The sequence below is a fragment of the Hevea brasiliensis genome, chromosome 5 (genome assembly GCF_030052815.1).
Source record: "Hevea brasiliensis isolate MT/VB/25A 57/8 chromosome 5, ASM3005281v1, whole genome shotgun sequence".
In the NCBI taxonomy this organism is placed as follows: domain Eukaryota; kingdom Viridiplantae; phylum Streptophyta; class Magnoliopsida; order Malpighiales; family Euphorbiaceae; genus Hevea; species Hevea brasiliensis.
The window spans coordinates 112,509,209-112,581,297 of NC_079497.1; the positions used below are offsets into that span (position 1 = coordinate 112,509,209).

Consider the following 72,089-nt stretch of genomic DNA (forward strand, 5'->3'; position numbering starts at 1 on the left):
AGCAAGCTCATCAGGAAGCAATTCCTATGGGAAACTACCTAGCCAACCACAAAACCCTCATGAACAATGTAAGTTGGTGACCTTGAGAAGTGGTAAGAAAGTTGGTCAAGAGAGTGAAAACAAGAGAGAAGAAAAAGAGAGCACAAAAGAAGAAAATTCAGTTGGGAGCAAGAAAAATGAAAAAGAAGAAGAAAGCAAAAGTGAGCAAGATGAGGGAGAGAAACCATACATCCCACCTGAACCTTACAAGCCCACCCTTCCCTACCCTCAAAGATTCATTAAGCATAAGCTAGACAAACAATTTGGCAAATTCCTTAAAGTGCTAAAGAAGTTGTATATCAATGTGCCATTCACTGAGGCACTATCCCAAATGCCGAGTTATGCCAAGTTTTTGAAGGAAATTCTTTCCAACAAGAGAAGGCTAGAAGATTATGACACCATCAACTTGGGAGAGCAATGCAGTGCTATAATCCAGAAGAAGTTACCTCCCAAGCTCAAAGATCCGGGTGTGTTTTCCATTCCTTGTCATATTGGTGATAATTGTGTGGCAAATGCCTTATGTGACCTTGGAGCTAGTGTCAGCCTAATGCCACTTTCAATATATGAGAAGTTGAATATGGGAGAGTTGAAGCCCACAAACATGTATCTTTCATTGGCTGACCGTTCAATTAAGTATCCGGAAGGCATTCTTGAAAATGTGCCTATCAAGGTTGGGAAATTCTACATTCCGGTAGACTTTGTCATTTTGGATATGGAAGAAGACACAAAAGTTCCTATCTTATTGGGAAGACCCTTTTTGGCAACAGCTGGTGCATTAATTGATGTGAAGGGTGAGCAATTGACACTTAGAGTGGGAGATGATCAAATGATATTCAACATCAATCCAGCCATGAAAAGGAAACATGAAGAAGTTGAGTCTTGTTTGCGGGTAGACATTATTGATGAGATTGTTCAAGAGCATTTTAGAAAAAGCTATCCACAAGACCCACTTGAAAATTGCTTAGTCCATGGTGGGAGCATTGATGATGATAATCATAACATGGCTACTTTTGCACAACACTTGGAGAGTTCTCCACCACATCCTGAAGCCACAATTTTTCAACTTGAAGAAGTGCAAACCTTGGAGATCAAACCACCATCATTAAAGGTAGAGGATGCCCCAAAGGTAGATCTTAAACCTCTTCCTTCCAACCTCAGGTATGCTTTTCTTGGACCGAATGAAACATATCCTGTTATAATTAATGCATGTTTGACTGATATTGAGATTGACAAATTGTTGAGAGTTTTGAGGGAATATAGGAGAGTTTTGGGTTATGCAATTGATGATATAAAGGGAATTAGTCCAACAGTTTGTATGCATAGGATTTTCCTTGAGCCAAATAGTAAACCTTCCATTGAACACCAAAAAAGATTGAATCCTACAATGAAGGATGTTGTGAAAAAGGAAATCCTAAAATTACTAGCTGCTGGAATTATTTACCCTATTTCTGACAGTGAGTGGGTTAGTCCTGTGCATGTTGTACCAAAGAAAGGTGGGGTGACAGTTGTTAAAAATGAGAATAATGAATTGATACCCACTAGAACTCATGAGTTGGAGAATGTGCATAGACTATAGGAAGTTGAACAATGCTACAAGAAAAGACCATTTTCCCCTTCCTTTTATGGATCAAATGTTAGAGAGATTAGCCAAGCATTCATTCTTTTGTTACTTAGATGGATATTCTGGTTTCTTTCAAATTCCAATACATCCTGATGACCAAGAAAAAACTACCTTTACCTGTCCCTATGGCACCTTTGCCTATCGAAGGATGCCATTCGGATTGTGTAATGCACCTGGCACATTTCAAAGGTGCATGATGGCCATTTTTTCTGATTTTATTGAAGAAATTATGGAGGTCTTCATGGATGACTTTTCAGTATATGGTACTAATTTTGATTCATGCTTGACTAATTTGTCTAAAATCTTGCAGAGGTGTGCTGATAATGATTTGGTATTGAATTGGGAGAAATGCCACTTTATGGTCCAAGAGGGAATCGTTTTAGGGCATTTAATCTCAAAAAGGGGAATTGAAGTGGATAGAGCTAAAATAGAAATTATTGAAAAAATGCCCCCTCCAACCACTGTCAAAGGCGTGCGGAGTTTCCTTGGACATGCCGGGTTTTACCGGCGATTTATTCAAGATTTTTCTAAACTTGCTAAACCCTTAACAAATCTTTTGAATCATGATGTTAAATTTGATTTTAATCAAGATTGTATGGTTTCTTTTTGCAGGTTAAAGACGGCCTTAACAACAGCTCCTATCATGCAACCCCCGGATTGGACTTTGCCATTCGAAATCATGTGTGATGCAAGTGAGTTTTCTGTTGGAGCTGTCCTTGGCCAGCGAAAAGATAGAAAACCTTATGCCATTTACTATGCAAGCCGAACCCTTGATGAAGCCCAAGTCAATTACGCTACAACTGAAAAGGAGTTCCTTGCGATAGTATTTGCACTTAATAAATTCCGTTCTTATTTGGTCAACTCAAAGGTAATTGTTTTCACTGATCATGCAGCAATAAAGTATTTAATGAGCAAGAAAGAAGCTAAATCTAGGTTGATTAGATGGATATTGTTACTTCAAGAATTTGATTTGGAAATAAGAGATAAAAAGGGTGTTGAGAATGTGGTGGCTGATCACCTTTCTAGGATAAAAACTGAAAATAAAGATGATGAAATTGTGCCAATTGATGAATTTTTCATGAATGAGCAGTTGTATGTGTTGAATTCTGCACTTCCATGGTTTGCTGATATTGTGAATTTCTTGTCTTGTGGTGTCTTGCCACCTGATTTATCTTGGCAGCAAAAGAAAAGATTCTTTCATGATGTTAAATTTTATTCTTGGGAAGAACCTCTTTTGTTTAGAAGATGTAATGATGGAATAATTAGGAGATGTATACCAGAGGAAGAAATGCATGATGTTATTTACCATTGTCATTCCTCTGAATATGGTGGTCATTTTAGTGTCTCAAAAACTATTGAAAAGATCTTGACATCAGGTTTCTATTGGCCTAATATGTTTAAACATGTGAGAGACTTTGTAAGCAAGTGTGATAGGTGCCAAAGGGTAGGCAACATTTCCAAAAGAGATGAGATGCCCCAACAGTCCATATTAGAAGTCGAATTATTTGATGTGTGGGGAATTGATTTCATGGGGCCATTTCCATCTTCTTATGGGAATAAATATATCTTGGTAGGAGTGGATTATGTATCTAAATGGGTAGAAGCTATTGCTACACCTACCAATGATGCAAAAGTTGTGGTGAAATTTCTGAAAAAATTTGTTTTGACCAGGTTTGGTGCCCCACGTGCCATAATCAGTGATGGTGGTAGCCATTTTTGCAACCACCAATTTGAAAAATTGATGAGAAAATATGGGGTAAAGCATAGGATTGCCACACCCTATCACCCTCAAACAAATGGCCAAGTAGAAATCTCAAATAGAGAAATCAAGCAAATCTTGGAGAAAACTGTCAATAAGTCCAGAAAAGATTGGTCCCTTAAATTAGATGACACTCTTTGGGCATATAGAACAGCATTTAAAACCCCCATAGGAACCTTATAGGTTAGTTTTTGGGAAATCATGCCATTTGCCTGTAGAGTTAGAACACAAAGCTTATTGGGCCATTAGAGCAATCAATTTTGATTTACAAGCTGCTGGACACAAAAGACTTTTGCAACTTGATGAATTAGAAGAATTGATACTTGATGCTTATGAAAATGCTAGGATCTATAAAGAAAGAACTAAAAAATGGCATGATAAGCATATCAAGAAAAAGGACTTTAAAGAAGGAGATTTGGTTCTCTTATTCAATTCAAGGTTAAAATTTTTTCCAGGAAAATTAAAATCAAGGTGGTCCGGTCCATTCAAAATTGTGAAAGTTTTACCTCATGGTGCTGTGGAAATTTTTGGTGAAAAATCAGGTAATTTCAAGGTAAATGGGCAAAGATTGAGGCTCTATTCAGTTGGTGAGCCAATTGAGAAGATAGCAACTTGCTATCTTTCTCATTCTCCATAACATCTTGAGTAAGTATGGTCAAGCTAAAGACCTAAACTTAGCATTTTTGTGCATAACTCATAATTTTTCATTGATTCTTTATTTCTTTCATATATATATTTGTTTTAAGTTTTTCTATACTCCTTATTCAGAGTTTAACATTGTTCTAATTTCCTTGTGCAGATGGGATGCAATTCATTGCAAGCAAATGAGCATAAAAAAAAAAAAATTGTTTTTGTGTTAGCTCCCCATGCTAAAAAAAAAAAAAAAAAAAAAAAACATTTCATGTCTTTAATTTCGTTACTTAATTAATTAGTATTTTGAACTTATTTAGTTAATATTTTGCTTGTGTTGTTTTTCCTTTACTTGAACCATTTACTTATTCAGTTTTTTTTTGTTCCTTATAAAATACATTTTTCTTTTATATCTTTAGTACATTGCTCACTTGCTTTGATTTACTATTTCGGATTTACACTTGATGGCTATATTTTTGAGCTTAACTTCCCTATTCCAAATTTTTGAGATTAATCGATTTAATTAATGGATTCCATTGCACTGTTTCTTTTGCAATGAGTGCAGCAGCTGTCCAAATTTTATCTAATTAAATTGGCGGCACTTTAATGAGGTAACAATTCTCATCTCAGCTTGTGTCACTGTCAACACAAGTTGTGCTCTCGCTTATGCAACATGGTAATAATTCTTTATGCACATATCAGCTACCCATTTTCTGCACATTTTTAACATTGAGGACAATGTTCATTCTAAGTATGGGGGAGAGGGTAAATTTTTTGCAAAAATTACTTTTTCCTTTTTCATTTAGCGACACACTCATACTTGTACATATTCACATACATACACTTGCATATAGCCTCTTATACTTAGTTACGCATATTTAGTTGCATATAGGTTGACTTGACATTTACACTCATGCATTTCATTTAAAATTTTTGGATTTTTAAACCAGTCTTTGAATTCCATAAGCCACTTATTCAAGCAATCCAACTTGCCTTTAGATGGTTAGTGGAATGAAAGTTCCAGCTGGGTACAAAGTCTTAAGCATTATTCTTTCTCTTACTTAATAGCTGAAAATTAATACATTCATCTAGGTATACAGATTCTGATTAATTATTTTGAGTTTTGAGTGTCTGGATAAGCCTTTAAGAAAGAAAATGGTCATTGTCGTCTCACCATTCCTAGAACAAGCATCTTAGATCTTTCAAAGCGAAATTTTTAACTTGCATTTGATAAGAATATGATTTAGGCATTTCTTCATATTTTAAACCTCACATTTAGCCTTAACCTACCTTAATTTCATTTTAACCCTTGCAAACCCCCTTGAACCTTAATTCCCTAATTTCTTTGGAACCCAAATCATTTACCTAGCCATAAAACCTAAACACTACCACCTATCTATGAGAATAATATTTTAGCAATTAAGTGCATAAAAAATAATAATAATAATAATAATAAAAAAATCTCGGAGGATTGAAACATCTTGAAAAGTGCTAGAGTAATTGTGAAAAGTTGAAAAGGTCACCAAAATATCCCAAAGGTAATTTTGGGTGTGACATGAAATAGGGACACATACAAAATCAAAATAAAATAAAATAAATAAGCATAAAAAGTAGTCCCTTTGTATAATCATTGTGATAGCACTTGAGATTCATTGTGAATTTCTTTCCTCTTGATTTGATATAAAAAAAAAAAAATGGATGCACTATGAGTTTCATGATTAATATTATTCTTATATTTTGTTTACCTTATTCCCTTTCTTTGTTAACCGCAATTTTACCTTATTGGACCCCATTACAACCCTTAAAAAGACCTAATGATTCTTTGAAAAATGCTTGTTACATTAGTAGAGTTAGATCTTTTATGCTTGCATATGGGTTTGGCAACATAATCTTCCATACATTACTCACCATCTATTTGAGACACATTGGCTATCTATTTCATTTAGGTTTGTTTTGGCACAATTGACTCTTGTAGCTGGTTGGTATTTGTTGCTTGGGTTGATTGGTTAATTCTTAGCTATTCTGTAATTGTTGAGAGTGCTTGCTTCATTCTTTGTGCTTTTGCTGGTGGGAACTTGGAATGTTGGTGGATAGAGGTAAGTTGGTGGTTTGGATCAGTGATTTTTGTGTTTTCAAAGACTGATTCTATTCCCTTCCAAATGAGTTTCAATGAAATTTTGCTTGAGGACAAGCAAGAGTTTGAGTATGGGGGAATTTGATGCATGCATTTTATATCATCATTTAGGTATAATTTTTGCACATAATTTACCCTTATTCATAGCTATTATTTTAGATATTAGTATATATTTAGTCAATTTTATAATTTTCACATTTCTTAGTTTAATTTTTGGAATTTATTTGCTTTGTAGGTTAAATCTGGAGAAATTTGATGAATTTTGATCAGAGTAGCCATTTGGAGGAGATTAAAGTCGAATTGCAAAAATTTTGAAGTTGAGTAAAATGGCCGAGAGCGACACAACTGCGGCACAACCGATTAGCTTATGTCACGGGTTGTGTCGGCAATCGAATATTCACGCCGAGAGCGACACAACCCGCAACACAACCCACGACACAACTGACTCGACTTATGTCATTTTTACTGGAAATAATTGACGTGGCATTTCCGTTACTCCAGCTTTTTAGCTCACTTTCTCTGGAATCTTCCCCCTTTTACCCATTCTAGGGCAGACCCTTAGCCTATATAAAGACCCATTTTATCATTTTCTTTCCATAGAGAGCAAGGGAGGCATTTTTGGCAAGATTAGAAAGAGAGAAGGGAGCACTTTCTGCATTTCTTTTTCCAGCAGCTGCAGATCACGTTTCTGCACTTTTCTGCAGCAGAATCTGCTGCATATTTCTGGGTTTTTCTACCCCTTTAGCTTACATTTCCATTATTTCTTCATTTCTTCATTTGGGTTTGTCTTTAAACAATGATTTGTGAGTAGTTGATTGAGATTCTAGAGATGGGTTTGTAAATATTGATTTGTTTTGTGGTTTTGAACTGATTTGGCCATTTAAATGAAGATTGTTATATTTTGATTTATTGCTTGTGTGCTTATGGCCTTGCTTGATGAATGGGCCCTCATTAAGTTAAGTTTTAATCCTTAATAGATGGACTAAAAAGTGAATATTGGGGATGGATAATCTTGCAATAAACTTTATTTTCTTGGTGTTAGAAATAAGCTAAGAAGATTAAGGGGAACTTTCCAAAAATCAATTTTATGCATTAATTGGGTTTTTGTTAGATTTGAAATACCGTGAAAACAGGGTTTGATTTAATGAAAACCAATTTTGAGATGCTTGAAAAAGGTTTCAAAAATTTAAGAATTGATTTCCCTCAAAATTGCAATTCTCATGTGTTTGGCTAAATTAATGATAAACCACATGCAAACAATATTGAAAATCCAATCTCTAGAATCAATTTATTTTTTTTTTGAAATTGGATATAAATCCTCCAAACCTCATAAATAGCAATTTCAATTTAAATCCAATTTAAATTTAATTCCAATTTAAATCCAATATCTAGAATTACTTTATTTTTTTTTTTAGATTTAATTCTTCTTAATTTCATAAATAGAAATTTCAAATTAATTTTTGGTAATCTAGTTTAATTAATTTTAGTTAATTGTTTGATTTAGCATTAATTCCTTAAATACCAATTTTAATTCCAAATTTCATTTTACATCTTTAAATTTTGTCACTCTAATTAGCTTATACTTTTATTTCCAATTTAAGCACAATTCCCTGTGGGATCGATATCATTTTTTTAAAACTATACTACTGTGACCCGTGCACTTGCGGATACACAACACAGTTACCACTTCCTTGAGACCTTGGATGACACACACTCTCTTTCTCCTTCTTGTGTTTTTCCTCCATAAAAAGAAAGCTTATTTCTTTCTTGAATCAAAGACACTAGAAAAGGTTTCCAACTCAAATACATCAATAGAAATCACCTAAAGCAAATACCCTAATTGTTAGTGGTTGGCAAGCATCAAAGAGAGGACTTGGGCTGCCTAAGGTGATCTTGGTGGAAGCTTGTGGTGGACAAGCTAGAGGAGCTACAAGTGGAGCTCTTGGAGACTACCTAAGGGAGTAAGAAGTGTGATTCAGCGCCTTTGAGGTTAGTCTCCTACAATCCCTAATAAAGCTAGGGTTTGAGTTGATTAATAGTTAATCAACAATCCTTGATGGCAAATGAATCACAAATGCTTGTTAAAAGAGTGTTTTGACATGCTTTAAGGCATCAGAGAAAGGCTAGGATCGTAATACACTTGTATGTATGCATAAAACCCTAGATAAAATTTTTGAAACTATCCTCTAAGGCCCTAACCATGCTTCCCAACGCCATCATTGATACCACCTGACACAATGTATAGTACGGAAAAGGATCGACACACGATCAAACCCTTGAAAATAAACAAATTCTAATCTAAGATCTTAATAAACACAAGATTTAATCTGAAGTCTAGGATAAAATAAAGCAAACTAGCTTTATAAAAAAGAAAACTTCATTAAAATAAATCTAAAAAAGTTACACATAATGAAAATACAATAGGTATTTATAGAATTTTAATCCTAATCTATGTCATATAAATGAATTAAAGAATCCTAATCTAAATAAAAGCCATATTTAAAGACCTAAATTAAATAAAAGTAATATTTTAGAATTCTAAATAAATTAAGAAATATAAATAAATCTATCTAGTTAAATAAATAATCCAATTAAGACTATAAGTGCTTGTGAAATATGGAAAATATAAGCCTTTAGGTCTGGTCTAGATTTGCGCTTTTATCATTCACCCACATTTTCAAGAAAATTCGACCTCTAATTTTAATTTCTAGACCGAATAATAACGAAACGACTATCTCTCACACTAGGTTGAGACTTGAGTTCAAGACCTTATAGTTTTGTATATGTCTATAACACCATTGAATTAAAGCTTATTAATTAAAATACCCTTAAACTACACCATTCAAGCACATCCATTCTATCGAAGATACAACATCAAACAATAATTCAAATTTAAGTTTGAATTCATGATCATCTTTGTTTAGTTCAATTATTATATCTTGTATATTTAAAATTCAAGATCTTGTTGTAACTATTTGTAATGCAATTTAATAAAATATATCAAGGCTCTCACAAGTGAAGTGAGAACCTTTTCAATTCTGCATCAACACACCCCTTTGTTCTTGCTTTTGCCAATATTCAACACCTTATTCATAATCGCCCAAATAGAGACAACTATCTTCTTTAGAAAGCCCAATTCCTGCATTACTGTATCCTCGTGGGCAACGTCTTGTTGGTTATGCGCATCTTACATTGTATGAACAAGATCAAATGATCTTTAGTGCTCTTATCTCATTCCTTGATTAGAGGCTCTCCTGAAGTTTGGGGCCATTCTTGAAAAAAATGTTTGCTTCACAAATCACAACGTGCAAAGCTTATGCAAATTTGTTTGGAAAAATTATTATTTAATTTTTATATTTTAATAAAATTAACTATTTAATACCTTTATTTTAAAAAATATATTAATTAATTCTTCTATTTTTTTAGTTTATAAATTATTAGTTCATCCTATTATTTTAAAACTTTTTTTTTCTCAATCAACAATTCAATCATGTAATTTGAATAATAAATTATTTATTTTCATAATTTTAAATTTATCAACAAATAAATTTTTGTCTACAACTATTTTTTTTCCTTTGAATAACTTGAATAATAAAAAGAGAGTGATTAAATGCACGGATGACTGTTAGACCAAAGCTTCGATTTTAGGCAATTTTAATTTCATTTCTTGAGAATTGTGATTTGGGATAAAAGGAGAAGAGTTTCCTATTTCTGCTCTGCTAATTTTATTTTAGTTTTAAATTCTAAAATTTATCTATTTAATTTAATTAAATTGCACGCCGCTAAATAAATGCATGGTGGTAATTTGATTGTTCTTCTTAAAATTCAAACTCATATCAAATTTGATTAAAATTAATTTTTAATTACCTTAATCTATTTAATTTTATATATTTTAATTAATAATTTATATAAAAATTATTTTTTATTAGTAATTTATATTTTAAAAATTTAATAATTCTATAAAATATTTATATTTTATTTTATTTAAAATAAAACATGTCACACCTTACCCTTCTGTAAGGCATAACATGATCCCGTAGAATACCTAATGAACTACCGAACTTCACCTACCGATAACTCATTAGGTACCCTACAAGGGATTTTAAAACAATTTTCTTATTTTTGACAAGTGGTGAGCATTTTCTAGTAAGTACTTAAAACATTTAGTTAAAATTAAAACTAGTTAATATTTTTGGTCCATTTTAGTTTTCCGTAAATTCTATAAAAATTTTGACAGAGTTTCCTCTGTATTTTGAGAAAACAGTTCTTCAAATACCTGTAAAAAGCACTTCTAAAAGTTTTTCTCAACCACTACTTCGGTTTCACAATCAAACTCAATCAATTTCACAATCATTTCAATAAATTTCTCAAGTTCAAAATTCAATAGTCCTCAAGGTACAGTCAATCAATTTCATACATTCATATTTCTTTAAAGATAAACAATTTATGTATACATCATATAAAAATTTACATTAAGAAAATCCAAACTAAAGTTTATTACAAATTTTATGCAGATTTTGTACAAGCTGCTCAAAACCCATCTTCACATGTCCATACATTTCTGTGCATTACATACATCAAAATAAATATTTACGATCAGGGTATAAATTATACCCAATAGCTTTAAAGCAGAACGATCCTCAATCCTCAATCTGATCTGCTCCTCCGATCTCTCAGATCTGCGACAGCAATAAAAGCTATCGCTGAGTACTAGGACTCAGTGGTGCACAACATATTAAAATAATCTTTATGCAAAATTTAAATCTCATTTATTCAAAAATTTAACTAAACATAAGCATTAAACACAAAACATAAATTATGAAATTTTAATGCAAACCAAGTTCATTTCGAAGTATCAAAACACATTTCATAAAACCCACAGTTAGATCATGCCATTCGAAACAAATAGAATCTCAGTAGCCAGAGGCTAAAGAGAAATCACATCACAAGGCTAGCTAGCTCAAATATATGGATATCCATTCAAATCCTCTTCTACTGGCACACCTCAACACTTCTCCAGAGAAGGAATCAAAATTCGAAACTAATTACCCCCACTAGTCGTGCTAGTGAGGTGTTCAAATATATGGTCATGACACTGTGGTTTCAAAACTTATCTTAACAATTTGCTAAACATTGCGATTTCAAATATACACAATAACTTTCACAGTTTAAATCAAAAAATCATAAATAATGTCACACATAAACTTTCAACAATTCCAAATCACAAGTAAAATACATATTTCGTTCACTTTATCAATGAATTTTAAAGCATGGAGATGTTGTGCACAAACCTCAAGCGAGTCGTCCCTTAGCCTAGACTCGGTTCCTCGGGTTTCTTCCCCGATATTCTTTTCAACTGAAACACACAATTTTATAATGTTTCAGTACTAGAACTTAACACAAATCCAAAATAAATTTAGCTTCACATTTACCTAGTTCTAACGTGTTAAATTCGACATTCTCTAAATTTTTATGTTTCGGGTTACTATTCACTACACTATTCAAGTCAAATAGTTGACTTTCTAAGGCTTAATAGGTATGGGAACTCCAACTTCACTCACATACCACATTTTGGTCATTAAATTTGTTGGTTTTGGTCATTTTCTCAAAGCTTAGGTCTTTTAGGCAAAATTGTCAATTTTCGGTTTTGGAGTCCTAAGTTGCACTGTTTCATTGGTCCTTTTACTGTTGGAATTTGACAAACCTTCCTTCATAGAAAATGTTCCTTATTGTCTTAAGTATATTCTCATTATTGGATCACCCCAATCGGAGTTTTGTAGCTCAAGTTATGGCCAAAATAAAATTATTGTTCACGTGCACTGTTCATGCTGAGATTTTGGATTCTGGCAGATTTTGATCCAATTTTGGTCAGTAATTTGATTAAGTTAAGTTTATAATTTGGTCTAACTTTCTTCATACGAAATGTTCTACTATGTCTTAGGTTTCCATCGATTCAAGAATCACCTAAATCTGAGTTTTCTAGAGAGAGTTATAGCTATCCAAACATTACTGCCCAAATGAAAATCTGCAGAGTTGCAGGTTTGATAACTCAACTTTGCTCAATAATTTGAATGGGTTAATGGTATAATTTGGGGTGATGTTCTTCATGAAAGTTTTAAATCTATATCTCCTCTAACCCTTGGCCAAATTTCAGGTCAATTTGACTTGTCTAACTCGAGTTATGACCAAATGAACAATTAGTTACTGTTCATTTGGTCAGTTTAGTGCAGTGGCAGCCTGCTATCATTTCACTTTGGTCAATTGTTTCACCAAGTTTTGGTCAGTTTTTGCCCATGGTTCCTTAATGAAAATTGTGCTCTTTTATGTCTATTTTCATCTCCAATTGGTGGCATATCCATTAGGCTTGTAAAATTTGAGTTTTGGTCCTTCAAAGTAGGTTTGGTCATGCTGCTACGAATTTGGTTTAATTTCCTACCATTCCCACACAATTCATTTGGTCATAATTGACCACTATTTCACTTCACAATAGGTCAAACATGCCATTTATGCATTTCTCCAAATTTTGGTTCACAAACCCTAGCCTCCAAACCCTAATTCACTTAAATTGTGCAATTAACTAAATTCAAAACTTTAAACCATAATCAATCAACTAAGTAGGGTTCCTAAACTCATTCAAACCCATTAAATTCATGCAATCCATACTCCTCTCAAGCTGCCCGAATTTCAGTTTGGTCTCCAACAATTAATTTATTTTCATTTTAAGTTTATTTACAAGCTCTAGATGCCATACATACATTAATTAAGCTAAAAATTTGAAGTTTGCATTACTAACCTTTAGTGAAGTCTTTGATCTTCACTTCCTCTCAATTTTCTTCAATTCTTCTCCTTCTAATCTTCCTTCCAAGATTTGTTTATAATTTTTCTTCAAGAAAATCAAAGGATTTATGGTGGAATTAATATTTAGGAAGCTTATACATAAGCTTTCATGGAGGAAAGAGTTTGAGAGAGAGCTTAGAAGAGAGAGACGGCAACTAGGGAAGAAGATAATGAATTTTATATTTTTTTTTCTATTTATTTTTTTCTATTAGTTCTTTAATTTAATTCTCGATTCCGAAATTTTCTTTTCTCCGATTTTATTTGACAGTTAGGTCAGGAGTCAGCTCTCGGGGTCAATTGACCAAATCGCCCCTCGCCGGTTCATCCCGGTTTGCAAATAATCCAATATTTCTTCCGGCTCCCTGACCTAATTATTTGACTGACTTAACAGTTCTTTTTCGTGATTTTCTCTTTTCCACTGTGTCCATAAGGGTCCTAAGGACCGCAGCGTCACTTTTTACGGTTCGAAATTTGAGTTTAAAATGACTTCGATGCGTTCAGGAGGTCACTCATCGCTGTGACTCTCGGCTCGTTTAACCTCTTATGTTCTGTTTTTCTTATTTATAGTTAACTAATTAAACATTACTAATTATTTGTGTTTATGGCTTCTCAAATTGTCTTAAGTGTGGTTCTAATCCCCTTAATTGTCCGGACCGACACCAGTCACCGGAACAGTGAAATCTACCAGGCTATGCAAACGGGGTGTTACAAAACATATAAAAATTTATAAATATTATTATAAACAATATATAATTTTTATTTAATTATGTATTTGTATTAATAAGTTTGGACAATGGATACTCAACATATAAAATTTAAATTTGATTTAAACTATTATGGATATTATTTTTCAAACCTAAATAATTATATACTACCATAACTTATTTCATTAAGGTTCGATCGAATGGGTAACCTCAAAATTTTAACATGCTACCATCTCTAATTATAATTGTATATCCAAGGGTTGCTAAAAGAATTAGATTAATGCTATAAAGAATTTCATTACCAACCACAATATTTATATTTTGCAAATGTTGACTTTTGAGGGGAAAACATAATTTAAAAAACTGACGGATTAGCTATGAGAAAGCTATATATTTACTTGTGGGCTACATTATATATTTTATATTTTATATTTATAATAAATTAAATTTAAATAAAAAAATTTATATCCACCATTATTTTTAGGAGGTTGAGAAACAAGAAATAATTAAAACTCAAAGGATTATAAGAATAATTAGTCTATATTACTCCATCCTTTTGTGTGTATATATATACATTAAAAAAGAAAATTTAAGCTCACTAATATAAGTAGACAGAGTCTTTGACGCGGTAAAAAAAACAAAAATCTAAATTCACCAAATTATAATTTCCCCCCAAAAAAAAGCAAACTGAAAATTTCAGTTTTGATTTTTATTGAAATTAATGAAATTATTAAGAGAGATTTCGGATAAGATAGCTAAACAAATTATAAAGAAAATCTAATAAAAAAAAATACTTTCTTTTTTGTCATGGAGTAGACAAATTTCGACTCTTATGTAGCTAGTTCGTTGACAAAAATCCTTTATATATTATAATAAGCATAAAAAATATTCACCGACCATCTAGCATTATATTCATTTAATTAATTACGACCATTGAATTATTATTGTTGAATAATTGAATACAAAACCTACCTCGTTATAAATAATTAAAGTAATTACAGATCCTAGGATAGTAACAGTTTGGATATTTGTGGATACTCGATTCGATAAATTTTAATAAAATGAATTTATATAATATATAATTTGATTTGGAATGAGTTTTAATTTGAGAAATGATAGCCATGACGAGTTTAGATTTTGAGTATTGAATATCTATTATCTAAATTCATTAATATAAATAATTAATTAAATTTAAAATGTATATTTTTTATAATAATATTTATAAAAAATTTTATATATTATATTTTAAATAATAGAATTTACAATATTTTATAAAATTATTAAATTTTTAAAATATAAATTATTAATAAAAATATTTTTATGTAAATCATTAATTAAAAAATATACAATTAAACGGGTTTAGTTATTTTTGGGTAATAATAATTAAATTTGAGACAGTTACGGATAGTTAAAAATAAATTTTAATTATGTTTAGGATGAGTTTGAGTATTGAAAATATTAATTGTATTTGAGTTTGAATATAGTGATTTTCACAGATATCCTATCTATTACTATCTCTAGACCTAAGATGAAATATACATTAAGACTTACTTATTAAATATATCTTATATATTTGCATCTTAAATTTATAACTAAGCGAATTTCCAATTTCCCAGAGATCCAAATGCAAACACCTCTCTCAACAAGTTTCTAATGTGATATTATCTTCAAAAGTGCATTTTACCTTTTCTTTCTCTTCACTTTCACCTTTAATTCTCAAGATTAAGGCTTGTATCAAGCTCTGAAACATTTTATTAGAATTCGAAGCCATTTAATGGAAAATTAAAAGGAGAAGTAACATAAAAGATAAATAAAGAATTATAAAAAGAGGGAGAATATATACAAAAAAAAATACTCAACACAACAATATTAGATAACTCCATTCTACATAGCACAATATCTTAAATATACTGACCATACATATATCAACACTCTTACTTAAATGCCCTAAACATACTTCTAAGTAAGCACCACAAACTTATCTAAACATCACAAACTTATCTACACTCACTTGTATGTTTTATACTTCACCATTCATATATATATATATATATATATATATATATATACACACAAATACGAATTATTGTACTTTCCAACACAGGAATGATCATTCTGCTATGACCTTCTTTGGTATTGCTTTCAAGGGTATAAGCTTTCTAACTGTAAATCCCATCCTCTCTTTCATGTCAATGGTCTCTGCAGCAGAATTGCTGCCAAGCTCCCAGTCAAAACTGTGAAGCAAAGAGGCTAAAGTAAGGTGAAGCATGCGGTGAGCCAAAGGGAGGCCCACACAAATTCGTCTTCCAGATCCAAACGGTAGCAACTCGAAGTTTTGCCCTCTATAGTCAACATCTGAGCCTAGAAATCTCTCAGGCTTGAAAGACAAGGGGTCCTCCCAAGTATCTGGGTCTCTTCCTATAGCCCAAGCGTTGATGAAAACTTGCGTATCTTTAGGTATATCAAATCCCATGAAGTTTGTGTCTTGTAAGGTATTTCTTGGGACCAGAAATGGGAGGATAGTATGTAATCTCATTGATTCTTTGATTACTGCCTGTAAGTATGGCAATTCATCTATGTCACTCTCCCCAACCTTCCTTTTTGGTCCGACTATTCGATTAAGTTCTTCTTTAACTCTTCTCATTGATTCTGGGTGGCGAAATAGTTCAACCATAACCCATTCAATAGTGCGGCTTGTAGTTTCTGTCCCAGCAAAAAAAATTTCCTGCAGAGTATATAACAGATTCAATTGATTTACTGCGCCGAGTGCTGCAAATAAAAAACTAGTGATAGTACGTAATATATAAGCACAGAATCTAATCTTCTAAGATTTTAATCTTTCACAAGGTTTCTATGTGTATATATAAAAATTTAAATAGTTAATATACCCATAAGTAGTTAATTGGAGAGAGAGTGATGATTTACCACTATGATGATGAGTCTTCTGTGGGCTGAGATCTCATCAGGTCCACCTTTCCCATCACCTTCGTACTCCAATAATGCATCCAAGAAGTCCCTTCCCTCCCTTTTTTTCATTAATTTCCTCTCTTCAATCCTCTGCCGGACGAAACCCTCCAATACTTTCATGGTTCGTCCCAGGTCTCGCTCCATGTTCTTCTTGATCCTCTGGGGATCCAACCCCTTCAAAAATGGCAAGAAGTCAGCTAAGTTTGGCTTCCCACTCCACTCCATGACCTTGTCCATGGCTTCAAAGAACTCAGGCCCCTCTTTCGAATGAGAATTCAAAAGATCCTGCGAAATAACGAGGTTGCCTATCAGGTTAAATGCCATGACAAAGACATAGTGAGATACCACCAACTCCCCTGTTTCTCCTCGTGCAAGCGCCGCTTCTACATCCTCCTCAATATATTTTATCATATCGTCGATGCACTTTCGCCGAATGAAAGCAGTGTCGTTGATTCGCTTGTTGGTCATGAGCTCCACTGTTACTACGCGGCGAAGAAGTCGCCAGTTGGAGCCATACCTTCCTAGAGAAAGCGATCCCTCGTTAAAGTTATGAGCTGTCAAAGATTCAGGAACTTTCCGATCACTGAACGTAACGTCATGATTCTTGAACAGCTCTTCAGCAGCCTTGGCAGATTGTATCACCAGAGCGTTAGTGCATCCGAGTCTTAACCAAATTACAGGCCCGTACTTGAATCTAAGCTTGTATAAATTCCGGTGAGGAATGGTTCCAAGATCGAAGATGTTACCAAAGACTGGCCAAGCAGGAGGCCCTGGTGGTCGTTTCTTGGCACCAAGTGATCTTGATCGTCTCTGTTTCAACAGCAGAACCAGGGTTAAAATGAAGAGAAGAGTAAACCAAGCAAGCAAACTGCTAGAGCTCCATTCCATTTCTTCTCCTTTCCTACGCAAGTGTTTGAGCTTCTTGATAGCCGTATGTGCTTGAGCTTCTATATATTTGCAAACAAATTTGCATCTTTGTCCTCAAATGCTATTTATAAACTGTACTGTTCGAAAAAGTTCCATTTTTAACAACATTTTATTATGATTTTTAAAAAAAATTATTTTAATATAATAATTATGAACCATTAAAAAATAATATTAATTAAATATAATATATCTTAATTATCTACATTTAAAATAATTAAATATTATTAAAAAATTTTTTTACTAATACTCAGAATCTATATGTTTAGTATTATTATTAAAATTATTATTAAAAAAAGTTTTTTTTTTCAAAAAAATATATTAATTAAAAGTTTTAAAAATTTACTTAAAATAAAATTTAACATATTTTAAATATAAAAAATTAAAGTAATGAAAATTTTTAGATGCTTGGGTTTATGTTCGTAGTTCATGTGGTGATAGAATTTTCTATGACAAAGATCAGACACATATATTTTGGTTGAGGCTTATGCATTTCAAATTGGCTACGGGTCTGCATTTAATGGATTCGTTGAGGGATAGATAGGGTATTGTTTGGTTGTGATTCGTTGAGGGATAGATAGGGTATTGTTTGGTTGTGATAAAGTCCAAAAATGAATCATTGTTGGCTGAAAATTCTAATGAGACACTTGGGGTGGAATTCTCCTCTGACTACGGGAATTAGAGATAATATTTGTGGAAAAGATTATGCAGGGACTTAAACATAGGTCTACGGTGGACCGGTTTAAATAAAATTTTTCTACATAAAATTTTTTTATTTAAATTAAGTTTATCATAAATTTAAAATATAAAATATATAATAAAATTTATTTATTAAATTTATAAGTTTCACATATTTATATTTTTAAATTATAATATTTATAATAATTAATTACTCAGTGTTAATAGGGTTAGACGGAAAAGGATTGCTATGGATCCAAATTTTGGTAAAAAGAGCATTTTATCTTCTTTATGGAATAGTAGATGGAGACAAGACTTTACTCAACATTGAAATTAAAATTTTCCACGTATTTTTATAAATTAAAAAATACATATAACAATAAAATATTTATTATTTTCTTTTATTTAAAATTTAAATATGAAATATCTATTATATAATTTTTTAAGTTTATGAAATATAAGCTATAAATATAGATGAAAAATTGTTATATTATGATTATAAAGTTATTTTTTGTATTGTATTAGTATATTTTACGAATTTGATGAGTCTCATTATGTTTTTTTTTTATCATCTTTATTTGTTTAATTTATAATAATATAATATTTTTATATTTATTGTATTAATGATTTGTAGAAATAAATATAATTATTGTTAAAAAAAATTTAATTTTGGCACTTGTTGTATAATTATTTCTTCTAAGCTTTAATCTACAAAATACAGAGCAACCCAACTTTTGCAGAATTCATATCTTATGATCATCATTCTCTCATGATCTTCTTAGGTATTGCTTTTACTGATGTAAGCTTTCGGGCTGTTATTCCCATTTTTTCCTTCATGTCTATGGTCTCTGTAGTAGAATTTCTGCTAAGCTCTCAGTCAAAACAGTCAGACATGGGATCTTTCCAAGTATCTGGGTCTCTTCCTATCCCCCATACGTTATCTTTAGGTATGATCTATCCCATGAAGTTTGCGTCTTCTAAAGCATGTCGTGGAATTAATAATGGAAGTATAGGATGTAACCTCATTGTTCCTTTGATTACTACCTGAAAGTATGGCAATTCATTCATGTCCCTCTCCTCTACCTTCCGTTTTGTTCCCACAACTCGATTAAGTTCTTCTTTAACTCATCTCATTGAAGGTCGGCAGAGCAGCTCTGCCATGGCCCACTCAATAGTGCTGCTTGTTGTTTCTGTCCCAGAAAACAGACCAGGATGGAGGCTGTTGTCCCAAAATAGTGTAAGAGGGGGGTGAATTAGACTATAACAATTTTTCGGCCCTTGCTTGTAGCTTAATGAAAAATTGTGGCTTTGTTCAACTAGGTGCTTCTCTATATATATAATGAAAGTAAAATGTGCTTCAACAATGTGTCTCTAAGTCGCAATTCAAGCCTCAATCAATATTTATGGCAATATCTAACTAAGCATGCATCGTACAATATTCAATCAATTTCTCAACTCACTCAATATGTCCTCAAGTTTATCAATTTAGTCTATTTAATTAACATTCAATATCATGCATGAAAAGAAAAATTTAAATTGCACAAAAGTAAGGAGGTGAAGGTTAGAGAAATCAAACACAATGATTTTTATAGTGGTTCGGCTTAACTAGCCTACATCCACTCTCTCAAAGAACCATTTTTGAGTCTTCTCTCTACTATTTGCTCTTTTGAAGGCAAGAGACCAAAATCCCTTTACAACTTTTCAACACCAAGCTTTTACCAAGGTAGCTTGAAATCTTCACAAGTGCTATCTCAAGCACTTACTCTCTCAAGCTTCAATAGGTGCTTGTACAACCTCTCTTAAATGCAATTCAATGTTTTAACACTCACTCTTACTCAATACAAATCAAATTATAAAGAAGAGATGAGTTGATTTACCAATGGTAGCTCAAATACTTTAAAGCTCTTGAATGAAAGCAATAAATGAAAAATCAAAGTTGGAGTTCAAATGTAAGCTTTCATCAAATATAAATGAAGTAAAGAATGTGTATTTATAGTCCCAAATCATTTTAGACCGTTTGAAATCCTTTTGGAACGTTATACACATTTCCTAAGACAAAATGGCCGTTATTTTGTCCTTTTGTGTGAAGTTGAGCAGTTCTGATCAATTAGCAAACTAATGAAATATTGGTAGCAGTCAGTAAACTAGTTAGTAAACTAATTTTTTTAGCAAATACATTAGCAAACTAAAAATTTTAGCAAACCAGTTAGCAAACTAAGTCAACAGCTGCATGTCTCAACTTGCAATATAAAATGATTTAGACCTTAAAAAAAATGTTCCAATAGTAGTGTCCAAGGTCATAATGAGAAAAAGTAATCAGAAAATAAAATTTCATTTTTGAGCTCCATTTGACTAAATTCTCATCCATTCTTTTCACAAAAGACTTATGACTCAATCTCTAATACTATGCATTTCACACCTTTTCTTTGAGTCTTGGCTTCCATAGTCTTGTTCTTTTCTCATTTTGGATTTGTCTTGAAATGCCTTTGAGTATCCTTTCTCCTTAGATGCAACTTCAAAGATACTTTAGGAATAAGACAAAGAATCTACACATCACTTGAAAGTTAGTTTAGATAGATTCTTTTTGAGTTTTGTTATCATCAAAATCAATGCTCATTTTGAGCTACACGGGGTCAACAAAGGCCGTGGTGGTAGTTGCTCGGCATTGAATCTTGACTGTCTCTGTTTCAGCAGGAGATACAGAGTCACTAAAAAGAGCAGCACAAACCAGGCAAGCAAATTACTTTAGCATGAGGGCGATAATTGGAGTCATATCGACGTAGAGGGAGCGATATCTGGTCGTAGACTGTATCACCAGGGTGTTGATGCATCCCGGCCTCAACCAATGACGTTACCAAAGATTGGCTAAGCCAGTGGCCCTGGAGGTCGTTTGCTTGGCACCAAATCTTGAATGTCTCTGTTTCAGCAAGAGAAGCAGAGATACTAATTTGTATTTATTCATGTGTTTCCCACGGCCTACAGCCTCCCAATGTGGGCTACCATGGGAAGTAGAAATAGTGAAATGGCATTGCAATCATATTTCCTTCTGTTTTTCATATTTTAAAGGTATATGAGATATTTAATTTGTAAAAATCAAACGTAAAGAGTGGTGAATCGAATTGAATAATTTCAAGCGTTTATATATATATATTTAAAAATCAAAATCTAATAAGAATAAAAATGCACATTCATATTTACTCTATAATAATAATAATAATAATAATAATAATAATAATAATAATAATAATAATGTGTATAAAAAAAATTGTTAGGTAATAATCATTATTAATTTTTTTTACTAAAATGTATGTTTAAATTAACTAATATAAGTCTAGCTTGATTTGATTCGGTAATTATAATTAGAGTCATATAATTCACTTGATAAATTCAAGTTTAAGTTTTTACATTCATTCTCATCCTTTATTGATTTAATTATTAAAAAAATTATATTTTATAAATTATTTATTATTAATAAGTCATAATAAATACTAATGTAATTACTAAGAATTGTAATTTAAATATAAACTAATTAAAATTAATTATTTCACTTACTCTTTTTAGTAACAGAATTGATAATTATCTAAAAAAAAAGTAACTGAATTAATAATATTACTTTTTTTAGATCCACGAACAAGAGATCTTCATCTAACGGTACAATGGTGGTGGGTTTTGTTGGGTTTTCACTATTCTATAGCACCATATATAGCTTTCCTTGTTTCTTTAATTAGTATAATAAGTAAATGTAGTATAATGGATAAAAATTAACCAATAATATTATTTATTATTAATAATAAGTATTTGCGTATTAATCTAGTAGTAATTGAGATAAGATCATTTTAGAAATGAACACCAGATTTAAACCTTTACAATAAAATTCTAAAATTACCCATTTTAGATCACCCAAAAGAAATTTCCCCTCTTTAGTTATATTATTCTTTCCATCTCAATTCCCAATTCCATCATATATATATATATATATATATATATATATATATATATATATATATATATATATATATTTCTCATAAATAGTTTAATAAATTTATAAAATTTTAATTTCTCTGCCAACATATCTCACATAATATGTATGCACCAATATAGTATTTGACTAAAAAATAAACCCATTTCCTTTAAAACCTCGTTCTCATATAAATTATTTTCTCCACAAATAATTTATTTAACTTAATTCCTTCAAGATTTATTCCTAATTTTCCATTAAAGCTTCTTCCAAAATTTTTATAAATTCACTTTTCAATTTTTAATATATCAATAATTATTATTATTTTATTTTATTGTATTTTTCAAAAATTAGGGTGTTACATAAGTAGCTATGGATTAATTCCTAGCTATATATTTGCTATGAATTAGCTAAGGATTAATCTAAAAAATTCCCGTAAAAAAAATTTGGTGCCAATTTTCATTCCCATCAAATAGTTAGCTATGGATTTAGTTAGGGATCTTTTCTTGCTAAATTTTAACTACAGAATTTCCTAGCTAATATGTGGCTAATTTTTCAATCTGAAAAAATAGCTACAAAATAGAAATTTCCTAGCTAAATCTATAGCTAGAGTGTCATTTTAGCTAGGGATTTAATTTTCCTAGCCAAATTCTGTAGCTAATTGACAATTTTTTTTTAGTGATTTTTAAAAATCATCAAAGTTTCACATTTTCGAAAAACTCGAACCCGATTTCTAAAATTCAAAAAATTTCAAAAAATTTTCAAAATTTAAATAAAATAAAATATTAATATTTATCCATAAAATAATTAATTTAAAAACTATGAGTGTTACAAAATATTTTTACAATTAGATTAAATTTTTACATATAAATTCAAACATTTTATATATATTTTTTAATTAATTTTATATATATCTTAATGTAAATATTTAATTTATTAATAATTAAATTTATTGCCATATAAATTTAAACTTATATTAAGTACAAGCTATATCAAATCTACATATAACCAATAACTTTAAAATTTCACATTAATCACTTGTTCCCAACAGAAGGGACACCGCCATGTGGTGCGATAATGCCTTGTTGCCAAAAGAGCTTGTCCTTAACTGTTTTAAATTCCTCTTTATGTGTATACAAAATTATAATTGTTAAGTCATTATATAAAACATATTAAAATTATATTAATATAAATATTTTATAATTATTTTCTATTTTTTAATCTTTTACTTAATAAAAATATATAAATTTTTTTTATTTATTATACTATAAAATTTTAATATTTCAAATTTTATTTTTCATTAATATAATAAATTTATTATGATAAGAATTTTATTCTAAGTATTTTTATTGTAAAATATTACTATTTAATATATAAATTTTAAATAAAGATTTTAATTTCTTAAATTACATATTAAAATTTAACTAAGCTATATTTTAATATTATTTACATAATATATCAAATTAATGATTTTAACAATATACCTATATAATATGTAAAAGAAATATTAAATTTAACTAAATTATCCTTCATTATTTACCGTATTTACTATTATATATTTTAATCTAATTAATAAAAAAATTAATAATTAAAAAGAATACATATTAATTAAACATTGTTATTCCAAACAATTGGAGAGAAAAACAAGGGCCCAAAATATGTTCATTGGATGCACAACTTAGCTGGCTGTGCGTTAATTTCCTTTTAATTTATAATTATTATAACATCATTTTTATATAAAATATATGTAATAATTTTTAAATTAAGTATATTTTATGACGTTATTTTTATTAGATTAATTAAAATAAATATATATAATAAAATAATAAATATATTAACTCTCTCTGTATATAAATCCCATAATAAATTTTATTTAAATATTATTAATTTTTCTTATTTAAATCAGAAATATTATCATCCAAAATATATAACATAATCTACTAATTAATTAAATACTGCGTGCAGTTGATGGGTTGTAGCTAACTATCTAATTAGATTCCCACTAAATGATCCGGTGATTGCCGGCCTTTTGTCTGCATCAAATGAAACAAATTGTAAATCTTGCTTCCATAAGCTACATCCATTATAGGATCTTGCTCCAGTTTCTTCGTGCCCAAAAACTTTGAATAAACCTATGCAATAATTATTATGTGATGAGATATAAATAGAAGCCGAGAACCAACCCTGAAGTACCTACTCTAGTAATACTAATGGAGTTTACTCCAAATTTTCTTATTTCCCTCTTCCTCCTTTCATTATCAGCTCTATTCCTCGTCCACATCGGCCGTAGAAACTCCACCATAAACCGCATGTTCCCTCCAGGACCACCGAGATGGCCAATTCTTGGCAACCTGTTGGATCTTGGTTCTATGCCACACAGGACCTTAACCGACTTGAAACAAAAATATGGTGACATTATAGGTCTAAGGCTAGGTGCTGTAAACACAATGGTCATCCTCTCAGCTAAGGCTGCTTCTGAGTTCTTCAAGAAACACGATCTCTCATTCGCTGAACGCAACAAAACAGAGACCATGCGTGTCCATGGCTACGACCAAGGCTCCTTGGCTCTAGCCCCTTATGGTTCGTACTGGCGTGTCTTGAGGCGTCTAGTCACGGTAGATATGCTGGTAAACAAACGCATCAATGAAACAGCTTCCATACGAGGAAAATGCGTGAAAGATATGGTGCGATGGATTGAAGAGGAATCCCACAAAGTTGAGAAAAAGACTCGCGGGATTCATGTAGCGAGGTTTGTGTTCTTAATGACACTTAATTTGCTAGGAAATCTCATGTTTTCGCGTGATATGGTTGATCCAGGATCCAAGGAAGGGTCAGAATTTTTCAGAGCAATAATGAGAACAATGGAGAGTTCTGGGTTTGTAAATGTTGCAGATTATTTTCCATGGTTGAAATGGCTAGACCCTCAAGGACTGAAGAGAAAGGTGGAGAGGGATCTTGGGAAAGCTATGGATATTGCTTCTAAGTTCGTCAAGGAAAGAGTTGAAGAGAAGAAGAAGATGGTGGGAGACAAGAGGAAGGACTTTCTTGATGTGTTGCTTGAGTTTGAAGGCAATGGGAAGGACGAGCCTGATAAAATTTCCGAACGAAATGTCAACATTTTTATACTAGTAAGTCCCTATATACACTTCACCATATATGGTTTTTCAGTTTTCTAATCTGAATTATTTTGGATTTTATCAATTTAAATTGTCTTTTACCTTGAATTTTTATCTAATGTTATGTTTGATTCATGGAAGTTAAATATGCAATTTTGTTGTTTGATTTGGAAGATTGATTTAAAATAGAAAAATTGTAACAATAAGATTTGGCTCATGGACTGTCTAATAAAAAAAAATTTGGTTCAGGAAATGTTTATGGCAGGTACAGAAACCACCAGCAGCACCATTGAATATGCATTGACTGAGCTCATATGCAACCCTGAGTCAATGACCAAGGCCAAAGCTGAACTTGCTTCAGTAATAGGAGCAAACAGAAATGTTGAAGAGAGCGACATCGACAATCTTCCATTCTTGCAGGCTGTGATAAAGTAAACACTTCGGTTACACCCTCCAATTCCATTCCTAATCCCGCGAAGAGCGATACAAGACACCAAATTCATGGGATATCATATTCCCAAAAACACACAAGTTCTTGTGAATGCTTGGGCTATTGGAAGAGACCCAGATGTGTGGGATAACCCTTTGCGTTTTAACCCTGAAAGGTTCATTGGGTCCAAAGTTGATTATAAAGGACAAAATTATGAGTTCATCCCCTTTGGGGCTGGAAGAAGAATGTGTGCAGGAGTGTCACTAGGCCATCGTGTCCTTCACCTTGTTTTGGGGACTATACTTCACCAATTTGATTGGGAACTTGAAAGTAACATCAATCCAGCCGATTTGGATATGAGAGACAGGTTGGGCATTACAATGCGCAAGTTGGAGCCATTACGAGCGGTTCCTACAAAGTGTAATATGTTGGACCGAATAGAAAAGGATAAAGCAGCAATTTGTCCCTGATAAAATCTGACTAAAATTCTAAAAATATATATGTGTTCAATTAAGTCAGATTTAATATTTAATTATATTTAAAATAAAATTTATGGAATATTTATCTACAAAGTTAATTTTGGGGTGATATATTCAAAGATAACAAATTCAAGGTGCAAATTATTCTATTATCTGTAAATTTCATGCTTTCTTATTAGTTGGTTGTTTTAAATCTAAAGGTTGTATTGCCTTGGAGCTGTCAGTTGCCATGAATGATGTTTGTGCCTCTGCATCCTCCATTTTTATTGAGTCTGATTCCAAAAAAGCAGTGTTATGGGTTTTAAATCTTGGTAAGGCACCTTGGCGTCTTTCTTCAGTCATCGATGGTATTATGGAGAACATGAGCTTACTGCCTAAAGTCTCAATCAGTCATGTTTTGATTGAATCAATTGCAGCTGCAGATTGTTGGGCTAAGCAGGTTCTATTTCGTGATGAAGAGTTCGTCACCTTTCTTTAATTTCCATTTCTGGTTGCAACGATTATCTTTAGATTTCAAATAGACAAACACAAATAGCACAATGTATAAATCTCATCCACACAAAAATACTAATACTTTTATTTTTTTGAACTGCAAAAGAATTGCATTACACGGCCGAAAGGCGTCAAAATACCAAGCAGAACTGAGTTCTGCAGGATGAATTACAAGCCAATTACTATGGAGGCTACCCCTAAGCAACAACTTAGCAATGCAATCGGTAGCTTTGTTTGCTACTCTCTTTTTCAAAGAGAAGGAGTGTTAGAAGAAAGAATACAAGTGATGAAGGAAATTATTGTGTATTTGTCTGTGTCTGATTTACAGAGATATTATATCTATTTATACATAAAAATATGAGCTAATTTAGACAAGTACAATAATTGCTGTAATTATGCTAGACAAATCTCCTATAATCATGCTAATTGCTGTAATTATGCTATACAAATCTCCTATAATCATGCTAATTGCTGTAATTATGCTCTCCTTTTGGTCTTGGAGGGTGTGTGGGACAATATTCAAGAATATGACCGTAACCATGACAATATTTGCATTCTGTAGTAGGACAATATGTAAAAGCATGACCAATTTGATTACAATTCTTATAAAGTTGATTGCCAGATTTCTGATGTGAGGATCTAGTAGTTGCAAGAGCAGTTTCAAATTGAGGAGATTTATCCAAACTGAGATGAGTCTCTTCAAAAATAATCTCTTGAATAGCAGTATCCAATGATGGGAGTGGATTTCGATGTAGTAGGGACGCTCGAACGGCCTCATATTCTGATCGAAGAGCTATTAGAACTTGAATGAGATGAAGATGATCTTCACTAATTTTGGCCTGAGATATTTGATTCCAAATGTGTTGGACCTGGGCAAGAAAATCATTCACAAATTGACCTGCTTCTTGTTTCAGATTATGAAGAGTAGTCCACAACTGATAATAGTGGGCAAGTCCAGTGGTCTGATATCGATTAGCCAAAAAATCCCAGATTTCTTTTGCAGAGTCATAATTAGCAAATTGGATGTGGATGGACAAGACAGAGGTATTGCGAAACCAGGTGATGATCTGATGATTTTTACTATCCCAATCCTTAAGACGATTAGCAAATTTTACATCATTTTCATCGTTATCTCTTGTCGGCGTAGTGATATCTCCGGTAACAATACGCCAAAGCTTACGACCTATCAAAAAACTTTTCATTCCTTGAACCCAAAGATTATAGTTGGAACCAGTCAGAACTGTTGCAATAGGTTTTGAAATATCATATTTCTCTATTGATAACAAGATGAGGAGAAAAAAAAAATGGTATAATAACATGAATGAAAGAATGAACCAGAACAAGTTGTAGAGAGAGATGATAAACCCCAGAAACTAGAAATAAAAGTTTTACGGCTCTGATACTATGTTAGAAGAAAGAATACAAGTAATGAAGGAAATTATTGTGTATTTGTCTGTGTCTGATTTACAGAGATATTACATCTATTTATACATGAGAATATGAGCTAATTTAGACAAGAATAATAATTGTTGTAATTATGCTACACAAATCCTCTATAATCATGCTAATTGTTGTAATTATGCTAACAAGGAGATAGACTCAAAAGATCTTGATAATCCTCTGATTGCTTGAACAGTAGCTTTAATATCCCATCTCAAGTTACTTTGATCAGACTAGATAGCTGAAAAAATAATCACTGATTCAGTTTCTAAGATAGGAGAGGACTCCCATGGAACGCGCCAGTTTAAAAGCCTATAGGTCCAATCAACAGGGAAGAGGCAAAGACTTTCCAAGCAACACCATCAACCATATGGATAACCATATTACCAAGATGATTTCTGATATAACCTATTTCAAACTAAGTCAAAGAGTCAGTATTTGATAAAAAATTTGCGTGCTAGTCAACGCAATCAAAAAGTCATGAAAGCCAAAAGATGACTGGTCCGAGTATTAGACGGCTCGAATAGCCAGTTTGAGTATCATATGGCTCGGATAGCCAGTCCGAGCATATGGCTCGGACAGGTTCAAATCGGATATACGCATAGGTGAAGAAATCCCAGTAATGATGAGGTCGGATGCTCGCCCAACAGACTAGAAGAATAACTAATCAAGCATTGGTAGAACAAGGGAGGCATATTTATAGGTGAGAATCTCAAGATGACAATCGAGCATACTGAGACTCTTGAAATTAACTTCAACGGCTCTCTATCCTTTGGTCTATAAATATCAGAACAATACATAAATTAGGTACGTTTACTCTATTGAAATCATTACTAAATTCTCTCTTTTATTCTCAAACAATCTTCTAATCAAACTCTAACTTAAGTGTTGCAGTGGCTGGCCAATAGGCCACCGACTTCACCCACTTTCACTTTGTTACAGGCATAAAAACACAAAAACCAATTAAAAGAAACTCACGGCAGCATCAATTCCTAAAATTCATAGTTGCTGCCGCCTATTAAAAACCATCCTTCAGAAGCAATGTGACGATTAAATTTTAATGAATCACATGGAGGTGGAATCCATCTCACCAAGTGCTTTGATTGCTCCTCTCTATTTCTTTCTTGAAGAACTGATGTCAAGGTTCGCGTTGAAGTTCTCCGAAGTAAACATTAATATTTCGATAGACATATGTTGGAAAGTAGCTTTGTTCCTTTCTTTCTAGATATGCAAACAAACATCGATTATTGGAGACTAGACAGGGTAGCTTAGCTTAAGTTGTTTGGCAAGAATCTAACTCTTATTCCCAAAAATGTCAACTATTTTATTTTGTAAGGAAGATAGGGCAATTAGAGTAGAATTGTCTTCGCCATCACCTGGATCATTTTTGTCAAAAATCAAAGATAATTGGTGTTATGCCATAAAGACAAGGTGAAAACCAAACATTAAAAATACGTTTGAGATCAATTCTATTTACAATTTAAAAAAAAATTCTGCTAAACAGTTTTTTTTTTTTTTTTTCGTATTTTACTTTTTTTCTTGCAAGTGCAGTGCTTTATGCTCACGAGTCCACTCTAAGGGTGGCAATTCAAGTTGAGTTATATTTATGTTATGTCAACACACTACAAAAATACAATTAGTAAGGGGTGCATTATTCGGTTATACCGAATAACCGAATCAAACTGATGAAATTCTATTATTATGATAAGAGTGAATTCGGTTTGATTTATTTTTTGTTAACAATTTTAAAAATTTTTAATTTTTAGTTATCGATTTCGTTACCTTCACCGAAATAATCAAATTATTGTTTTTATAATTTTATTAATAATATTAAATTTAAAATTATTCTTTTATTAATAATAATCATATTTATTATTTTTATAAATAACAAGATTAAAAATATTTTTTATTAATAATTAATTAGTTAATAATATAAAATATATTATATTTCTTTGGTTAATTTGATTATAATCAATATTATTTCTATTTTATAAAATTTATTTTATTAAAATATAAAAAAATATATGAATATTTTTATTAATTCTATACTAACACAATAAAATTTTAAAAAAAATCTTAAAAAACAATTTTAAAGAAAAAAAAGTGTAAACAGTTTTTAAAAAATAAAAATAGAAAACTTATTCTAAATTTAAAGAGCCTTTTTTTTTTTATTAAAGTTGTCAATCAAGTGAATCCATTTTCTTTTAATTTTTCTCTGTACTCATGCCATGTGTCAATGCTTTATTGGTTCACCATTTCAACTATGATATTGTAATCAGAGTAACGCCTCCACTATATAAGTCAAACCTGAGAAGTGTTAAACAAACTCTTGCTAATTCCAAAAAGTATTTCTGCAAATGAAATTTTCATTAAATATTAATAAATTGTATAAAATTTTATATTTCATGTAAAATTAAAAATAATAATTATAAAATACATTTGAAAAGTCAAATTTGCATTAAAAAATAATGAATCTTTAATTTTCTTTTAAATTATTTTATTTAAACGCTGAATTTAACATATAATACATGATTGAATTTATCAATTTTTTATATAAATAATTTAATTTATTAAAATAAAAAATTCAGAAAAAAACTTAACAAAATTCATCAATTTTGTATATACTTTCTTTATTTAGAATATAAAATTTTACAAGAATTTAATTTAATAAATTTTTTTTATTAATCTTTATATTTAGAATTAAAAAATTCAATTTTTTTATTTAAAAAATTTCTTATTTTAAAAAAATAAAAATTAAGTATAATTTTGTGAAAATTTAAATAAATTTTTTTTCAAAATTTATTTAAAAAAAAAGCTAATATGTTTAGAGTCAATGATAAAAATTAATTAAAAAAAATTAATAAATATCCATTTTAGCTGTCTTTTTAAATTCTCTCTCTCATTTCTCTCCCCCTTTCGTGACTTTTTAGGTTGGCCACTGGTGGTTGCCCCTTCTACTTTTTCTTTTTGTATTTTTTATATTTATTTTATATTTTTTTTAATAATTTTTAGACTTGTATACTATTAATTATAATTTTAAATTAATAATATATATTTATATTATACATATATAAATATTTTTATATTTTAATAAAATTATTAAAATTAAAAAAATTATTTTTTATTTTAATATTTTTTTTTTAAAAATAACTTAATTTTCTTATTTACTAGAAATATATCTTCAATTAACTTATTCTAAACGCTATAAAATGTGCTCAAAATAAGTGGAGTTTTTGTATTCAGTTTCTATTTAATGAAAGCACAATTTATTATTTTTTATTTAAATTCAATAATTAATATTAGCCATTCCATCAGAATGGCATCAGTTCAATGCAAGAAATGGCAGTTTCCTTTGGCGGCCAAGTCCCGGCGCTTATTTATCTTTCATAGAAGTCCCTATCGGTTGTCTGCTTCCTTTGACTATACTGTACCGATCGTTGATTCATTGAACAAATAAATGATGTTGAACGTTGTGATATTAACCCGATCTGCACGTGCTTCCTCCGCTGGACTCTCAAGATCCACATCGATTAGCAATGATCTGAACATTGTGATAATTTTATTACAATATGTATCTTGTAATTGAATTGTGTATATATATTTATTTGTCTTTAAAAAAAATTTGATCTCGATCATTTAGTTAAATTATTATTTAATTTTTATATTTTAATAAAATAAATTACTTGATTAGTCTTTTATTTTTTTTTAAATATTATTTAATTTATATATTTTATTTTTATTAAATTATTTAATTTCTTTGTAAATTTTTAGTTAGTAAATAAATTTTAAAATTAATTAAAATATTATTTAGTCTCTCTATTTTAATAAAATAATTAATTAATCTATATATTTTAAAAGACACATTAATTAGCCTCTATAATTTAGTTCTTTGATTATTTGAATATATCTAAACTGTTTTGACATTCTCTCCCTTATTTCTTTCTTATCCTCCTTTATTTTTTTCTCACATATATTTTATCGCGTACACTCATACCCTTCTCCCTTCATTTTGTCTCTGTTTTTCATCTTTTAATAAATAATGATGTAAATTATTTATATAAAAAAATTAATCAGTTTTACTATATTTTTATATAATTAATATAATAACTTAGGAAAATTTGTTTCTCTAATAAGAAAACGCAAAAATAATACTCGAGAAATTAAATAAAAATACTTGAACAAGTTAAAAAAATATATAAATTTAGATTAAGTTTCCATGTAGCCAAATTTTTATTTTCATCTAAGAGGATATTTTTCACAATATTATATTTTTTAAAATATAAATATTTTTAAAATATAATAACCAATAAATTAGTTTCACTAAAATATAGAGGCTAAATAATAGTTCGACTAACGTTAAAATCTATTTACTAATAAAAAATTAATGAAAGTAAAATATATTGATTAAATAATAATTTTTTTTATTAAATTAAATAAATTCATATTTATAATTGGATAGGAAAAAATAATTTAATGTATTTTGATTTATCAAATCGACAAATTATAACTATTTGGTTGATCTGAAGAGTCTATAGAATTGTTTAAACTAATGAGTGAAACTTACTTATGAGATGCCAAATTTAAGTTTCAATTAAAAAAAATTAAAATAATTAAAGTCTAATTAATTAGATTGATTTATTTATAACTGTAACGAGTTCTCCACCCATAGAAGTTTTGAAAATTCGAGGTTATCAATCTGCAGTCGTTCTGGCTAGTCAACCTCTGTACCGGATTAACACTGGTTGAACCGCTGGAACAGGCTGGAAAACTTAATTAATTTGCAGTAGTATTATTGCTAGCCAAACGCTGTAGATTCCCTTGGAATCGAGTCTCTAAATTTAGAATTCAAGCCTTTTGGGATAAAATTGTTGAATTCATCATGATCAACGGTATCAAGAAATTCTTTTTATATTTTTTTTATTTATTTTATATTTTTATTAATAATTTCTAAATTTACATACTATTAATTATAATATTAAATTAATAATATATGTTTATATTATATATATATTTTTATATTTTAATAAAATAATCAAAATTAAAAAAATTACTTCTTAATTTAATATTTTCTGTTAAAATAAGTTTGTATTCAGTTTCTATTTAATGAAAGCATAATTTATTATTATTTTTTAAATTCAATAATTAATATTACCCATTCCATCAGAATTGCATCAGCTCAATGCAAGAAATGGCAGTTTCCTTTGGCGGCCAAGTGCCGGCTCCTATTTATTTTTCACAGAAGTCCATGTCGGTTGTTTGCTTCCTTTGACTATAGTGTACCGATCGTGGATTCATTGATTAAATAAATGATGTTGAACGTAGCGTTAACCCGATTTGCACGTGGTCCCCGCATAAAAGATTAGTCGAATACTACTTATTTGATAAAATTACCATTTAATTTTTATATTTTAATAAAATAAATTACTTAATTAATCTTATATTTTTAAAAATATATTATTTAATTTATATATTTTAATTTTATTAAACTGCTTAATTTCTTAATAAATTTTTAATTAGGCGACAAATTTTAAAGTTAATCAAAGTATTATTTACTCTCTATATTTTAATGAAATAATTAATTAATTTATATATTTTAGTTAGCCTCCATAATTTGATTCTATTAATTTTTTAATCCTCTGATTATTTTAATCTATCTAAACTAGTTTGACTCTCACCTCCTTATTTATTTCTTACCTTCTTTTATTTTTCTCTCTCATATTTTTTACCCCATACACTCACGGTTAATTATTAGGTACACCAGGAGCACTAAAAAATAGTGCTCCTTTTTTCACAGAAAGTTGGCCCTTCCTATTATATAGGGAATAGGTCCCACATGATTGTGAGAGAAGGTATATGTACACTGAGTGCACCTAATAATTCTTCTACACTCACACTCTTCTCTTTCAATTTTCTCTCTGTTTTTCATCTTTTAATAAATAATAATACAAATTATTTATACAAAAAAGTTAATCAGTTTTACTAAATTTCTATATAATCAATGTAATAATTCAGGAAAATTTGTTTCTCTAAAAAGAAAACACAAAAATAATACTCAAGGGATTAAATAAAAATACTTAAACAAGTTAAAAAATATATAAATTCAGATTTAGTTTTTATGTAGCCAAATTTTTATTTTCATGTAGGAAGATATTTTTCAAAATATTATATTTTTTAAAATATAAATATTTTTAAAATATAATAATCAATAAATTAGTCTCATTAAAATATATAAATCAAATAATAATTTGACTGGTATTAAAATTTATTTACTAACAAAAAAATTAACAAAAAAATTAAATAGTTTAACAAAAATAAAATATATTAATTAATTAGTAATTTTTCTTATTAAATTAAATAAATTCATATTTATAATTTGATAGGAAAAAATAATTTAATGCATTTTGATTTATCAAATCGATAAATTATAACTATTTGGTTGATCTGACAAGTCTATAGAATGATTTAAACTAATGAGTGAAACATATGAGATACCAAATTTAAGTTTCAATTAAAAATCAATTAAAGTAATTAAAATAATTAAAGTCTAAGGGCCTGTTTTATTTATTATGTTAAGTGTTTGGTAAAATTATATTTTGATATGTGAAATGACTAATAAGGGTATATATCATATAATTTATTTTATTATTTAAATAAATATAAAATTATAAATTTATTACATTATATTAAATATATAATTATTAAATTAATATATTATATTATTTAAATAAATATATAATTATTAATCTTTTATATTATATCATTTATTTTATTATTGAAATAAGAAAATAATTATTTTTTAAGATAATTAAATAATTTTAAAAATATAAATAAAATAATAAAATAATTATTATTGTTAATAGAAAAATTTAATTAATTTTATATTTTATATTTTATGTTATAAAAGGATAATATAGTCAAAATAGTAATTGATTTATTTATAACTGTAACGAGTTCTCCACCCATAGGAGTTTTGAAAATTCAAGGTTATCAATCTGCGGTCGTTCTGGCTAGTCAACCTCTGCACCGGATTAACACTGGTTGAACCGTTGGAACAGGCTGGAAAACTTAATTAATCTGCAGTAGTATTATTGGTAGCCAAACGCTGCAGATTCCCTTGGAATCGAGTCTCTAAATGTAGAATTCAAGCTTTTTGGGATAAAATTGTTGAATTCATCATATTCTTGTGAACAAGGGCATCAAGAAATTTAAAATCTTAATAAAAAAATTAAAATTAAAATAAAAATATAAAATAATAAAAAATAAAAATTAAATAATATAAAATAATAAAATTTACAAAAAAATAAAAATATTAAAGGGTAAACCTTACTTTTTTATGTAAATATACAAAAATTTATAGATTTTAAAATTTCAGGAAGAGTGGCTACTATCCGAAATGTTAATTAATCAGTGAGTTTATTATTAAGTTTGTTGGTTATGTCCAAATTTGAAGTCAAATGATATATTTTTAATAAGATTAAAGATGCAACTCTTGACATCACCTAAGCATAATATGAAGAAAAATTATGTTGACGTACATTTGTTTATAAATATGTGGAAGATTAACTCCAGATACTAACTTTAATTGAAAAAATACAAGGCGGCTAATATCAAGTCTTGGATCCTGTATCAGATGAATATGATGTTATATATAAATAATTATAACGGTCGTTTATGGTCGCCTACTTGGTGTGTGTATATATATATGTATACATGCGAGAGGCTACATGCAGTATCAAAACAAAACGAGAAATGGAGTTGATCTACGATTCCCTTGTTTGGTTAAGCCTTTTCTTATCACTAGTTCTGATTCTACGATTAAATGGGAAAAAATGGCGAAACAGAAACAAGAACCTACCTCCAGGGCCTCCAGGATGGCCACTCTTTGGTAACATGTTCGATCTTGGAACCACGCCACACCGCGCTCTGTACGACCTTAAGTTCAAGTATGGACCTGTGCTCATGTTAAGGCTAGGATCCATTGACACATTGGTGGTGCAATCAGCAAAGGCCGCTGCAGAGTTCTTCAAGAACCACGACGCCAGCTTTTGTGATCGTAAATCTCCTGATGTATTATCGGCTTATAACTACGAAGATGCATCACTTGCGATCGGCCATTATGGCCCGTTCTGGCGTATGCTCAGGCGTCTTTGCTCGATGGAACTCATGGCCAATAAGCGACTCAATGAGACAGCTTCCATTCGCAGGAAATGCATCGATCAAATGTTAAGGTAATAAATTTTCACTCATGTCTCGCACATCTTATATTCCTCTTTAATCTTGAATCACTTGATACAATATGTAAAAATCTTTAAATTGCAATCACAATTATAAGTATAAGGTTGCCACAAAATCCTCTGATTGATTCAAAACTTGCTTAGCTAGGATATCTGCTACTGAATTAGTTTTCCCCCAGTGTTGGGTAATGGAGACTTATTTTTTAGAGATGATTTCAGTACTATCGAGCTAATGTAGATAAGTGATCTTGATATGTCAATGTCTGATATATAGGAGCATTGAAGATGATGCAGTAGCCGCGAAAGAGAGGGGAGAGTCAGGCGTAGTGAATTTACCTCACTATTTTTTCCTAATGTCCTTCAACGTACTTGGCAACCTCATGCTGTCACGAGATCTTTTAGATTCACAGTGCAAAGAAGGGCATGACTTTTTTCATTCAATGGACAAAGTCGCGGAGTGGGTTGGGAAGCCAAATGTAGCAGATTTTCTACCATTCTTGAAATGGTTAGATCCCCAAGGTCTGAAAAGGAGCATGTTGCGAGATATGGGAAGAGCCAAGGAGATTGTGGCAGGTTTCGTGGAACAGAGGATTAAGGAGCATAAATTAGGGAAGGAAGAGACCAAGGACTTTCTAGATACTTTGTTGGAATATGAAGGTGACGGTAAAGAATGGCATGAGAAGATCCCATATGAAAAAGTCATTATCATCGTATTGGTAAGCATGTTCCTTGATAACTTTTAAGGCGTATGAAATCCATAATCAATTGCATTTTGGATTGAAATTAATTAATTATAGTTTGTGTTTGATGTTGCAGGAAATTTTTTTTACTGGCACAGAGACTACAAGCACAACAATAGAATGGGTCATGGCAGAGCTACTTAACAATCCTGAAGTCATGAGAAAGGTTAAAGAAGAACTCAATGTAGTTGTTGGAGAAAACAGAAAGGTTGAAGAGAGTGACATAGAGAAGTTGTCATATTTGCAAGCTGTTTTAAAAGAAACACTTAGGTTGCATCCTCCAGTTCCTCTACTCCTTCCAAGAAACACTATACAAGATACAAATTTCATGGGGTACCACATAACCAAAGATACACAAGTTTTTGTGAATGTTTGGGCAATAGGAAGAGACCCAAATTCTTGGCAAGATCCCTTCACCTTTAAGCCTGAGAGATTTTTGGGTTCAAACATAGATTACAAAGGACAAAATTTTGAGTTGATTCCATTTGGATCAGGGAGGAGGATTTGTGTAGGTATGTCATTAGCTCAGCGGTTAGTTTCCTTGGGTCTGGCATCTTTAATTCATGATTTTGATTGGGAACTTGACAAAAATTTAACCCATGAGACCTTGGATATGAACGAAAGGATTGGCATAACAGTGAGAAAGCTCCAACCCTTGTATCTCATACCCAAAAAACGTCCAAGGACTATAGTTGTCTAGCCAATTAAACATCCTATCGTATCCAAGTGTGTGGTTATCGTATTATATAAACTAGAATAAATATTGTCAACTTCAAGTTTAATATATATCAAATAATGACAAAACACTCCAAAAAGAAAGTTTAGTCTATCGATTATGTTGCTTTGTGGTTATCAATGCATGTATTTTCATTAATAATTATATGAAATTTATTTTTCATATCTCAAGGATGAGATTACTCATAAAGTATTTAAGAGTTTATCTACATAATGATATGTAAAAATATCTAAAACAGTAATAATTATATTATATTATTACATGTCAATATTACTATTAATTTCTTTATATTGTATGTTTATTTTAGTGTTAATTTTTTTATTTTAAATTTTCTTTGAGTCATTGATTATAACTATGATTAAATTTAAATTTTATAGTTTTGCGTACAAATTTACTATAAGATAAATTTTGTTAATTTTTAATTTTAAATTATTAAAATATTTTATTATTAAACTTATTTAATGTTTGCATAAAAAATATAAAATCATTCAAAATAAATTAATAATAATCTATAATATTTTCATTTAAAAAATAAAGCAAATTATATTATTATAGAATTAATTACACATATCAAGAAAAAATATGAATATAAAGCATTGCCCAAACAATTTTACTTATGTATCAGAACCCAACTTTGAATTACTATTCCAACAATAGTGTTTTAAAATTTTAATTAGTTGTTTTTTTTTTCTATTTTATTTCTTTCAGCTGGTTGAATCCTCTTGGTTTTCACCTTAGGTTGTTTGGATTCATGAATTTGAATTTGAAATTTAGAATTTAAAATTTATAAATTTAAAAATATCTTATTTAGTTAATAAAAAGAATTTTAATTTTAAATTTAAAATAAAGATGAGTATTCAATAAAAAATTTTTATTGGGTTGAATTGGAATTTCAAATAATATGGTTAATGTTATTTGATCCAAATTCAAGAATCTAAACACAACATTAGTTTTTCCTTTTTGCAATATCTAATTTTTAATTTTTAATTATTAAACGATAAGATTAAATTAATCACTGCACATTATCATTTTTACAATAATTTAAAGTAACTTTATTGATAAAAAAATCATTTTACTTAATAAACTGACATTATAAAATAAATTTTATATATATATATATATATATATATATATATATGAAAAAAATACACTTAAAGAATATGGAATTTGGACGAATTTTTTCTATCAAAATAAAAATTTTTCCATAATTATTCACATTAGTCTATTAATTAATTAAATTATAGTATTATATTTAATTTTTTGCCAAACCATGTATGAATATATTTTCAGTATATGAGAAATAGATATAATAAAATAATTTTTATAATAAGCTATAAATAATAATTTTATTTAATAAATAATATATAGTTTCTAATGTAATTTTTAATGGCAAAATAATTATATCATAGCATCACACGGGAATTATTGTTTAGTAATATCAAATTGGATGCTACGTTAAAATAACTTATTTAATTATTTAGTAATATCAGCCATAAATTAGACCATCTAACGGGAAGTTTTTAGCTCATCCGATCTATGATTACAATATATATATATATGGAGAGCTTAGCTCCCCATCACAAACATCAACAAATCATTATGAAATCAAATGGGAGTCCGACTCTCTCATCCAACAAGCCATCCATCCATATATTTACACATACATAGATTAATAAGTTACAACCCTAAAATAATTAATCTTACAATTATAAGCTAAATAAAATGGTTCTACACATGCGGAGACCTAGAATTCAAATTTAACAATACAAAATATGGAAATAACAACTAGTAAACCTGCGAGGTAGAAAGTAGGTTAAACACAACAATAAGCTCTCCTGTAACCTGGAAAAAAAAAGGATAAACAGGAGTGAACGTTCGACTTATAGAGTAAGATATTGATTTTACATACAATTTCTATAACTATCTAGTACTAATACATCCCTAAAAATGAAATGCAGCATAGATCAACAATTTCAAACAATTTCAATAATACTAGCACAAAGAATAATTTGGAGCACTCACACATCCATGTGTCACACCAGTATAAATACAATATGGGAGCTGATCCCCTATATAGCTATCTTAATCCAAGGCCTATCGGTGAGATCAACTCGAGCTGAACTTTCTCTTACAATCCGAATGCGGGGGTCAGCGAGAACAACTCAAAGCCGTACTCACTCCGACTTATCACAAAAGGACCAAGCCCTAAGCCAGACTAGCTCAAGTTGATTTGCCCGTCCTATCCATATCCACCACTAATACATGACACACACGCCGACACACACATAACTCCAAATTAATCTAGGCAACACCCACATCAAACTATCAAGTAAAGATGCAACACAAAGAGTGCCTATAGTAGCTAATACATATATCTATAAGTGAAGCATGGGCATGCTGTGATATATAATAACAATAGTATTGAAATTGTAAATAAAATCAATATCTACTCACAGTACTTCACAAGTCACTGCGACGACTGAGCGGAGGAGAAAGGCTGGCCCGGCTCACCTAATTAATTACATTACAAACTGATTAATATTTACTTAAAACAAAACTTTGAAAGAGTCAAAGACAACCTATGTTTTGCCGAAAATTCGATAGAATTTTCCCTTAACCTAGGACCTACCCAACCTGTAAAATGGCTCAAATAACACTTCTAAATCATACACCTCAATCTATATCCTATCAACATCATATGGGCTCTCCTGAGCCCTCCAAACTAGGCAATAATCACAAAATTAAAAAATTAAATTTTAGCCCCTAAAACTAACATTCTACAAATATCGTTCAAACTAGCTCTAAAAATTCTAAAATTTTGCCTCGTGGTCCTTAACAAGGTTATAAGACCATTGCAAAAAAAATTACAATTTCCTAATTACCCATGAATACTTTATTAGAGTTCAGGTTGTTACACATAACTTCTTTTAGTATAGGTTCTAACTAGATGGTGAACATGCAAGGCGGTGAACATGCCCATATACCGCCAAACAAAGAAGCTCCATGCCAAAACTACTAGGAAGCAACCATAGAAGAGACCCAAACAAAGTAGAGAGAAATTAATGGATCGACAAAAAGACTGTGGGGATGTCATCATCTAGAAAGAGACACCCTATTGTTGAGCTAAGCAAAGAAACTAAGCCAATACAACCAATCATTGCACGTTGAAAAACTAATAACTACCACAAAATTTATTTACACCTTGACTTCAGGTGAGGAGGGTGAAAATCCACATACCAGGTGGGGAGGTTGCCTCTTTGCTCAAAAGGGGAAACCTTAAATAAACAGAGAAAGAATAAAAGAGAGAGAAAAAAAAAATCTCAAAACCAAGAGAGAGGAAATGCTCTCACTAAAAACCTAGAGAGAGAGAGGAATAATTTCTCATATACTGCAAGTCAATAGAAATTTCCAATATGTTAAATCAAAGATCAGTTAGTAGAAATGAGTTAGCAATATAATATAAATTATTAATGGCCAAATATATCTCCAAATACCTGTATTATTGTATTTTTGCCTATTAACAAAGTTATATGACCATTGCAAAAAGAATTATAATTTTCTAATTACCCATGAATACTTTATTAGAGTTTAGGTTGTTACACATAGCTTCTCTTTATATAGGCTCCAACTAGATGGCAAACATGCAAGGCGGTGAACATGCCCATATTCCGCCAAACAAAGAAGCTCCATGCCAAAACCACTAGGAAGCAAACATAGAAGAGACCCAAACAATGTAGAGAGAAATTAATGGATCGACAAAAAGACTATGGGGATGTCATCATCTAGAAAGAGACACCCTATTGTTGAGCTAAGCAAAGAAACTAAGCAAATACAACCAATCATTACACGTTGAAAAACTAATAACTACCACAAAATTTATTTACACCTTGACTTTAGGTGAGGAGGGTGAAAATCCACATACCAAGTCGGGAGGTTGCCTCTTTGCTCAAAAGGGGAAACCTTAAATAAACAGAGAAAGAATAAAAGAGGGAGAAAAAAAAATCTCAAAACCAACAGAGAGGAAATGCTCTCACTAAAAACCTAGAGAGAGAGAGGAATAATTTCTCATATACTGCAAGTCAATAGAAATTTCCAATATGTTAAATCAAAGATCAGTTAGTTGAAATGAGTTAGCAATATAATATAAATTATTAATGGCCAAATATATCTCCAAATACCTATATTATTGTATTTTTGCCTATTAACAAAGTTATATGACCATTGCAAAAAGAATTATAATTTTCTAATTACCCATGAATACTTTATTAGAGTTCAGGTTGTTACACATAGCTTCTCTTAGTATAGGCTCCAACTAGATGGTAAACATGCAAGGCAGTGAACATGCCCATATTCCGCCAAACAAAGAAGCTCCATGCCAAAACCACTAGGAAGCAACCATAGAAGAGACCCAAACAAAGTAGAGAGAAATTAATGGATCGACAAAAAGACTGTGGGGATGTCATCGTCTAGAAAGAGACACCCTATTGTTGAGCTAAGCAAAGAAACTAAGCAAATACAACCAATCATTGCACGTTGAAAAACTAATAACTACCACAAAATTTATTTACAGCTTGATTTCAGGTGAGGAGGGTGAAAATCCACATACCAGGTGGGGAGGTTGCCTCTTTGCTCAAGAGGGAAAACCTTAAATAAACATAGAAAGAATAAAATAGAGAGAAAAAAAAATCTCAAAACCAAAAGAGAGGAAATGCTCTCACTAAAAACCCAGAGAGAGAGAGAGGAATAATTTCTCATATACTGCAAGTCAATAGAAATTTTCAATATGCTAAATCAAAGATCAGTTAGTTGAAATGAGTTGGCAAGATAATATAAATTATTAATGGCCAAATACATCTCCAAATACTTGCATTATTGTATTTTTGCTTTGATGCATGCATTTTAGATCATCATTTAGGTGTAATTTTTGCACATAATTTACCCTTGTTCATAGCTATTATTATAGATATTAGCATATATTTAGTCAATTTTATAATTTTCACACTTCTTAGTCTAATTTTTGGAATTTATTTGTTTTGTAGGCTAAATTTGGAGAAATTTGGTGTATTTTGATCAAAGTAGCCATTTGGAGGAGATTAGAGTTGAATTGTAAAAATTTTTTAAGTTGAGTAAAAAAATGGTCGAGAGTTACACAACCTGCTGCACAACCGATTTAGCTTATGTCGCAGGTTGTGTCGAGCATCAGATATTCAGGCAGATTGTTGCACAACCTGCGACACAACCGATTTAGCTTATGTCGCAGGTTGTGTCGATCGTCAGATATTCAGGCAGATTGTTACACAACCCGCGACACAACCGATTCAGCTTATGTCATTTTTACTGGAAATGGCTGACGTGGCATTTCCGTTACTCTGATTTTTTACCTCACATTCTCTAGAATCTTCCACCTTTTTACCCATTCTAGGGCAGTCCCCTCACCTATATAAAGTCTCCTTTATCATTTTCTTTACATAAAGGAGGAAGGGAGGCAATTTTTGCAAGAAAGAAGGAGAGAAAGAAGGGGAGCACGTCTGTCCATTTCTGTAGCAGCAGCAGGAGCTCGTTCTGCACTTTTCTGCAGCAGATTCTTCTGCATTTTTCTGGGTTTTTCTATTCCTTAACTTAGATTTCCATTATTTCTTCATTTATACATTTGGGTTTGTTTAGAAACTATGAATAGTGAGTAGTTATTGGAGATTCTAGAGATGGGTTTGTAAATATTATTTTGTATTATGGTTTTGAACTGATTTAGCCATTTAAATTAGGGTTTGTTACATTTTGATTTATTGCTTGTGAGCTTGTTGCCTTGCTTGATGAATGGGCCCTCATTAAGTTAAGCTTTAATCCTTAATAGATGGACTGAAAAGTGAATATTAGGGATAGATAATCTTGTAATAAACTTAGTTTTCTTGGTGTTAGAGATAAGCTAAGAGAATTAAGGGGACTTTCTAAAATCAATTAGAGCATTAATTGGGTTTTTGTTAGGTTTGAAATACCGTGAAAACAAGGTTTGATTTTATGAAAACCAACTTTGAGATGCTTGAAAAAGGTTTCAAAAATTTAAGAATTGATTTCCCTCAAAATTGCAATTCTCATGTGTTTGGCTAAATTAGGGATAAACCACATGCAAACAATATTGAAAATCCAATCTCTAGAATCACTTTAATTTTTATCAAATTTAGATTTAATTCCTCCAAAATTTATAAATAGCAATTTCAATTTAAATCTTGGTAATCTAGTTTAATTAATTTAGTTAATTGTTTGATTTAGCTTAAATACCAATTTTAATTTCAAATTTCATTTTACATCTTTAAATTTTGTCATTCTAATTAGCTTATACTTTTATTTCTAATTTAAGCACAATTCCCTGTAGGATCGATATCATTTTTTAAAACTATACTACTGTGACCCGTGCACTTGCGGATTACACCAGCATCATGCCTATTAGACATTTGACCTATTTTCGTGACCCATCACACAACTAAACTTTAAAAAAAAAAAAAAAAAAAAACATATCACGTAAGCATAAAATCACACAATTGGCAAGTAAGTGATGTACACGCGTGAAGTAGCAAGTGAAAAGGAGTTTTTGACTGCATAAAAACGATGGCCAAAATCTTCATCCTTCCTTTTTATATATTGAAGCCTTCTTAATGATCTATCCCCACTAAGTATCATTCAAAAAAAGCTCAACCAAGAAATGGAACCACCAACAGCCTTATTGCTATAAGGGTTATTTACACCATCAGACATCCCCCCTACACACACAGTTAATGTAGACAGTGTAGCTGTTGCTGCACCACCTGTTGGAACCTCACGGGTCACTAGCTAAATCCTCGACTCAGCCTCTGTGCAGCAGATGGGCCAAGTAAGGTGTGAAGTTAACCATTTATCTATACACTGCACCAAAAGTATGGTTGCAATTAGCTAGGTAAAAGCCTTGCCATTTCTTGATGCTCAAGAACGCTTAAAGAAACAACACATTCTATTGATGAGGCATCATCATTTTCATCATTGCCTGTTTTCTTGTAGACAAGTATGGGAAGTGCTTCTATTGATGGCCAGTTTGAGGCAAATTTACTCTTGATGATTACTGCATGCACTTTTCGCACATGCATATTGGAGAATAATTTCATTACTTCATAGCCATATCCATATTATGCATAGCCTCCAAGCAACGAATTCCACAAGACAACCTTTTGCTCATCTAAAACATCAAAAACTTTTTTTTTTTTTGCTGCTTCAATCTTCTCACATTTAGCATACATGCTAATCAATGAACTTCCAACATAGAGGTTAAAGTCTAACCCTTGTTTAACTGCCTCTACATGAACTAGCAAAACCAAAGTCAAGAGCTATTAAAATCACAACCACACTCTATACAGTTCCTAATGTGGATCTTGTGGACTTAATATTAGATTTCCTCATATTTTAGAAAATCTCGATAACTCTTGCCTTATCACCTCTCTGTGCATGCCCTGAAATCATCACATTCCATGCCACAACATTTGGCAAATGGAATGGAAACTTCCATTTGCACTCTTAATTCTTCCATTTGCACTCTTAATGATTCCTTGACTTCATAACCACATTCATATCAGAAGTAGTAATAGTTGGTGAAGAATTACTACCACTAGGGCTTTCTAAGAGGTATGATGCAGAGGACCCATCTTTGGATGCTTCATCAACATATCCTTCCCTAATTGCTTAGTCAGTTTATATTTCTAAAGGTGAATGTGTTAATGTCATCTGGCTAGTTTGAGCAAGGGACCATGGCATCCGTAGTCATAGTAGCAGAGATGGATGGTGTTGTGTGGTTGTGCTCGAACCATGAGACAAGCTCTTCTGATCCATATCCATTGTTCTCTAAATGACTCCTACATTGGGGCAAGTGAGTAGCTTGATTGACTATGAATTTGACAGCCCCCTAAGCCCATTTTTCCATTTCTTGACCCCCTTTCCTTGTTTTGTTTAACAACCACACCAACCACCGCTTTATTAGCGATGAGGCCACCTGCAGGAACAGCACACGCGGGCAATGTCCAAGGGACCATGAATAGTGCAGAACAATGAAGAAATGATGGAAGGAGGAAGGGAGAGAGAGGTGACAAACTTGGAGGACCAAGTTGTTGTCCCAAAATAGTCCAAGAGGGGGGTGAATTGGACTTTAACAATTTTTCGGCCCTTGCTTGTAGCCTAATGAAAAATTATGGCTTTGTTCAACTAGGTGCTTTTCTATATAAAATGAAAGTAATATGTGCTTCAATAATGTGCTCCTAAGTTGCAATTCTAGCCTCAATCAATATTTATGGCAATATCTAACAACACATGCATCATACAATATACTACTAATTTCTCAAGTCACTCAATATATCCTCAAGTTTATCAATTTAATCTATTCAACCAACATTTAATATCAAGTATAAAAGGAAAAATTTAAATTGCACAAAAGTAAGGAGGTCAAGGTTAGAGAGATCAAACACAATGATTTTTATAGTGGTTCGGCTTAACTAGCCTACATCCACTCTCTCAAAGAACCCTCTTTGAGTCTTCTCTCCACTATTTGCTCTTTTAAAGGCAAGAGACCAAAAGCCCTTTACAACTTTTCAACGCCAAGCTTTTACCAAGGTAGCTTGAAACCTTCACAAATGCTATCACAAGCACTTTCTCTCTCAAGCTTCAATAGGTGCTTGTACAACCTCTCTTAAATGCAATTCAATGTTGTAACACTCACTCTTACTCAATACAAATCAAACTATAAAGAAGAGATGAGTTGATTTGCCAATGGTAGCTCAAAATCTTTAAAGCTCTTGAATGAAAGCAATAAATGAAAAATCAAAGTTGGAGTTCAAATGTAAGCTTTCATCAAGTGTAAATGAAGTAAAGAATGTGTATTTATAGTCCCAAATCATTTTAGACCGTTTGAAACCCTTTTGGAACGTTATACACACTGCCCAAGACAAAATAGCCGTTATTTTGTCCTTTTGTGCGAAGTTGAGCAGCTCTGATAAATTAGCAAACTAATGAAATTTTAGGAGCAGTCAGTAAACTGGTTAGTAAACTAACGTTTTTAGCAAACTCATTAGCAAACTAAAAAATTTAGCAAACCAGTTAGCAAACTAAGTCAACAGCTGCATATCTCAACTTGCAATGTCAAATGATTTAGACCTTAAAAAATATTTCAATGGTAGTATCCAAGGTCATGATGAGAAAAAGTAATCAGAAAATAAAATTTCATTTTTGAGCTCCATATGACTAAATTCTCATCCATTCTTTTTACAAAAGACCTAAGACTCAATCTCTAATACTATGCCTTTCATACCTTTTCTTTGAGTCTTGGCTTCCATAATTTTGTCCTTTTCTCATTTTGAATTTGTCTTGAAATGCCTTTGAGTATCCTTTCTCCTTTGATGCAACTTCAAGAATTCTTTAGCAATGAGACAAAGAATCTACACATCACTTTAAAGTTGGATTAGATAGATTCTCTTTGAGTTTTGTTATCATCAAAATCAATGCTCATTTTGAGCTACACGGGGTCAACAATCTCCCCCTTTTTGATGATGACAAAACTCAACTGAATCAACAATCAAAAATAAAAGTGTGTGAAAGTTTATGTGAGTATGTGAATCCAAGCAGTATAGTATACCGAAAATGCTCCCCCTAAATATATGCACATAATTTCTAAGAAATCTATTTTCTGTACACAAGCTCCCCCTAAGTTTATGCTATAAAGCATATTCACAATTTTCTAAAAAAAATTCCACAAATATTAACACAAGTATGAACACATATCCATCAATACAAGTATCAACACATTCATATCCATCAACACAAGTATCAACACATTCATATCCATCAACGCAAGTATCAACACATTCATATCCATCCTATAAACACATATTCACACACATATTCACATATTCATATCCATCCTATTCTCCCCCTTTTTGTCATCAATCAAAAAGGAAACAAGAGAAAATAACCAAAAAGAATCATGTTAGCCCAAAGTAGACGCAGTAAGGTAGACAATAGCAAACTAAAAACCAATAGTAGCAAATAGACTAGTAAACTAAATATGCAGATAGTAAACTAAAAATCCAGATGAGAGACTATTTAAGTCTTTTACTCCTGCGAGTGGATTTTGAAGGCACAATTTTCTTCCTAGGGAGTTTAATAACAGGGGGCTGAGGTGCTTGGTCAGCCACTTGATCATCTTTCTCGGGCTCATCTTCTTCAGATTGTGGTTGAAGAGCAGCAGCGAGGGTCTGGTATGGATTTGACACGGTGGATTTAGTTCGCTTTTTCCCTTTCTTGGCTGCAGGGGCATCAACTGCAGATAGCTGAGTTGGAGCACTCTCTTGGTGATCCTTGAGAGAAGCTTCCTTCTGCTCTGTAGGGGCAGCAGCAGATTCAACAGCCATTTCAATAACTTTTGCAGATTCTAGGACTTCTTCACCATCCTTTGGTGGCTCACCTTCAGTTTCTACAATTTTTTCACCATCATGCTCAGTAGGTATATCAGCTGCAAGGCCAATTTCAGGTTCAATAACCTGTTCAGTAGCAGGTTCAGCAGGGGCTTCTACTGTAGGTTCAACCTCAGGTTCAGCTACATGGTCACTTTCATGTGCCATAGCAGCAGGAGACTCACCAACCTTATTGCTTTCACCCTTATCAGCAGAAACTTGAGTAGCAGCCTCAACTTTAGTTGGAACACCAGGTTCTTTGGCCTGTTGAAGATCCATAATCAGCCTCTTTAACTCCTCATTTTGAGTGAGCAGGTGACTCACTTTGTAGTCAACCACATCCACAAATTTTCTAAGAATGTCAAGGGACTGATTGGTTGAACTAAATTGTTCATTGACAGTAGCTTTTATCCCTTGAATTTCACTCAAAAATTCACTAGCAGAATCAAAACCAACCTTAGCAGAGGAGGAACCACCCTTTTCAAACCTTTTCTTTCTCCCATCAGTGTCAGAGTGTATTTCTCTGAGCATAATCAAGTCAGTTCTAGAGCTTTTCTTAGAGACATTCACATTTAGCTCTTTAAACACAGCAGACAAAAGATGTGCATACGACAGTTTTCCAATCCCATAAGCTTTGCACATGTTCTGGAAAATTAAATAAGCCAAATTCATCATAACTTTATTCACAATGTGCCACATAATACACATGTCCAAGTGACTCAAATAACCATTGCTTCCAGATTTAGGACAGAAAATGTAGTTCACCATACTGTGAATGATTTTGATATGTTGAAGTGCTTTTGTGCTAGTGGACTTTTCATTTTTGGCAGTGTTAACGGGGAACACCTCATTTTCAAACTCAACCAAATTGAATCCTGCTACCCTAGCAACATCCTTATGTGTGGAAATTTTATTTCCATCATTGGGCAATTTCAAAGCCGTAGCTATCAGTTCAACAGAAACCCCATATGTACTGTTATTCAAAATCACTTCAAATTTATCCTCATCATCAACTGTTCTCAAGGTCCCATAAAACTCTTGAACAAGCCTAGGATAATACTCATTTGCACATTCACACACATCCAACCATCCTTGAAACTCAAAAAGCTCTTTGAATTGAAAGTTTACCTGATTGAAGTACTCCCATTTGATAAATTTGCAATCTAATAGTGCTTTATCCACTGAACCCGAAGATTTTACGGTATGCATTTTTCGTTGCGTATCCATCCCTTGCTTCTATCCCTTCTTTTTCTTTTCTGGCATCGGTATAGGGGATTTGACACCCTTAGATGGATTTGAAGACTCACTAGCTGATTTTGATCCAGGTAAGTTTTGCTTTCCTTTCATTTTCTTTCGCAATGCCGCGACAGGGATATCGTCGGAGGCTGACGAGGAAGATGAAGTAGTCGCAGCAACAGGGGACTTTCGTTTGGTGTGAGCCATTAAAACAAAATGAAATCTGATAATGGCATTTTGGTGAGTGAAGAGTGGAAGAGGAAAGGAGAGTTGAGATATTTGGTGGGTTAGGGTATGTTTTGCCAGAAAGAGAGAATGGGTTTGGTTTGGGAGGAGTCGGGAATCAATGTAGAGGAGAGAGAGAGAGCGTGGGGGTTTCGTGTGGTAGAGGGTTTAAGTCCTCTTGAGTCCCGCGCTTTTCAGTGTCACTGTACTTTCAACTGAACCAGTTCTCTTACTTTTTATTTTATTTTATTTTATATTTCAAACAAGTCTATCTATCCCTATATGCACAAATAAACATTTCTACATGTCTGACACAGCACTGAGAGTGTGATATCAAATGTGAAAAGATAAATGCATTGCTGGACACGCAGAAAATTTCAAGAACAATCACCTTTCGGTTTGAAATTTGAACAGTACATGATATAGCAAACTAATTTTAGTCACGCAATATTAGCATACAACTTAGTAAACTAATTTCACGAGTACACAAACAAGTTAGCTAATATTCTTTAAAGATTTCTTAGCAAACTTATATTACAGCAGATCACTCACATATTAAACAAAATGTAAAACATGAAATTAATATGAATTAAATTTCAAACAGATGATTCACACATACCAATTTCCCTTCTAATTCTGCAAAATGTTTCTTCATTAAGAGGTTTTGTAAAAATGTCAGCAAGTTGATTTTTATAGGCAACAAACTCGATTTTGATATTTCCATTTTGAACATGATCTCTAATAAAATGATGTCTGATCTCAATATGTTTAGTTCTTGAATGTTGGACTGGATTTTTGACCAAGTTTATGGCACTTGTGTTGTCACACCTAATTGGAACAAGATTATATTTTAAACCAAAATCTTCCAATTATTGTTTCATCCATAAGATTTGAGCAACACAACTACCAGCAGCTATATATTCTGCCTCAGCTGTAAATAAAGCTACTGAAGTTTGTTTCTTACTGTGCCAAGAAACTAGTGCAAGACCAAGAAATTGACAAGTACCTGAGGTACTTTTTCTATCCAGTCTACTTCTAGCAAAATCAGAATCACTATAACCAACAAGATTAAATGATTCACATTTTGGATACCATAAACCAATTGAGTATGTGCCAATGAGATATCTAAAGATCCTTTTAACTGCACTTAAATGGGATTCTTTTGGACATGATTGAAATCTTGCACACAAGCAAACACTAAAGCGTATGTCTGGTCTAGATGCAGTAAGGTACAAAAGAGAGCCAATCATACCTCTATAAAGCTTTGTATCCACTTCTTTACCTTTTTCATCATTGTCAATTTTGATTGTTGAACTCATAGGAGTGCCCATGCTCTTCAAATCTTCCATTTTAAATTTCTTTAGCATATCCTTGATGTACTTTGATTGATTTATGAAGATGCCATCATTCATTTGCTTAATTTGAAGTCCTAGGAAGAATGTGAGCTCACCCATCATGCTCATTTCAAATTCATTCTGCATAATCTTAGAAAATTTCTTGCAAAGAGATTCGTTAGTAGCACCAAAAATTATATCATCAACATAAATTTGCACAATGAGCATATCATTATGATGCTTCTTAATAAAAAGTGTTGTATCCACTTTGCCTCTTTGAAAATCATTTTGTAAAAGGAATTTACTAAGCCTTTCATACCATGATCTAGGAGCTTGCTTTAAACCATATAAAGCTTTAGTAAGTTTATAAACATGATTTGGATGCTCATGATTTTCAAAGCCTGGAGGTTGTGCAACATACACTTCCTCATCAATATAACCATTTAAAAATGCACTTTTGACATCCATTTGATAAAGCATAAAGTCCTTGTAACATGCAAAGGCACACAACATTCTAATAGCTTCAATTCTAGCAACCGGAGCAAAGGTTTGATCAAAATTAATCCCTTCCTCTTGGTTGTAGCCTTGAGCCACTAGTCTAGCTTTATTTCTAACAACATTGCCTTTTTCATCCATTTTGTTTCTAAAAACCCATTTAGTACCAATAATTGAATGATCTTTTGGTTTAGGTACTAAATTCCAAACTTTATTTCTCTCAAATTGATTTAGTTCTTCTTGCATGGCAAGAATCCAACTTTCATCATTTTGAGCATCTTCAAAACATTTAGGTTCAATTTGTGAAACAAAAGCAACATTACCAAAATATTTTCTCAATTGAGCTCTAGTCATCATCCTCTGAGATGGATCATCAATAATGTCTTCTTGGGGATGATTTCTATGGAATCTCCATTCTTTAGGCAAATCTTCATGTTGAGGCTCATTTACTTATAATTCTTCCAAATTTGGCATTTCTTCATTAATTTGATCTTCATTAGCATCATGGACGTCTATTGTAGTATCTCCTTGAGTTTCTTCATCTTTGTCATCAATTTGTTCCATTTCTTGACTTGATATTATATTTTCTTTTCCAAAAACCTGCTCATTATTATCATCACAAACATTTTTCCTTCTAATAGAAGGGTTAGTCTCATCAAACAAAACATGAATAGTTTCCTCAATAACCAAAGTTCTTCTATTGAACACTCTATAGGCTTTACTCTTTGTTGAATACCCAAGAAAGATTCCTTCATCGGATTTAGCATCAAATTTCTTCAAGTTATCCTTCTTGTTATTTAAAATGTAGCACTTACAACCAAATACTTTGAAATATGAGATATTTGGTTTCCTTCCTTTCCATAGCTCATAGGGGGTCTTTTTCAAAATTGGTCTAATCAAAACTCTATTCAACACATAGCAAGATGTATTAACAGCTTCAGCCCAAAAGTATTTTGACAAATTATTTTCACTCAACATAGTTCTAGTCATTTCTTGCAAAGTCCTATTTTTCCTTTCCACTACCCCATTTTGTTGTGGTGTTTTAGGAGCTGAAAAATTATGATTGATTCCATGTTTATCACAATATTTCTCAAACAAATGATTTTCAAATTCAGTTCCATGGTCACTTCTTATAGATGAGATGCAAAAGCCTTTTTCATTTTGAACCATTTTACTAAAAGAGGTGAATTTTTCAAAAGTTTCATCTTTATGAGCAAGGAAAAATGTCCATGTATATCTTGAATAGTCATCAACAATAACTAAAGCATATGACTTTCCACCAAGACTAGAAGGAGTTATGGGTCCAAATAAATCAAGATGAAGCAATTCTAATGGCCTAGTGGTAGACACAATATTTTTAGATTTAAAAGATGCTCTAGTATGCTTTCCTAGTGCACATGCTCTACATTGAAATTCATTTTCATAATTAATCTTAGGAAGACCATTAACAAGTTCTTTCTTAGACAATTTTGAGAGTGTATGCATGCTTACATGACCCAGTCTTCTATGCCACAAATAACTAGAGTTATCAAGAGATACTAGACATGTACTATGATTAGTTTCAAAATTATTCATGTCAAGCAAGTAAACATTATTGAATCTATTGGCAATGAACAATGTGTCATTATCTAAGTTATTGATTATACATAGAGAAGAAGTAAACTTTACCTCAAAACCTTTATCACAAAGTTGGCTTACACTTAGCAAGTTGTACTTCAATCCTTCAACAAGCGACACATCTTCAATACAAGGTTTGGTTCCTATTGTGCCGTTTCTAATTATTTTTCCTTTCCCTTTATCTCCAAATTTTACGTATCCTCCATCTTTCATTGTAATTTTTGAAAACTTGTCCTTTTCACCAGTCATGTGCTTTGAACAACCACTATCTATATACCATTTATCATTTTCCTTCATCCCTTTGAAACAAACCTCATTGTCACTTTCTTCTTCCTTTTGTGAACTCTCGACTTTCTCTTCAAGTGCCATCATACAAAGAAGAGCAGTCTCTTTGTCGCTTAATTCATCATTTGAAGATTCTTCACTGTTGCTCCATACTACTTTCATAGCTTTCTTGCTCCTATCTTCTTTTCCTTTCTTCTTTTTGAGTAATGGACATTTGGGCTTGATATGTCCAAGTTTGTGACACTCATAACATACAATTTGTTCTTTTGACTCTTTGAAGTGTTTATCCTTGGGAGTATACTTTTTCAAAAATTTCTTGTATTTGCTTCCTCCTTTCTTGAAAGCTCTTTTAAATTTTCTTGCAAGTATATCCATTTCATCATCATCTTCACTCGAAGCACTTGAGTTGTTACTAGAATCAGCTTTGAATGCAACTCCTTTCTTCGTATCTTCATCTATGTTTGACTTGAGAGCAATGCTTTTCTTCTTCTTTTGCTCAATTTCAACTTCATCCTTTTTGTATACCATCTCATGTGCAATGAGAGAACCAATGAGTTCATCATAGGTGAATGTTTTAAAATCTTTGGTATCTTGGATAACTGTTGTCTTTGCTTCCCAAGACTTTGGAAGTGATCTAAGAATTTTCTTCACAAGTTCAGCTTCCTCAAATCTTTTACCAAGTGCTTTGAGAAGATTTACAAGATCAGTAAACCTTGTACTCATATCTGCAATTGACTCCCCTGGCCTCATTTCAAACAGCTCATAATCTCGAATAAGAAGGTTTGCTTTGGACTCTTTAACAACATCAGTTCCTTCATAAGTCACTTCAAGCTTATCCCAAATTTCCTTAGCAGATTGATATCCTGAAACACGATTGTATTCATTAAGGTCAAGTAAGCAATGCAAAATATTAATAGCTTTAGCATTTATAGAAATTTTCTTCCAATCATTGTCATCATATTCATCTTCAAGTTTTGGAACCTTTGTAGTTCCTGGACCATTCTTTTGAGGAACATGTGGACCATTTTTAATAATTCTCCATGCATCAATATCTACAGATTGTATGAAATTTCTCATTCTTACTTTCCAAAATGAATAATTAGTGCCATTGAAGAGTGGTGGTCTAGTGATTGAGTAGCCTTCAACTAATGGTGCGAGTATACCGGCAGAATTACTAAATGAACTAGCCATTGTGGATCACTCTAAGGTTGTAAGACCCTAAGCAAGAGAGACAAGCTCTGATACCAATTTGTTGTCCCAAAATAGTCCAAGAGGGGGGTGAATTGGACTTTAACAATTTTTCGGCCCTTGCTTGTAGCCTAATGAAAAATTGTGGCTTTGTTCAACTAGGTGCTTTTCTATATAAAATGAAAGTAATATGTGCTTCAAAAATGTGTTCCTAAGTTGCAATTCTAGCCTCAATCAATATTTATGGCAATCCCTAACAACACATGCATCATACAATATACTACTAATTTCTCAAGTCACTCAATATATCCTCAAGTTTATCAATTTAATCTATTTAATCAACATTCAATATCAAGTATAAAAGGAAAAATTTAAATTGCACAAAAGTAAGGAGGTCAAGGTTAGAGAGATCAAACACAATGATTTTTATAGTGGTTCGGCTTAACTAGCCTACATCCACTCTCTCAAAGAACCCTCTTTGAGTCTTCTCTCCACTATTTGCTCTTTTGAAGGCAAGAGACCAAAAGCTCTTTACAACTTTTCAATGCCAAGCTTTTACCAAGGTAGCTTGAAACCTTCACAAATGCTATCACAAGCACTTTCTCTCTCAAGCTTCAATAGGTGCTTGTACAACCTCTCTTAAATGCAATTCAATGTTGTAACAATCACTCTTACTCAATACAAATCAAACTATAAAGAAGAGATGAGTTGATTTGCCAATGGTAGCTCAAAATCTTTAAAGCTCTTGAATGAAAGCAATAAATAAAAAATCAAAGTTAGAGTTCAAATGTAAGCTTTCATCAAGTGTAAATGAAGTAAAGAATGTGTATTTATAGTCCCAAATCATTTTAGACCGTTTGAAACCCTTTTGGAACGTTATACACACTGCCCAAGACAAAATAGCCGTTATTTTGTCCTTTTGTGCGAAGTTGAGCAGCTCTGATAAATTAACAAACTAACGAAATTTTAGGAGCAGTCAGTAAACTGGTTAGTAAACTAACTTTTTTAGCAAACTCATTAGCAAACTAAAAAATTTAGCAAACCAGTTAGCAAACTAAGTCAACAGCTGCATATCTCAACTTGCAATGTCAAATGATTTAGACCTTAAAAAATATTTCAATGGTAGTATCCAAGGTCATGATGAGAAAAAGTAATCAGAAAATAAAATTTCATTTTTGAGCTCCATATGACTAAATTCTCATCCATTCTTTTTACAAAAGACCTAAGACTCAATCTCTAATACTATGCCTTTCATACCTTTTCTTTGAGTCTTGGCTTCCATAATTTTGTCCTTTTCTCATTTTGAATTTGTCTTGAAATGCCTTTGAGTATCATTTCTCCTTAGATGCAACTTCAAGAATTCTTTAGCAATAAGACAAAGAATCTACACATCACTTTAAAGTTGGGTTAGATAGATTCTCTTTGAATTTTGCTATCATCGAAATCAATGCTCATTTTAAGCTACACGGGGTCAACACAAGTCCTTGCATGGAGTGGGAAGGAAGAGATTGCTTGGGATATTCAAGATCCAGCAACGACTAGTATTATAATTTGAAGGACCATTTCAGTTGATTGACACGTCGCACTAGTGTTTCTCACATCTCTTTCATCCTGTAATTTTGTGCTTGTTTGTAATTATTTTTTTAGGTTTAAGTGTATTTTTATTTTAGACCCCAATTCAAATATGCCATAGGAAAAAATTGAATAATACAGATATCAGATGATGTATTTGGTTAATTATTAATTAATTTTTGCAGCAGAATTATTATTAATTAATTTTTTTATCCGAATTATTATTAATTAATTAATAGCTAATGAAAGGGTATGCACATGCATGACACCGATTATAATACAAATGCAAGACGCCATCCAATTAGAATAAAAACAAAATAATCTTCACTAGTGAGACTAAGCCCACACTCAATTATTATCTATAATACAAATTCATGACACCATCCATCCATTTACCCATCCAACTCCAATTATCCGCCGCCGTTGTTGAAATTAAATGATCAAAATAATATTTAAAGAATATATTTGAAAATAAATTTATTATTTTTTAATAAAATATTATATATTTACCGATATTAAATAAATAAATAAATAGTATTTAAAAAAATATTTAAACAAAGTCAACCAACCTGAGAAACTAAATGTTATTGTCTGACAGCATGGCGGAATATGACAGTATGTAATGCTGTCATGGGAAACTCTCACGAATATAAAAATAGAAAACAATTAAAGAAAAAGAAAATCTATCCACTCTGCAACATTATAAAAAAGTAGTATGTCTTCATAAAAATTCCTATAATTTTATTAAGAATGGTGTCTTGTCACTTAATCATTTAGGTGTGTATCTATTTTTTTGAGAAAAAAAAATTAAAACACGAGCCAATGCATGCCTGGGATATTCTTTACACATGAGTCGTGTATGTGTTGTCTCGAAGAGTTAATTTTTTTAGATTTATGAATAATTTTTATAAGTAATTTATATAAATTAATATGTCTTATTAAAATTTTTATAATTTAATAATTTTATTAAAAAGTATAATTTGGGTGCATGTACACGTCTTTGAGGAAAAAAAAAAAAAAAAGCTGCTACCAGTTTCAGTTTCAGAACAGAAGAGAGATGGAATCCATCTATACTTTCGTTGTTTGGTCAAGTCTTTTCTTATTATCACTGGCTGTGATTGTTATACGTCTAAATGGGAAAAAAATGAGGAAATTGATAGAACCAACCTCCAGGGCCTCCAGGATGGCCAATCTTTGGCAACATTTTCGATCTTGGAACTATTCCACACCGGACTATATACGAGCTTAGGTTCAAATATGGAGCTGTGCTCCGGTTAAGACAAGGATCTCGTGACACAGTGGTGATACAATCTGCGAAGGCCGTGGAGGAGCTGTTCAAGAACCACGACGCCACCTTCTGTGACCGTGCGTCTCTTGATGTTTTCACTTCTCATAACTACCAAGAGGCTTCACTTGCCGTTGGGAAGTTTCGCCCCTACTGGCTTATGCTCAGGCGGCTCTGTTCGATGGAACTCATGACCAATAAGCGAATAAATGAAACGGCTTCCATTCGGCGAGAATGCGTCGATCAAATGTTACGGTAACTAATGTTGAATCACATTACGTATAAATTTCTTTTTTTTTTTTGGTATAATATAAATTTCATATTTGTTATTATTTATTAAGTTTTTGTGATATGTGAATGTGACTGACAGGAGTATTGAAGATGATATGGCGGCTGCAAAAGCTAGGGGAGAATCAGGGGAGTTGAATTTGCCTCACTATATGTTCCTAATGTTGTTCACCCTGGTTGGTAATCTCATGCTTTCGCAAGACCTTTTAGACTCACAATGCAAGGAAGGGCATGAGTTCTTTCAGGCTATGGACAAGTTCATGGTGTGGGCTGGCAAGCCAAATATGGCAGACTTTCTACCATTCTTGAAATGGTCGGATCCTCAGGGACTGAAGAGGAACATGTTGCGAGATATGGGACGAATATTGGAGATTGTGGCAGGGTTTGTGAAAGAGAGAATTGAGGAGCATAAATTAGTTAAGGAGAAGGCCAATGACTTCCTAGATGTGCTGTTGGAATACGAGGGTGATGGGAAAGAATGGCATGAGAAGATAAACTATGAGAAGGTCATCATAATCATAATGGTAAGCTTAATTACAGCTTCATAACTTCATATTCCTTTCTGTCTTTGTCTCAGTTATGTATACACGCTTAAAGAATGCCTAATATATATGCAAAGATAATATGTATGTTAAGAGGGAATCCATTAATTAAACTATATTTTGGATTAATTGAAATATTTAATTAATTGTTAATTGTGTTTAATGTTACAGGAAATTTTTTTGCAGGGTCTGAAACTACAAGTACAACAATGGAATAGTTTATGGCAGGGCTACTTCGCAATCCTGATACCATGAGAAAAGTTAAAGAAGAACTCAACGCAGTTATTGGGGAAAATGGGAAGGTTGAGGAGAGTGACATAGACAAGCTACTATATTTGCAGGCTGTTTTAAAAGAAACAGTTAGGTTACATGCTGCACTTCCATTACTCCTGCCAAGAAATGCCTTCAAAGATTCAAGTTTCATGGGTTATCACATATGCAAGGACTCACAAGTTTTTACAAATGCATGGGCAATAGGAAAAGACCGGGATTCTTGGGAGGACCCTTTAGCCTTCAAACCTGAGAGATTTTTGGGTTCTAATATTGACTGAATAAGCACAATTTTGAGCTCATTCCATTTGGGTCAGGGAGGAGGATTTATGTGGGCATGGCATTGGCTCAAAGGGTAATTACTCTTAGTTTGGCATCTCCAATTCACAAATTTGACTGGGAATTTGATAAGAATTCCACCCCTAACACCTTAGCTATGAGTGAAAGAGTTAGAATAACAGTGAGAAAGGTTGTACCCTTGACTGTAATACCAAAAAAAACGTCAAGGAGTGTCTAGAGATGCATCTTGATCTTGTGATGTAATCCTTGAACTAAAATAATGCCAAGTATTGCATATGCTTGATGCTTTATCAATCATCCAGTCTTGTACCAAATAATTTATGGTCTAGCTAATATTTTTTATTAATAGTAAATTCAGGAAATATTTAATATATATCATTTAACTAAACAATCCACCTTCTCAATACATTTAATATGCGCATGTTAAGTGAAAAAACTCGGATACAAAACACAAATAAAACAATAGGAACCAGAAGGTGACAAAACAAAGAGGCAGCAACAAGCAAATACAAAACTGCCCGAAACATGCAGCTAGCATCAAAATCCCAAAGCTTAAACAATGAAATAGCAGACCGCTTTCTAATTCAACAAATTATCAAGGTGCAGATCAACAAACCTAGTCATGAACTCAAAATAGTAAGGACTAACATGTTAAAAACAGAGCACGGGAAAAGATGAAGAATGGTAACCAAGATAGCATAAGATGCATCAACCAGTTAATGGTCGCAGACCAAAGCAATGAAAGGACAAATGTAACACAGCCCTGGATGCCAAGATAATTCGAGTTCAACCAAATCACCAAGCACAATCAACCATTACAAAACACAGATGCGAAGCAGGAAAAATAGTCCCTGATTAACCAGGATTCCATAATCCAAACCACAAATAATACAGCGAGAATTAGAAGAATGCCACAAAATCTTCAATCCTGTTAAGACCTTGTTTAGCTAAGGAATCTGTGATAGAATTTGCTTCTCTTAAAATATGGCAGAAGATAATCTTTGGCAACCCAGTTAAATTAGAGCTGATTGCGTTTTGTAACAACCCAATTTTTCAAATAAATATATTTTTATTTTTTTTCTTTTATTGAGCTAATAATTTATTAATATTTTATTCATGAATTTAAATTAATATTTTACAATGATAATTTTTATTAAATGGGTATTATTTTTACATGTATTATTATTTTTATCATTATTATTATTTATTTATATAACTAGTTTTAAACATCCATATTAAATGTTTAATCAAATATTATTTTATATTATTAACAATTGATTTAGTGGTCATTAATTTAATTATTATTATTAACATTGTTATTATTATTAATTTAAATGTATTAAAGAAAGATTAGGAACCTATGTAAACAAACAAGAAAAGTTGATGGATTTCAATAAAATTAAAAGTTAAAAAAAAAAAAAAAAACCAGAAAGTTAAAACCCCCCTCCCCCCCCCCCCCTCACCTTTTTCCTCCTCTCCCGTGTCACCCCCTCCCCCTTACTTTCTCCCTCTTGTTTTTCGGCCAACAATCCAGTACCTGTGCCGGTGGGACTCCCCCATCGCAAGATGACATCAGGCAGCGGCGGCAGAGAGGAAGAGAGAGAAAGAGAAGAAAGGGAAGGAAAAGAAGAGAGAGAGAGAGAGAAATTCAGGCCGTTTTTCAGCCGATTCTGGATACCAACATCGGCGATCCAAGCTGCCATCAACTCCTCACGAACCCAGTTCCATTTTTCGACTAGCCATGCCCGGAATGATGAAGTTTTCGGCGAGAAACGAAGAGAGAGAAGGAGGAGAGAGAAAGTGAAGGCGGTGGACTTTCCGGCCATTTTCCCAGCGATCCGATCGTCGAATCAAAAATCAGAGACCACCAATGGACTCAGGACAGCGAAATCTTTAAGATAGGACCAGTCCAGCTCCAATCGAACACCGTTTGAAAAAGACAATAATCAGACGGTCTAGATCGCTTAGTGAGATTTTCAAACTTTTTCGATTTTCAAAATTTAAAAATAGTTTTATGATAATTATTAACAAAATTTAGACTTAATTTAGGTACAATCGGATTGATTATAGCTCACCGGTGCCGGAACCGCATTTTCAGTCAGATTCGACTGCCCAACGACCTGTCTCAGAACATAGTCAATATTATAGTCAATCCTAGCGTTTTCAGATGTTTCGGACACGTTTCAAATATCAGATTTGGCATAGGTAAACCCGAACTCTACGTTGCTCAAATTTTTGCCTTATACTAGGTTAGAATAAAATTCATAAAATATTCATTGGTGATTAGAAAATTATAATTCCTTTTGCGTTAGCTCTATAATATTGCTAAGGACCATAGAGCAAAATTTTAGAATTTTTAGAGCTCGTTTGGGTAGCTTTTGCAAAAGGGCCATTTATATGGGCTAAATTGTAATTTTTCAAATTATGGCTGTTGACTGTTTGGATGGGCCCAGGAGAGGCCATGTGATGTGATTGAGTTGTGATTGTGTGATTTATGGATATAAAAGTATATTTTGAACCCTTTTGTAGGTTAGGTAGGTCCTAGGTATAGGAGAGATTTTGCGAGATTTTCGGCACGACTTAGGGTGTCTTTGATTCTTTTTTAGCTTGTGTTGAGTCAAATATATTAAATAATTATAATAAAATTGTCATGTGAGCCGGTACAGCCTTCCTCCTCTGCCCAGCCCGTAGTGACCTCAGTTCACGTCTGTGAGTAAAATATTAATTTTAATTATAATTTCAATATTATTATATGTTCAGGCATGTCCATGCATTTTTTATAAATATGTATCTATATAGTTAAACACTAGGCATGTTTTATATTGCATTCTTAATTTATGAAGTGCCATGGAAGTTGTTTATGGTAATTTGGAGCAGTGTGCGTGCGTTGGCGTGCGTGTGGTGTGTGGTATTGAATATGGATAGGACGGGTAGACGCGGCTTGAGAGACACTTGCTAGGACCCGGTCCTTTATGGATAAGTCGGGGTAGACACAGCTCGAGATGATCTCGCTGGCCCCCGCATTTGGTTTATCAAGCGAAAATCCAGTTTGAGAGACACTCGCTGGCTGACGTTGGATTAAGAGAGCTGTATAGGGGATCAGCTCCCATATATATACTGTTTGAATATTATTGGGTGTGTGAGTGCTCCAAATTGCCTTGATGTGTATGAAAATTTCAATGGTATTGCATTCCACTCCTTAGGATGCATTAGCTCTAGGTAGCTATAGAAATTGTAATTAAAATTGGTATTTTACTCCCTGAGTCGAGCGCTCACTCCTGTTCACCTTATTTTTCCAGGCTACAGGAGGAGACCATTTTCATAATAATCTGCTTCTTTTCTCGCAGGTTATCAATAATTACTTAATTGTATTATTATTCTCTAAATTAATAATTTAGAACTCCGCATGTGTTAGCAGTAGTGTAGACCTTGTTAGAAATGGTGTTAATTTAAATTCTTGAGGTTAATAAATAAAGATTTGTATGATACTTAAACAATTTGTAAATGATGTAACTGGATTAAACTGGGCTCCCCTAATTCGAGTTTCTGATAATTATTGGGTTAAGTTGACCCAAAATAAAATTATAATATTTTAATTTAAATTATTTTTATATGCATATTAGGCCTAAATTATGGGCCTGGTCATGGGTTTGAGAATTGTAAGGCTTACTATGAGCTTTGGAGGCTTTATGCTGGCTCAGGTCCTAATGTCAGTCTGGCTCATAGGTTGGATCGTGACAAGTTTATAGTCTGGAAAAGACACCATGGGTCTGCATCCAAATTTTGGATCCAAGAGAAAGCTACCCAAGAATCAATGTAGGTAATATTACTACCTAAGGTTATGCACGGTTCTTGGGGAACTGAACCGAACCGAAAAATCATACCGAACAGAATTTATTTTGATATTTTGATTTGGTTTTGATTCTTTACTAAGAACAAAATCGAGATTTGAATTTATACATATATTTTTCTATATTTTTTTAAATGTATTATATATTTTCAATATAATTATATATATTTATGTATATATATAATTATGAACTAAATACAACATAATATTATATTTTATTTTTCTATATTTTTTTAATAATTTTAATTATAAATACATTAAATTACCTTATAATTCTTAATTATAGTTGTATCTTATAGTTAAACATTATATGATGAATAAATGGTTAAAATGTATATTATATAGTATACTTATACTATTATATTATATAATATATTTAATCCTAAATTATATATGTACCTTATATTTAAAGATTATATAATTCATATATAGCTAAAAGATATATTATATAATATATTATGTATTAATAACCCAATTAAAATTTAAATATTAATTCAAGTATGATTTTTAAGGAAATAATTACATAATATTATTTTAAGAATCAAATCAGAATCGTACCGAACTGAACTGGAATTGAAGAATTAAGAATTGTAACAAACCAGAATCAAAATAACAAAGAATTAAATTAGAACCGTACTAAAATTTCGTTCGATTTCAATTCTTAAGCAAATTCCAAACCGAACAAGAACTGAACATCCTTATTACTATCTAAAGATGATAGGGAGAGTAGAGGAGCTCTAAAGCTTTACCAATTGCTTAGTCTTCTTCACCAGCCGGACATGAGAATATGCAAAGAAAGTGTCCCAACATTAATAATTATATGAAATTTATTTCTCATATTTTAAGGAGCATTTATATTTTTATGAGTGGGATATATATATATATATATATATATGAGAACATTAATTTTGCCATAAATACTATTTATTTTTCAAATTAATTATAATTATAGTTTTATTATTTAAATTAATTTTAATGTTTGTATAAATTTAAAATTCTTAATTTTAGAGTTTATATAAATTTAGAATTTTTATTATTATTTATACTTAACTTTAATTAAATATAAAATTTTATAAGAAGTAATTAATTAAAATAAAAAAATTAATAAATAAAAAATAAAAAATTTATTAATTTATAATTTATAATATTTATCTATTTATAATCCATAATATGAAAAATATATGAAGGGAGAACATTAACAATACCTGAAATGTCCTTCATTGCTTATATTATTTATAACTATATAAGTTTTTTTTTATTATTTAAATTAATTTTTGAGTTATTATAAATTTAAAATTCCTATCCTACTTGCATTTAACTTCTACTTTATTCAAAATAAAATTTTATAAGAGTTAACTAAAATCATAAATTCATATTTTCTAAAAAAATTATAAAAATTTTTCAAAAAAAAATCAATTTTAAAAAAATAATTAACTAAAAATAATAAATTCACTTTTTCTTTAAAAAAAAATATAAGTTTTACGTTTACAAAAAAATTATATAAATATCTAATTCAAATACTTTTATTTTTTAATTAATTATTAAAATTTATTATTTTATTATAACTAATTTTATAGAACGTGTGCTACACGTTGTTTGTACCCGTTATGCATACTCATAATTAAACTTTTTATTCGTAATTTTCTATTAATTTCTCATATATTATAATAATACTTAAATTAATAATAAATTAAATATGATTTATTTAATTAAATATTAATGTGAAATAAATTATTTGTAACAATTTTAATTTGCAAGATTAGATCCCACAGCAATTATGTCTTACTGTGTTTATACATGTTCCTCAAAGAGATATTGATAAATGTGAAAAATAAACTCAATACATAAGACACATCAGAATGTGTTCGAATCATTTTATAAATCTTACAATAGCATAATAATTATTGTTGATTATAAGGCATCGGCATAGCATTTCATTATATATATATATATATATATATATATATATATAAAGCTCAAAGAATGCTCAATGCTTTCACTATAATAAAATAGCAACAATCGGTAATATAATAAAAGTATAGCCCAATGAGTGACAATGAAATGCAAAATGTTTGCCCTTAGTTATAATACCTCAAATATTTAACTAAGTAAATATTTTATATTTATTTAAAATAAAAAATAATTTATTAAATATATAGATTAATGTATGGTAAGCGGCTAACACACAAATCTAAAAAAATTATGAGAATTAGTGAGAAAGTGTAGGAGTAGATGTATAAAATATTGACTATGTACATTTAATCATTCTTAATAAATAAAATAAACATATTACTCGAGTAAAATAAATCCAAAGAAAAAACAAAAATTTGTGTTATATACTACTACATAATAGATCTAAAGCAGCAATAAAAAATTACTATTTTATATGCTTAAACCATAGCTAAAAGCTGTTGGCAACGGTTTGAAAACCGCTACTTCTACTTTCGTTGCCATAGCATAGAGTAGCGATTTAATTATGTTTTCACAACGAACAAAAAATTGCTTTGAATAAGTGTAAATCATTATTATTTTAATTGTTTTAGTAGCAATTTTGTTAATTTTTTTTACATAATTTATCAATTAGTTCATAACGGTTTTAAACCGTTGCAAAATTATTGTCTTATATGTATAAAGGCAATAATTATAAACTGCTACAAAGCAATCATTGCCTTAAATCTAAAATATAGTAGTAACATATATATTAAAAATGAATTAAAATTAAATTTGATTAGTTTTAATTATAAGAATACTAAAATAGTAAAATAATTTTATCTAATTTCTTTTTTCAATAACATCTAAAATGATATATTTTTTTTCCCTGAAAAGCAATTTTGGCCATCTAACTTAAATACCAAACATGCACCTAGTATGCTTTGTTATAACCAACTACTTTCTTCAAAAGACATTAAATGTTTTTCAACGAAATTTTCAAGCTCATTCAAGTTAATGAAATAGACATCTCATCTCTTGGTCCAATAAATAATATATGACAATTATGTATGTAGTGTATCTCACAATATGTAGGAACAAAAATTTTACAACTTCTATCACACCACATAATTAAATTACTCTTAGAAGATTATATTCCAAACCTTCTACATAATTGGCATGCCATATCACATCTCCAGCACCAAATTTCATTGGAATTTGGCTTGCGATAGAAATGTCAAAAACTAAAAGTCGATTTTTTGTAATTGTTAAAATTAAAAATACGTGATAAAATTGCAAAAAAAAAAAAAATTCATTGTAAATAAACCTTTAATTTATCAATATAGTCCATATACGTGATAACTCCTTTTTTTTTTTCTTTTCTTTTCTTTTTGAGACGAATCTAAAATAATTTTATTAGCTAGGGATCAAATTCAAACATGTACTTCTCCTATTAAAAATATATATAATAGCAATTCGTAATCTTTTTATATCTACTGTAAAACCCTGAATTTTTAATATAATTATTTTATATGTAAATATTAATATTTTATTTTATTAAATATTTTAAAATTTTATTTAAAATTTTTTGAATTTTTAAAATCAGGTTTGATTTTTTAGAAATAATAAATTTCATCGATTTTTAAAAATTAATTTAAAGACCACATTGTAAAACCAAAATATATTTGAACTCCAAAAATTTTTCTGAGTTTTCTGAAATTTTTTCGAAATGTTTTAGGCCTCATTTTAAGTCCCAAAGAAAAATAAAAATTTAATTTTGGGTACCTTGAATCAGACCAACCAAATTGAATCGAATCAAGTTGGACTGGTCAAATCTGACTAGCACTTTCCTTTTTCTCCTCCCCCTTATCCCCCGTTGCGCACCCTCTCCCTTCTCTCTTATTTTTCTCTCTCCTCTCCCCTCCCCCACTCCAGCCAACCACCCCTAGCCCCTCCCCACTTGCCAGCTCCCCGCCTGGACACCTCCCCCTCACCGGCCGCCACCCTAGGTCACCAGAAAATTGACTTAAAGTTCCTTACACGCAGAGCGTGACTTGTCACTTTCCTAGCCAATATTCGATCGATCCGTCCACTAATTGAATCGGGTCTTGTCCTAAACCTCATCTATACCTCGAGAGCTTTTCATAGACACCAAGATCATAAATTTTCGCGAAGCAATTTGTCCAATTTTAGCCCGAAACGTTTTGGCCCATTTTGACTTTTGGGCTAAATTTCTCCCAATCCAAAGACCCCACGGAAATTTCGAGAGTACGAATGCACTCCACTCAGCCAGAACTTTGCAATAATATAAATTTCAAAATTTTTTGACATCGAAATTTTGGTGGGTCCTATAGACTTCGCAGTTATTTTTCTAAGCCTTAAATGAGTTTATTTAATTTCGTAAAAATTTTATTCTAACCCCTAGTGATGGGGCTTCGCATAGGTACCTTCATTTCACGGAAATTTGATCAGTGCCTGGATCTGTATTTTCGGGCCAACAAACAGGCTGCCAGAGTAGTTTCAAAATTAGGTCAAAATCGCAGTCCTTCCCACCACTTTCAAATGCCCCGAATGCATTCCAAGTGTCAGAATCAGTATAGGTAAACCCAAACCCTAAGTTTCCTTATCTACTTAGTATCAGGGTTAGAATAAAAATCTGTAAAATATTCTTGGGTGCTTAGAAAATTATAATTCCTTTTGCAATAGACTTATAACAGTGTTAAGGATAGCGAGGCAAAATTTTAGAATTTTTAGAGCTAGTTTGAATGACTTTCGCAAAATGTCTATTTTAAGCCTTATAATTGAGTTGTTGGTCTGTGTGAGACTTGCCTAGTTTGGAGGGCCCAAGAGGGACCATGTATTGTTGCTGAGTTGTGGATGTGAGATTATGACCTTTAGAGTGTTATTTCAATCACTTTGCAGGTTGGATAGGTCCTAGCTATAGGGAAAACTCTGTCGAATTTTCAACAAAACTTAGGTTGTCCTTTGACTCTTTAAAGTTTTGTTTTAAGTAAATATTGATAAATTTGTGATATAATTTTTGTAACATCCTCACTTTAGCTAGTCCGTACAGTCTACTGTTCCGGCGACCCATGTCGGTCTGGGCAACTAGAATGTTTGAAATTATAATTAGACTAAAGTGGGGAGTTATAAAGAAACCAAATAATGCTCATAAAAATCAAGGAAAAATTTATAGGAAAGAAATACACTAAGGTTAAACGAGCCGAAACCCTAGGGATGAGTAACCCGAAAGGGAAGTGACGGTGAAGGCCGTTAGCAACCCGGGACTTGAGGAAAACTTCATGAAATAATTTTTGAGACCTCAGGAAAGGATTATTGGGGTTCCAATGACAATAAAATGTTAAGAAAACACAAGGAAAATTTAATCAATCGGTACACATAATTTTGGCTCGTTAAGCCAAATGGAGGGCATTTTGGTCATTTCATCTTCAAAGATGATTTCTGACCAACTTGTCCATTTATGTAAGTGAATTATATGACATAAAATATGAACAAATATTGATGAAAATTTATTTAAAAATGAATAGGCAATGAAAGAAAAGAAAATGAAAATTTTGGGATTTATTACTTCATGATTATGTAAGCATGAGGTAATTAAAACTGCTATGGCCAATCAAATTAAAACAAGATAATTATAATGCATTAAAAATAAAAAAAAGAGGGCAGAAATCTGGAACAAACCAGCAGCCTCTCCCTTCTTCAAAAAACATCCCAAAGCTCTCCTTCACTCCTCCATAGCCAAGCTCACCAAAAGCTTGCTTTCCCTAGTTTTCTTTCAATAAAAACCCTAGGTGTTAACATAAAAGCTTGCTCTTTCATCTTGGTGAATCTTTTGGGAGCAAAAAGAAGTGTTAAAGAAGAGTTCTTACAAGTTTGAGATTAGCTCCATTAAAGGTTAGTGACTTAAACTTGTTTTTCTCTTTAAATTCATGTTGAAGGAGTATGATTGAGTGCAAAATTATAAAGAAATTTAACAAATAACATGTGTATACCCATCCCACATTTTTGGCAGCCTTGGATGTGGTAAGATTTTGAGGATTTCATGGAACTAGAAATGGTAGTATGGCTACCTTAACATTAGTCTCTTAAGTGAAATGGTGAAATGCAAGTTAAATGCATGATTTGAGATGTTAGGTTTAGGGTTTGGGCATGAAATGGAGACTTTGATCATGTAATGGTGAAAGTAAGTTTTAATGGTCAATTAGTGACCATTTGATTATGTGTAAACAAATAAAGTGGTTTGTGTAGTGGGAATTGAGGTTAGTTTGGTTGCCCTTGGTGACCTGCAGGACTCGGCATGAGTTTAGTAGGTTTGGGCAGCAATAACTAAAGTTGTAGAGGTTCAATTGGTGCAAAGCCAATTAGACATGAAACTAGACACATAATGGCACAACTTTGGTGAAGAAACCATGCCCAGAAAACCAAATCAAGTTAACCTAAAGATTGCCCTAATCCGGGTGACCTGCATTCTGCCTGGGCAAAATGACCAAATAAATAGTGTTTATTCATTTGGTCATAACTCAGTGTAGAAAGGTCTAATTGACCTGAAATTTTACCAGCAAATAGCTGAGACATATATCTACAACTTTCATGAAGAAACCTAACCCAAATTTTGACCATAACATGTTTAAAAGGTGACCTGCAGTCACTGCCCCAAACACTGTAGATTTGGTCAGTCCAAAAAATCTGGGAAGTGGGCAATCCGGCCAGTTATGGTGTTTAGGCCATAACTTGAGCTACAAACCCCCAAATGCAGTGATTCAAAAAAAGAAATGTAACTAGATAAAATAAAGAACAACTTTCATATTGACCACTTTGCCAAATTCCTACTGCAAAAATGACTAATGGAATAGAAAACACAAAGCTTGAAATCTGAAAATTTTGAACAATTAACATTAAGCTTAGAAATGGTATTAGCAACCAATACCAACAATTTTAGAATGCAAAATGTGGTATGTTGGGAGTATTAAAATCAATGTACCTATTGCCTATGCAAAAGTCAACATTTTAGTTGACTAATGAAATGAATAGTAACACCTAAATAATTGTACAATTTACAAGTGTAACAAGCCCTAGTACACCTAGCAAGATTGGTTTGGATAGGTTGGTATGCCAATAGGGTTCTGTTAGCAGTACTGCATATGGCTTCATGCCATTCTATGTTTTATAGCCTCACGTGCCATTCTGTGATAAAATAGCCTTTGGCTATGTTAATTGAGTCATTATACTCGAATTTTCTTATTAGCTGTTCTGTTGCACACCGGGAGACACAATGTGACTGATGGTGTAATGGTCCGAGGTACTTAGTACCCAGTGCCAGTTTACCCGTTTATCCAGTCCAGTCGACTAATATGGGTTACTCGAGCAATGATAATGAATCTTACAAAAATTTTAATCGAATAATACTGTAATAAATGCTAGAAATTAAGTCTACCTAAAATGTAAACATACATTTTGCATATTTATGTTATTTTAGTTATTTTATTTTATATTGTCACCACTAAGCAGAATTGCTTAGCGCGTCGCTTTTGCCATGCGCAGGTACTGGAGACATAGCTGAGGAGTCTAGCAGACCTCATACTGGGTGAGCTTTCAGATCTGCACACAGAGTCCAGAGTCACCTCACGTATGCAGTGCATTTAGTAGGACATTAGGCCACTTTTGATATTTTGGTATTTTGGTATTTTGTATTTTATAAACTTTTGTAATGTATATTATAAACTCATGTAATTATATTTTTGATGTCATTATCTATGAATTATGTTCAGTAATAAATGTGAATATTTCTCATTGAATTGAGTGCGATATGAAATGAATTGAATTTTGAGATACTGAAGTGATTTGAGAAATTGTTGAAAATATGTTGGTGGTTGACTGAGATTGAAACTATAATTATATTGGAAGTGTTTTTAACAGATTCAGAAGAACTGTTTTTCCAATTTACAGCTGGCACTCTGTCGGATTTTTTATAAAATTTGCTAAAAATTTAGATTAATAAAAAATTGTGAATAAATGAATTAAAAAGGGTAAATTGTAATGAAAATGTGAATTGGTGCTTGGCACACTGCGTGGCATATCTTGCTCTGCTACACTGTAGACGGGTAAGGGGTGTCACAATTTTTAGGTAAGTTGGGTCAGCCTTACTCTTCCGCCTAGCCGTCGCAGTGACTTTTGAAGTACTATGAGTAGATATTAATTTTAATTATAATTTTAATATTATTATTTTATTTTCAAAATATACCCATGCATCACATATAAATATATGTATTTAGCTATCATAAGCACACTTTTTGTTGCATTATTACTTGATTATATGGATGTGGGTGTCGCCTTAGGGTAATTTGGAGTAGTGTGCGTATGTCGGCATACATGTGGTATACTGGTAATGGATATGAGTAGGATGGGCAAATCAGCTTGAGCTAGTCTCGCTTGGGGTGGATCCTTTTTTGTGATAAGTCGAGGTGAATATGGCTTTGAGTTAATTTTGATGACCCCCACATTTGGATTATTAAGAGAAAGTCCAGCTCGAGTTGATCTCATTGATAAACATTGGATTAAGAGAGCTGTATAGAGGATCAGCTCTCATATTATATATGTTGATGTGACACATAAGTGTGTGAGTGCTCTAAACTATTCTTTGTGTGAATATTGTCTGAATTTGATTAACTTCGATGATGTATATTGCATTTCATCATTAGGGATGCATTAGCCCTAGATAGTTATAGAAATTATATTTAAAATCAATATCGTACTCTATGAGTCGAACGCTCACTCTTGTTTACTCTATTTTTCTAGGCTACAGGAGGATTTTAATTTTGAGTAACCTGCCTCCTTCCTCGCAGATTTAGTTAAAGAAATTTAATTACATTTTCATTTTTCCTTATCTTCATTCTAAAACTCCGCATGTACCGGTAGTGTAATAATTATTTGTTTGTAATAATTAAATTCTGAGAATGTAACATTAATTATATGAATGTGTGTGGATGTATGGGATTTATTGTTCTAAGGATGAGGGAGCTGAGCTCCCATTTGATTATGTGACTGATTAAGGATTGCGAGAGTGAGCTAAGCTTCCCAACTTGATATATTTGGTATTTACAGGTCAGGTGAGCTAAAAACTCTCTATTGGGTAGTCTAGTTTATGGTCAGACTCTATCCGGTTGATTTCTTGAAAATGGGCTTTAGATATGGGCTTTAAGGTTGGGCTAGAGAATAGTTAGGCTTACTATGGGTTTTGGGGGCCTTATGCTGACTCAAGTCCTAGTGCTGGTCCG

At 31.6% G+C, this 72,089-nt stretch overlaps 2 protein-coding genes and 2 pseudogenes across 2 annotated transcripts; 3 read left to right on the top strand and 1 right to left on the bottom strand.

The window, feature by feature from the left end:
* Positions 1 to 15,576: 15,576 nt before the first annotated feature.
* On the bottom strand, positions 15,577 to 17,672 carry LOC110655150 (iridoid oxidase; the record flags this gene model as incomplete). The annotated part of the gene is made up of 2 exons (XM_058147446.1): positions 15,577 to 16,449; positions 16,650 to 17,672. Coding segments are annotated over 2 exons (1,638 nt in total), but the record flags the coding sequence as incomplete, so codon positions are not given.
* A 6,789-nt stretch (positions 17,673 to 24,461) lies between these two features.
* Positions 24,462 to 26,754, top strand: LOC110673522 (cytochrome P450 76A1-like; annotated as a pseudogene).
* A 9,095-nt stretch (positions 26,755 to 35,849) lies between these two features.
* Positions 35,850 to 38,011, top strand: LOC110673683 (iridoid oxidase). The gene is made up of 3 exons (XM_021836845.2): positions 35,850 to 36,436; positions 36,717 to 37,158; positions 37,259 to 38,011. Exons 1-3 carry the CDS (start codon positions 35,880 to 35,882, stop codon positions 37,880 to 37,882), a joined length of 1,623 nt encoding a protein of 540 aa, XP_021692537.2. The 5' UTR covers positions 35,850 to 35,879; the 3' UTR covers positions 37,883 to 38,011.
* Positions 38,012 to 57,387: 19,376 nt separating this feature from the next.
* Positions 57,388 to 59,232, top strand: LOC110673534 (iridoid oxidase-like; annotated as a pseudogene).
* The last annotated feature ends 12,857 nt before the right edge of the window (positions 59,233 to 72,089 follow it).

Excerpts from the sequence above, each read along its gene's own strand:
- LOC110673683 (XM_021836845.2), top strand. The coding sequence starts at position 35,880 with ATGGTCGCCTACTTGGTGTGTGTATATATATATGTATACATGCGAGAG. Across the intron at positions 36,437-36,716 it reads TGCATCGATCAAATGTTAAG|GAGCATTGAAGATGATGCAG; the intron begins GTAATAAATTTT and ends TCTGATATATAG. Across the intron at positions 37,159-37,258 it reads AAGTCATTATCATCGTATTG|GAAATTTTTTTTACTGGCAC; the intron begins GTAAGCATGTTC and ends TTGATGTTGCAG.